We start from the raw sequence: 71,378 nt of genomic DNA on the forward strand, positions 1-71,378 counted from the left end.
AGTTTGAATGTGCATGATAGAATCAGGAGTCTTTTTAAAAAAAATATTTTCAAAATACTTATTTATTAGTTTTGAGAGAGAGAGAGAGGGAGAGAGCAGGGGAGGGGCAGAGACACAGAATCCCAAGCAGGCTCCAGGCTCTGAGCTGTCAGCACAGAGCCTGCCGTGGGGCTTGAACTCATGAACCGTGAGATCACGACCTGAGCCAAAGTCAGTCGCTTAACTGAGCCACCCAGGCCCCCCTGGAATGCAGGAGTCTTAGTAGTTTCCTGAGAAGTAAAGGCTAGGAGAAAGACTGCTGGAAGGATCAGACAGGAAGTGGCATAAAACAGCGGGACAAGACGTGAAGAAAGGACACTTCCTCAAAAGCATGGACCTTCCTTGAGTCAGCACAGTGGAGGACGGCATATGTATTGCAGAGAAAGAAGCTGTGGGCGAAATGGATGAAGAGAAAAGACTCAAAATGTATTGGAGGGGAGGCAAACATGTAGGGTAAGGTTATCAGCCAGGTATCTGTGTCCATGCTTTTGGAGGTGCTTGGACCTCCGGCAACTGCATGGAAACTTCCATGGGGATCTTTATGTGCATTTTTTTTTTTTTTTTGAGCAAACGTCATAGCTTTTTTAGGATTCAGAAAGTCTGGAGATTGAAGACGGACTGAAGATCTTGTCAGGCTTAGACGAACCGTGAAGTAAAGAGAAGAGGAAGGAAGACACGAGGCTGTACGAGCCGGACGGTGACATCCTGGAGAAGCAGGAAGTGAATGTTGGACGTGCTTCACAGAAATAGCAGCGGCAAAGGGAGGTGGGCGGGGAGTGGAGTCGGGGAAGGTCGTGGAAGGTCACTGAAACCCGCGAAGGAGCCCCGTCACCGTCTGGGTTGTCAGCACATCATCTGCTTCATTAAGCCTCATTTTCACTGTGAAGAGAAGGGAGGGTTGGGGAGCATGACAAAAATACCTTCTGGTCTACCTCATAAGGGTGTCATGAGAGGGTGAGAAAGACTCTTAATGTGTAGAAAGTTGTGGGGTTTCCCCCCTCTCTTTAATTTGTTCTTTATGCCGTTCCCATGAAATCTCACGTGAAAAGTAACTACAGTCCTACTGGGTGGCGGGGACCGGGAGGCCCTTCGCACAACTCGGTCATCAGCTCCTCATTGACCTTCTGGGACTGTGAACAGAGATTTACAGCATCTCCCAAACCACCGAATCTTTTCCCATTTAGCTTTTATATTGTCCGCTCAGAAGGGCCTACGCCTCTTTCCTAGAAGTTCCAAGCAGGGAATTCTACTCCACGAGGCGACACTCCGGAAGCAGTTTTGTGGCGTGGCCAGCATCTGGGCCCTCGGGCCAGCCTGGGTGACCAGGCTGCTGGCTGACCCTGAGCCACGCACCTCTGTGCCTCGGGCGTCTGATCTGTAACGTGGGAATGACGGTAGCCCCGAGCTAAGGGGCGGTGGTGAGGATTATCCGGGATGCTGCCGTGAAGCCCTCGGAGGAGGAGAACGTGCCCACGATAGCTGCTCACGGCTTGGCTCGTCTGACGGCTCCACACTCCCCCGATTGCCAGGAGATGCGTCACCCTCACGGCAGCCCCGCACTCCCCTCCCCCCTGCACGATACAGCTGCTCCCCGGTGCCAGGTTGAAAGGGATGCCTGCTCATCTTGGAGAAGGGACGTTTTCGTCCAGTGCTTCTCCTGCCTTGCAGGGGGGGGGGGGGTGGTTGGGAAGCCCCCGTTGTCTTTTCAAGGCCCCTGAGTCAAAGCCAGAAGATGCACGTTTCGTCCTGCTCTGCCACGTGCTCGTGCCGGAATTCTGAACAAATTACTTCCCATCACTGAGCTTTTGCACCCTGGCTTCTCGACTGACTGTTGGAAGGTGCATCCGTCGGCTGGGGCTCCCACGCAGAATACTACGGGCCGGGGGCTGACACGGCAGAAGTCTGTTTGCTCCCAGTTCTGGAGGTTAGGATTCTGAGATTAAGGAGTTGGTAGGCTTGGTTTCTGCGAAGGTTTCTCTCCTTGGCTTGGAGAGGGCCATCTTCTCCCTGTGTCCTCACGTGGTCTTCCTTCTGTCCACGTCTGTGTCCTAATCTCCTCTTTTTGTGAGAACGGCAGTCAGATTTGATTAAAGGCCACCCTCAAGGCCTCATCTGACCTCTGTTACCTCTCCAAATACGATCACAGTCTGAGGTACCCGGCGTTAGGATTTTAGCGGATGAATTTGGGGTGGGAACACAATTGGGCCGGTAACGGAAGGCTAACTGAGAAACTTGTATCTGAAACCGTAGCATAAAGCAGGCATTTCATAAGTGCTGGTTAAATATGTTGACGCGGGTCACCGCCCCGCACTTTACTGAGACAACTGTGCTTCGTGGAGAGGGTGGGCCTACTGCTCTTACTTGGCTGAATCAGGCTTTATTTTCTTCTTAAAAAATTTTTTTTATTGGTTCATTTTTTGAGAGAGAGAGAGAGAGCAGGAGAGGGGCAGAGGAAAGAGGGAGAGAGAGAATCTCGAGCAGGCTCCACACTGTCGCCAGCCCGCAGCCCCACGTGGGGCTCGAACTCAAGAACCGTGAGATCATGACCTGAGTCGAAATCAAGAGTTGGACGCTTAACCGACTGAGCCACCCAGGCGCCCCTTGTTTTCTTCTATTTCAAAGCACAAGTCCCTTACGTGCCATGCCTAGCTCCCTGAGGTGCCCCCACTGGTAAGGGGCAGATGAGTAGAGAGCGAAGAATTTGTTTTGGCTCCAATACTGCTGAACGGACAATCGACTTAGTGACTCTCCTCAGGCCGCATATCCTTAGGGGTTTTAGGGCATCATCTCCCCTGTCTGGACTTTGCTCTCATGGTCACATGCCCCGTGTCACTGGAACACAAGCTCACAATTGTCTTCTTATAAATGAAGGAAAATCTGTCCTGAGCCGTTCGGGTTGTTTGCAATGTCTTTACAAAATAGCTTTTCAGTATTTCTTCCATTAAAACAAAAGCAAGCAAGCAGCAGCAGTAACAGCCATCACAAAAACGAGCAAAGAGGGAGAAAGAGCTCCTTGGTTCCAAAGATAAGAAAAGTGAAAAGCTCTCTTTTACTGGATCAATCTCTTGGAAATTCTATGACCAGGCCCACAGTAGCAGCTACTGTTGTTGGGTTCCTGGGTTCTACAAATGCCGTCCCCAGTTATGTGTTCCTTTGAGCAGTGCTCCGGGGGCACTCTGTCACTCAGGGTGTCCCTCTGGCCCGGGTTAATGACTGTGAGCAGGGACTTGCTAGCTTGCACTCACCTTCTTCTGGAGAGAGGCAGACTGACACTTGGGAGCCCACACGTGATTGCCAGCAACCTTTGACCCTCCAAGGCCTCTGCACTCTGACCTTCTCTGCTCTTTCGGTTAATGACAATTATAAGTGCTCAAGAGGCACACCACTGAGGCAAGAGGCCTCGGCTAATTGGGCAAACAGATTAAATGGCGGTAGATATTTTCCCCTCTTGGATATTCCAAGACCATAAATAATGAATTTGAGAAAAAAAAATTAAGCATGACACCTAATGGAGGTTTCAGAGGAAAAAAAAAAAAAAAACATTATTTCTAGATTGCGGTGTGGGGGGGGAATTTCTGGTTGCAATTTTTGGATTTTCGTGATGGATGGATTTGCTTCAGGTGGGGCATGTCAAAGGCTCAGGTGTGAGTGGCAGGGGAGGGCCGACCAGCTGCAGTACAGAGAGGCCAGATGGCTCGCAAGGAAGGAGCGAAAACTCAGGGAATTCTAATGATGAGAAACCCTCAAAGAGCTTTCAGAGTGCGGGCAGGCATGCTGGGAATTCTGGAAGCCATCACAATTAGCATCTAGAAACACCTTGCCTAAAATCCAGGCCTACAGGCAGTACTGTCTCAGGGTCTGGAGCGTGTGCTCAGAACAAACATATGTGTAGCAAATATATGTGTGCAACTGTGTGCAAATTTTATATATTTATATGTATGATTTATATATATACACACACACACACACACACACACACACGTCTGCCCACACTACACATTTGTTACATCGGTGCTGATTAGAATAAAATCAGACGGGGAGGAAGTTTTCCCAGTCTCCATCCATTGTCAACTCTCCTGTGTTGCTCCTGGGAACAAGTCCCTGGTCCCCTACCTGGGAGGGCAACGGCTTCCCAGAATGTCGGGCAATGTCCAGCCCAGCCCAGCCCAGGCAGAGGCATGCTGGCTACATTCCACAGAAGCTGGGCCACCAAGGAAAGGAGACACTACTCTCTCTTCTTGAGCTGAGAAGAGCCTAAGACATTTTCGTTTAACTAGTACAGGACAGTCAGGTGGTCACTGGCAACAGAAGATGTTCTAATATTTATGCAGAGTTCATAGCAAGGAACTTACAGCACTCTTGGGATTCTTACTAGCCCTCAAAGATGCTTGTGTGTGTGTGTGTGTGTGTGTGTGTAATGGCAAGAAGCTTGGGAGTAGTAGAAAGGAAGGCATCATCTTCTTTTTTTTAAAAGTTTTTAAATTTATTTTGAGAGAGAGGGAGAGAGAGAGAGAGAGAGAGAGAGAGAGAGAGAGAGAGAGAGAGAATGTGGGGAGGGGCAGAGAAAGAAGGAGAAAAGCTCGATGCAGGGCTCAGTCCCATGAACCATGAGATCATGACCTGAGCTGAAACCAAGTGTCGGACGCTCAACCAACTGAGCCAGCCAGGCGCCCACATCTCCTTCTTTTTTAAAAAAGTGAGGCATTTTTTTTGGTTTGCCCATCATCCCCCATAAAGATAAACCCAAGTAGTGGACTCTGAGTTGAGGGCTGTTTTAGGGAGGACCCAAGACATGGGGGGAGAGAGGGCTGGTCATACTCCTTTGCTGCCGGTGCTGAGTTAGTTGGTAGAAATTTGAGAGGACAGGCAGAGGGGAAAAGAGAGGTGCTGTGTCATTCTGGGGGTGCTGGCTAGCTGGGGCCCACCCACCACCTACCTGCCTCCTGCCTGTCCTGACATCATCTTCAAGCTTGAACCACTCAGTCTTGTTCTGTGAACTTATCTGACCTTAATTCCAATGCTGTGTGCGATACCACGATACCTGACTGAAGTCTCACCTGAAGATGTGACAGCTTGCCCCTGGTGGTGACGATGGGGGTGTCACTTCTCCATGGCTCTGTGTGCCTGCCTGGTTTAGCTCCTGTCACCCTGGGTGGCACAGGAGGTGGATTAGGGGACAAAGAGAATTCCTGCCAGACTTGGGTGCTGCAGGAATTCTCTCTACTGCCCCTGGCTTCTGTTTGATTTGTGTGTTTTAGAGTAATACTGCGTTTTCTGCTCTCTGGGTCTGTTCCTGGTCTGGGGTGGGGGTGGGGGGGTCGGTAAATGTGACCCCCAAAGTCTCAGTTTAAAAAAAAAGCCCACAACAGAGCCGTCTGTTTGTTTGTTTGTTTGTTTGTTGTCGGCAGCATTTTCCTTCCTGTGTAGTACCAGTTTGTTGACTGTCTCACTCAGTGTCGGTTGAGTTGGCACAGGTAGTCCCCCTTGTGCTGCTAGAGACTCTTCCTGCTGGGCGTTTCTTCTCTTTCTCCTCTCTAATATCTATGTGCTCCCGGGGAGTGCTACAAAACACACTGAGGATGAGAAGACAAAACACAAATGAGCCCCCGAGGTTTTACAGTCCGTGGTGGTTTGGGAATGCAGGGGACAAACCCACCATCAAACGACCGGTGGCTTGGGGTATGATGGGCTTGTGCGAGAGGGAGGTGTCAGCATGGCAGAGGGGGCGGAGAGCAGGGTGGGGGACCACCAGTGACAGCATTTCAGATCACAGCCCCACTCTAAAGAGCTCACAGCCAAACCAAGGAGTTTGCTCTGAGACGGAAGGAGACTTCTAGCTGACTCGTTGCACTCAGCTTAGCGTTCATGGCCACTGGCTGGCGGTTCTGGGCAAAAGAGCCCACATGGGGGCTGGGGAGCGGGGTGGTGAAGAGGAGAGGAGGCAATGTGGGTAAAGCCAAGCCAGGCAGAGGACTTATGGAGGAGATGAGAGGCTAGAAATCCATGAGGAAATGAAACGGCAGGTATGGCAAAAAGGCACAGTGGGCTGGAGGCAGAAGACTGGGGTCTCACCTCTGCCCTTCAGGACCCGGGCAGCCTTAGGAAAGGGGTATACTCCCTTTGAGTCTCCATCTTATCATCTTTAGAATAGAGCCAAAGATCATCTCCACCCTTCCTACCTCACAAGGATACTGTGAGAGTTTAACGGAAACCCATCAAAACCCATAAGCCAAGGCTCAGGCCAGCACAGTACTTGGCCAACTGTGGCTATCAAGGAACTTGGGCCGAAGAAAGAAAGAAGTCGGTGAGCGTGAAACAGAATATGGAGTAAAGACGATTAATCAAAGTAGGCACGAGGGAGCCAGGGAAGAACCAAGGAAGAACCACATGGTGATGGTGCTGGTGGAGCCACCAGAGTCATTCAAAAATGCAGACAGGGTGACAGCGTCCGGTGAATGAGTAGCAGTGACCCGTGCTTGAGAACCTAACGTGTCGGCTCCTGTGCCGATGAGCGGGAGGCCGAGATGGGGAGAGGGGTCAGCAGGGAAGAAGCCACAGGTGGGAGAGAGAAAGTCAGGCCAACAGCTTGTTTTCAGGAGACTGAGGCATAGGTGGGCATTCACATACTGACGGATGGAGTGGGCTTGCATGGGCCAGAGTTGAAAGCGAGGCAGAATGAGGCATGTCACCCTATTCGAAATTGAAGATAGATAAGACCTTGGCTCAAAACGGTAACCGACGAAAGGGACTTACAATTTTTTTCCGGAGAGAACGCTTTCGTGCATTTGCTCCGAATCCAGGGAATTTCGTTTAAACTGGGAGTTTCCTCGCCCGCCACGGGGACCAGAGAGAGTTCCGTCTCTAAGGGGAGTGAGGGCAGGTCAAGCTTCTGTAATTCGGTGTCATGAGAAGTAGGGGAAAGAGTTTTCCGCAAGGAGGTGACAACACTGTTTAGCCTTTCAGGAAGAGAGCCTTTCAGAAGTGAAAATGGAATGATTGTAGTTGATTTAAGAGGTAAAAGTTGAGAGGCAAAGGACAACTAAGGTTGAAAGGGTTTCTCTGAGTAGTCCTTTTGTTCATGGGCAAGACGTTGTCGCTGATGGGTTCAAGGGGAGTGGGAAGGCACGGGAGAGGTGGGAGGGATGATGGATTGCCTACGAACCTATGAAGAATGAGGCAAAGCAGCATGAAACCATTTGTTTGGGCTTTATAGATTTTCTAATAAAAACGTCAAGGTTTTTTCACACCATTTTGAAAATGTCATCAAATGCAAAACAGTTCTCCTTGTGCCACAAAGGCTGCATTTCCAATGGTAACTTCCAGCCCCAAATGCCATAACAAACTTTGTCAGGTTTTCCTCCAAGTCGAACCAGGGGTCAGGTTTGGTCCAGGTCCCTTCAGGGTGACCTTTGATCCTTCACGGCTACTGCCCCTCCCGATAGAGCCCATAACTTTCCTGACTGTGAAGTGTTTGGGGAGTTGATTAAAGGTTAGTGTGAGCCCAGTGGAAATGTCCCTAAAAACAGAGAGCACACGTCTGAGCCATGTCTGGGGATTGAAGAGCCTATTTCTGACTCTCTGACTTAGGTTCTTTCTGGGGTAACCATTAAAAAAATTCTTTCAATGAAGCTTCCTTGCCTCTTCTCCCTGGACTCACTCCTTTGTAATCTGCTTAATCCGCTTCCTCAAAGTTATTATTATTATCATTATTATTGTTTTAATCATGTGACAGCCTGGCTCCAAGACCTTCGATGGCTCCCCCTTGCCTTCTTTTCGTTTTCGTTTTTTTATGACCATTTTATTTAACGCAAGAAATCGAAAATATTATCATCTTAGATATCATGTAACTTACATCAGAATGATGAATGGGATATTTTATATCCTTTCTTTATACTGAGCTTCAAAATCTAGTGCGTACTTCACAGTTACAGCACATCTCAATTTGGAAGTTAAATTTAATCAGATTCACTTAATTTGTATTTAGCTTTCATAAGATTTACAGTTAGAAGAGAAGATTCACAGGCTAGTTGTTCAAATATACCTCAGAATTTTCCAATAACTGACTCAAATGTCAGTTTTTAAAGTTGAATTTACACTGGTTAAATCGGAATCCAAATTTAAAGATCTCATTCTTCTTATTGCAGAGTGGTATCCCACTTTAGAAATGGAACACTCCCCCCCACTTTGTTAAGTGCAAACACCTTTAATTGGCTTTCTGCACCCCAATTCCTTTGCAGTTCCCCTTTGCAGTTCTGCACCCCAATTCCTTATCTTTTTCAGTTCCTGGGCATGTGCCCCACACTTCGGCCAAATTCGCCCAGGCTGTGCCCCACACTCACTTCTCATCTTCAGTGAAATATCACTCCCTCCATCCCGGGCATTTTTCCCTTTATGCCATCTATCTGTTAAAATCTTGCCATTCCTGGGGCACCTGGGTGGCTCAGTCGGTTAAGCATCCAACTTCAGCTCAGGTCATGATCTCGGGGTCCATGAGTTTGAGCCCTGCGTCGGGCTCTGTGCCGATGGCTCAAAGTCTGGAGCCTGCTTCGGGTTCTGTGTCTCCCTCTCTTTCTACCCCTCCCCCATTCACGCTTCGCCTGTCTCTGAAAAAGGAATAAGCCTTAAAAACAAAAATTTAAAATCTTGTCGTTCCTTCACGATTTATCTGACAAGCCACTTCTTCCCTACAATCTTTCCTGATTTCCTCAACTGCGATTTTCCCTTTCTTTTCATCCCTTAAATCACGTTGATGCCTCCAATCGATCCTCTTTAACACGTATTCTAGTCTATTCTCCAGGGCTTGTCTCCTTGAAGCTGAAGTAGGAAACTGTGCCTCACGCGTTTTATTGCCCCCTACACCCACCACCTGCAATTAAGTGTCCTCCAGTGGCCTCCTGTCGGCCACCGCGATTGGGAAAGGGTGGAAGCATTCGGTTCAGGGTGAGGTCTTTTTGGGTTCCCTTCTATTACTGTATATGTTGAAAGGACCATATATGGAAAAAAGAAAAGAAAAAATCAGGGAGAACAGTTGAGTTTCGTACGTTGGTTTTGTCTAGCACATCAAGTCTGCTGCCTTTTGACTTTGGCGGATGTCTTCTTCCTGGCCCGAGAAACAGAGGCCAGGAACGGACTTGCACATATGCCCCTCTCCTTCTCTCGCTGGCTTTCTGCAGCTCTGATGTAAAACGTTAAAGGACCAAGAAGGAGGAGCGGTTTCTGAAGGGACTCTGTTGCCCTTGTGGAGTTTCTTGTGGGGCTTGCTCTCTAGAGTCACGAGGTCTCTCGTAGGGTTCTGTTCCAAACATTTCCTCTTGGATCTTCTAAGCATGAGGGGTATTAAACACTGGAAGGGGTCACGTCTGAGGATCGAGACAAACACAGGAATTAAATTCTTTGACCTTTAAAAAAATATCCCTGTTCTGTCTGGAAAACACAGGGGTCAGCTCAACAGGCTTCCCAGGGGCCACCAAAGTGATGGTTGTGGGGGCAAGAGTTTGCAGGAAGACAGAAAGGAAGGAATGCAGGGAGAAAACTTTAGAAGCTTAATAAGGCAGCTCTCAGCTATAGGGTGGAGGAAGCCAGTACAGGGGTAACTGGCAATGACCTAGTTGTTAGTCAGAATTGGATGGTTTGGACCTAGATCTACCAGTGGTTTACTGTAGAATCCTGAGCAAATCCACCTTGAGTGTGAGTTTTCCCTATGTAGATGGGACTGGTGACTGTCATTTCTGGCAAACTGGCCAAACCTTATGACCACTTTAGGTTCAAGCTGGAAAGAAATGCAGCTGCCTGCCTTCCTTCCTTCCTCCCTTCCTCCCTCCCTCCCTCCCTCCTTCTCTCCCTCCCTCCCTCTGTTCCTTCCTTTCTCCCTTCCTTCCTTCCTTCCTCCCTCCCTCCTTCTCTCCCTCCCTCCCTCCCTCTGTTCCTTCCTTTCTCCCTTCCTTCCTTCCTTCCTTCCTTCCTTCCTTCCTTCCTTCCTCCCTCCTTCCCTTCCTCCCTTTGTTTGTTCTTTCCTTCTTCCTTCCTTCCTTCCTTCTTTCCTTCCTTCCTTCCTTCTTTCCTTTCTCCCTCCCTCCTTCTCTCCCTCCCTCCCTCTGTTCCTTCCTTCCTTCCTCCTTCCCTCCCTTTCACCCTTCCTTCCTTCCTTCCTTCCTTCCTTCCTTCCTTCCTTCCTTCCTCCTTCCCTTCCTCCCTTCGTTTGTCCTTCCTTCTTTCCTTCCTTCCTTCCTTCTTTCCTTTCTCCCTCCCTCCTTCTCTCCCTCCCTCCCTCTGTTCCTTCCTTCCTTCCTCCTTCCCTCCCTTTCACCCTTCCTTCCTTCCTTCCTTCCTTCCTTCCTTCCTTCCTTCCTTCCTCCTTCCCTTCCTCCCTTCGTTTGTCCTTCCTTCCTTCCTTCCTTCCTTCCTTCCTTCCTTCCTTCCCTCCCTGTCCTTCTTTCTTCCTTTCTCCCTTCTTCCTTCCAACAGATATTTATCACATACTTGCTCTGCTCCAGGAGGATCTAGAAGTGAGTAAAAACAGTCGAAGTCCCTCCGTTCATACATATGCTAGCAACAGCCAGAGAAGTAAATATACATAATATGGGGTAGTGATAAATGCTCCAAAGAAAGATAAAGGTGGGTGAGGGGACAGACAGCAGCACAGAGCTGTGTGAGACAGAGCAATCTATCTGAGGCAGCTTCATCTGAGAGGGTGGCATCGGAGCAGAGACCCAGATGAAATAAGGGTGTCACCGGGGGGAGCTGTGTTGTATGTGCAGAGAGAAGAGCTGAATCAGACAAATGTGCCAGCTGCATGACCCTGGGCAAGATAATAGCTTCTGTGAACCTCCCTTTCCATGGTTTAAAATAAAACTAACACCTACTTGACGAAGTGCTTGTGCAGATTAAATCCAGCATCGCGTGTGAGGCTTGGCACGCGGTGGAAAATGGATGTGGGGTGGGTGCCAGCAGTGAGTGCACGCCCCTGGGTGCAGTCTGGGTGAACAGATTGGGCGCCCCTCCTACCCTTCCCCAGGCGCCACCGGTCCTTCAGGGTCTCTGGGCCCCTTTCTCATTCAGTAGAAAACGGGCAGCGCGTCCCCTCCTCGAAGGAATGCAAAGGGTCAGGCGAGGGGTAGCAAATGCAATAGTGCTCTGGACCGGCTCTTCCGATTAAAGGTGGGCAGAGAATCAGAGCACGTGTGAGAGGCCGAGCCTCGCCCCTGGGGAGAGGGCGCCTGGGGGCAAAGGCCCTCTAACCGGGCCGGGTCCTTTAAAAACGTGGGCTCAGATGGAGCCAGAGACACATTTGCTAGCACCAGAGAGGGCTGGGAAGAGAGCCAGTCCCGGGGTGGAGGCTCGCCAGAAGGGCGGGCTCGGGCTGACCACCAGGAAGCAACAAAGCGGCAACACAAACAGGAAGCAGGACCGCTGGTGACAGGATGGGGCCCTGCGAGAGCCGGGAAGAGCCCGGAGCGCGGGGGGGCCGGGGAGTGGTGGGGGGCGCGAGTGAAACTGACATTGCCACTTCAGTACCTAGTGATGCTCCCCCTGTCATGCTCTTCAAAAACACAGCAGAAAGAACCCATTTCTGCCTCTTTGGTAAGCCCTCCCCCCCACCTCTGTGGGGAGAGGGTTTTTCTACTTCCCTCTCACCCACTTACACAGCCACCTCGTAATTAGTGGAAAAGCACCTCATCCCGGGGCCCTGCCACTACCCTGCGCTGATTCCACAGTCCCGGGAAGCAGGGCCTGCCTCGTTATTTAGAAAACTGCCGGTAAGGGCATCCAGCGGATGATGGACTCCAACGAGAACAGGATCTACATCTAAAATAATATGAGTAAACTGCAGATTGATTCATGGGACAGAGCACCCAGCAGCCCAAACTCCATTCTTCCTTCCGAGTTCCATCTCCTATCTCCTGTCAGTCTCAAAATTGATAGAACAGTCTGGAGCCATTGAACAGAGTTATGTCTGCAATCACCTTTCTAATTCTTGCATACAGGTGCCAATATGTCAAGAGGACCCAGGCAAGGGGACAACGGGGTGGCTTTATTTAGCATTATGACAAGCAAACCCTTGAATACCAAAAGGAGCTCGTGAGCTTTCCAGCAGCAAGGAAAAAAAAAAAAAAAATTTATTTATTTATTTTTTTTTTTTTAAAGCTCCTGTATGGTTGCCTGCCCCTGGCTCTCGTGGCCCTGCACCGGTGCGAAAAGGAGATCACTAACAAAAGGTTATTCAGCGCTTTCCCCGAATACACCCAAAGGTACCAAGTACGGACACAGCAGATGTCAGGAGACTGAGCCCTATTTTGGACAACTGCCGAGATATTTAGAAATAGCGCTTTCTTATTAACCCAGGCATAATGCTGAAAGTCCTTTAAAATAAAACTTCCCAGATGCCACCTGCATCTGACATGGCAGGAGGGTGCATGCCAGCCGGCCCGCTGACACACGAAAGACTCTTAAGAAACAGCCTCGACTGATTGTTCCGGCACAAACAAATCACAACCTAATTTATGTATTCCTGCAGCTGTACCCCAGCCGAGGCAGGAGTCGGACCGATTCACAGTTGACTAGTGCTGTCTCATTCTTTGCAGATTTTGGCATTTAACTGTAATTAAGATTTATTGTTCACTAGCTTGCAGGTCAGGGCAGGCATGACAATATGGGCAACTTTTCTGTTTACTAGTAAAATGTCTGGTAGGAGGAAGCCTCAACCCTTCCAAGCAGAACCTGACAGAAATAAATAGCACCTCTTCACTCCAGGACCAGCGCATTACCGATTTTAATCAGACCCGAGAGTTCTCGTTAAGGGAGGGCAGGGAGGAATCGGAAAGAGCTAGTGAACTGTGCCGTTGCTTTTGCACCAGAAGGGTACGGGCCGGAAGCCAAATCAATTATTGCTGATCTTCTGGATTTGGGGAAGGGATTGTCAGCTCGGTGTGGGAGGGACTGAGACCTTGCTGCCGACAAAGGTTCTGCAGAGACTGGGACCTGTGGGTCTCCACGGCCCCTCCTTGCAACCGAGAGGAGAATCATCGCTCGTCTGTCCCCACTCTCAGGGATGCCCTTGGACCAAATCAGATGGCCCGAGGAGGAGGGAGGCAGGGTTCAGCAGGCAGCGGCCACTCACCTTTTACAGTCTGTCTGCTGAGGTCCTGTGCAGGTGACCCACGACGCAGTGGGTGTGAATGAACAAACGCTCTGCAAGCAGACAGATGAAGAAGGGCATCTCATCCCACTGGTTTATTAGAAGGCAGAAATGCTGAAGCATAATGTCCTTCAGTTCTGCAGCGTCTATAATTTATTATGTATTATTGTTTGTCCTCCTTGGAGTATTTTTGTCAGAGCCTCTATAAAATAAGAAAACATTACTCACATGGCCCAGAGATCTGGACCCTGAGTTTTTCCTGTTTCTCTTATTCCCTTTCAGAGGAGGGGCGGGGGAAGAAAAAAACCAAACCAAACCAAAACAAAAAAAACCCTTGCTCTTCAGAGCACCAATGACTACAGAATGCAATTTTATACGATATTGTAAAAATGTCTTTGTATCTCACTCGAAACTGCAAATCGTTCACATTGTGGCTTGCAAAAATCCGTACACAGCTTTAGGAAAAGATTAAAAATAAGTGAGGGAGAAAATTGGGTGATCGTCTACATTCTCCCGTTGTACGTTTTTTATTAATGTTAGAGCTACTAGTTCACAGAAGTTGAAGAGGGTTGGTTCTATTCTGCAGCGATCTGCTCCTTCCCCACTTGCCTTAATTCTAGCACATTTGTTCTCCTCTTTGTTGGAAAAGGATCTCGAGATTCTAAGAGGTATAAGGGAGCTTTTGTTTTGACATTAAGAGAAAGCTGTAAGAGAACGCGCCTTTCCCAAAGGTACAAGGGGGAAAATGGGTGTGAAATTAATTTTAATGGTGGATAGAGACAAAATCTAAAAAAGGATTTAAAAGAAAACTTCCCACCTATTTTACCAACTGAAGGTGCTTTATAGTCCTAGATACCAGATTTTTAGTCTTGGGGGATCCAGTTCAATTAAAATGATGCTGAATCACAAAAGAGGAAAATATAATTGAGGGAAGAAGGATTCTAATATTTAGATTCAGTTGTTAGTGATATTTTTAACCATTTAAAAAAAAAAAAGCCATTCTTCCCTTCCACTGAACTCACAATTATTAGTTTAATTTTCAGAGCCGGCCAGTTTAAGCCAGCATTACTCTTTCCCGAGGACCCTTGAGCCGGGCCCAGAAAAGGTCGAAGGAAGTCTCACAGGGGGCACATTTGACCCTAAACGTGAGCCTGGTTTACCGAGCCACAGAACTTTGATCCTTGGTGACGCCTTCCGAGGTGGTTGGGTGGGGGGCGGGGGACGGGGGGGGGGGGGGGGGAGGAGAAGACGACAGTCACTCCACAGCTTCTCGGGTGGCTGATCCGAGCAAAGCACATTTACACACTCGGGTCTCGGCCCTCACGGATGCAGACGGGCGGGTAGAAAAGGGCGAGCAGGATGCTGCAGTCATTTAGCGGGCAGGACATCGCGGTGCCCACTGCTGCTCAGTGCAAACAATGGAAGCCGGAGACAGGGAGCTTGCGGTGGCTCCGAACAGGTGGGAAGCTGGAGGAGAATCACTTGGCTCTCAGCTGGGAAGGGCTTTGTGGCGGAAGCAGGATCTCAGGAGCTGGGAGAATGATTGTAGGAGACAGCTTGCGGAGACGGGATGGGGCAGGATTCCAGGCGCACGGCCTCCTGCCCAGGAACGAAGCAAACCTTGAAGGAGAGAATATGGTGCTTAGTGGAAGGGGCAGTGGGAAAAATTCCAAGGAAGGAGGAGGAGGAACGGGCCGTGTAGTAGCAGGACCACTCGGATGACCAGCATTTCAGACGTCCTCCTCCACTCGAACGCGATCGCTATCGGCCCATCTTTGCCGAAAGTGTTTTTACTCTGTTACAGCCTTTGGCATTTAAAGCTTTGTTTTTTGGGCTAATATTATGCCCACGTTGGTCGCCATGTTCTTAATGGAGTGTTAAAAAATGAGAGATGATTCATCGGAGACTGCCCGGAATATAGATAAAATGGATCAAAACACGGGAAATGGAAATTAACGCCGTTGTTTGCACAATTTTAAAATGTGGTTTTGAAATTAGAGAAGGCGGTTGGTGGTGCCTGGGTGGCTCAGTTGTTTAAGTGTCTGACTTTGGCTCAGATCATGATCCTATGGTTCCTGAGTTCGAACCCCGCGTCGGGCTCTGTGCTGACAGCTCAGAGCCTGGAGCCTGCTTCAGGTCCTGTGTCTCCCTCTCTCTTTGCCCCTCCCCCACTTGCTCTCTCTTGTTCTCAAAAAAAAAAAAAAAAAAAAAAAAGAATAAACATTAAAAAAATTTAAATTAGAGAAGAGGGGACCACGGGGTAATGATTATTTCCTGAGATAGCAGGAAGCGGGAGTTTTCTTCTACCATGAGGAGGATAAACAACAGTTTTCTATCTTCAAGGAGGAAACAGAGATGTCAGAGATCTCAGGTGCTTTGAATAGATATTGCTGAATTGTCCTTTAAAAACGGTGTAGGAATATTTATGCCTACCAATAGCCTGTGCGAGACAGGCTATTCCCCAAAGCCCTTCCCAGAAATAGAACTTATCAGTACTTATGATATCAGAGAACTGGTATCTTGTTTCAGCTTGACCTTCCTTGTGAGGATGAGTGCTTATCTAAATCCACATCCCCATCTAAGTGGAAATCTATGTCTATATCAAACCTACCTTCACCACTTGCACCTCTTCTGTGACTTGCCTGTTCAAACCCTTTGCCCATTTTTTAATTGAGGTCTTTATTATTTATTATTTTCCAGAAGTTCTTTGTATATCAGGGATATACCATTAATATACTGCACATTAGGGATATACCATTAGTGCAAAAGAGTGCTCACTCCATTTTACCCTGGCTAGCTTTCCATAGAGTTGATTTTCTTCATTTACCAATTTAATAGTCTAAAAAGGGATTTTTTTAAAGTTTATTTATTTATTTTTGAGAGAGAGAGAGGGCAGAAGGGGCACAGAGGGAGGGAGGCAGAGGATTTGAAGCGGGCTCTACTCTGGCAGCAGGGAGCCCGATCCGATGCAAGGGTCGAACTCATGAACCAATCATGACCCAAGCCAAAGTTGGATGCTTAACCAACTGAGCCATCCAGATGCCCCTAAAAAGGGAATTTTGATGTTTTAATTTATATCTAATCTATATTTACTTGGTTATTAATGAGGCTGAATTTTTTCCATATTTTTATCAAAAAATTCATATTTCTTTTGCAAATATCCCCTCGTCTATTTTTGGAAGAAGGTCCCCATTATGGTTTTCTTACTGGTTTATAGGATATAAACCCGGGATCTATTATTTACGGCAAATAATTTGTCATACAACTTTTAGGCTCTTTAGGTATCCACGTGAGTTTTTCTGCTCGGTTTTTGAGAGAAGTTCTGGCTCTGCAGACAGGGTGGGGCAAAGGTGTGTGTTTCCACTCTGGCTTGGATTCTCCTTAAATTTGGAAATGAAATATAATTCACCATCCTGAGGATTAATTTCCTTTTGAAAAATACCCAGTCTGATGTATATAAGAAACGGCATTTCTTCCTGTAAGATGGCTTTGACCATGTACCACATAACATAACAATCCTGGCCTTATTGTACTAAATGTGCGTTCGCTTGACTTTGTTACCTTTGAGCTGATGACTGAAAATGCCTCTGCTGGGGTGCCTGGGCGGCTCAGTCGGTTAAGCATCGGACTTCGGCTCAGGTCATGATCTCATAGTTTGTGGGATAGAGCCCCTGAGTTGGGCTCTGTGCTGACAGCGTGGGGCCTGCTTGGGATTCTCTCTCCCTTTCTCTCAATCAAAATAAATTAAAAAAAATTTTTTTTTAAATGCCTCTGCTTTCTTTCCTGTCCGTAGGAGCTGGAAGCAATGGTGTAGTGGGTAGGGAAGTGGGGCCCAGCAAGCAGAGAGCAGAATACCAAGCCGTAGGAAGGGCAGGGAGGAGCCTGGAGCCTGGCATTAGATGCCATCAGTACACTTGCTCCTTTTGTCTCTGCTTCTCACGGACTCCTGACTTCATTTTATTCTCTCCTTTGGTAGGTTGGCTTTCTTCACAGGGCAGAAACCATCTTGCGCCTTTAGCTCTTGGAGAGAGGCTGACTCAGTTCTCTCTTTTTTTTTTTTTTTAATGTTTATTTTTGAGACAGAGAGAGACAGAGCATGAACAGGGGAGGAGCAGAGAGAGAGGGAGACACAGAATCTGAAACAGGCTCCAGGCTCTGAGCTGTCAGCACAGAGCCCGACGCGGGGCTCGAACTCACGGACCAAGAGATCATGACCTGAGCCGAAGTCGGAGGCTTAACCGACCAAGCCACCCAGGCGCCCCAATGACTCAGTTCTCTTTTAACTGCATTCTAGAGAAGGCACTCTGTTGAAGGTCCATTTTGGTTTAGGCATAAGGTTGCCAAATAAAATATGGGATGCCCATATATATTAGAATTTCAGGGAAATGATTCATTCCTTTTTAGTTATAAGTATCTCCCCAAAGTTGTACGGGATATACTTACTCTAAAAAATTATAAATCGGTTATCTGAAATTCAGATTTAACTGGACAGCCTGTATTTTTATTTGCGAAGTTGGGCCACCCTAGTCAGGAGTCTGCTTCTAGACCAATCGGCCCAAAGTCGGGGAATTGGGGTTCCGTCCACCCTCGCCTCAGTTAGTGGTCGCCAGTGGGCTAGGTTGTGTCCTCACTGCTGCTCACTTGCTGAGGGGTGGGGGTGGGGGTGGTTACTATGCTGAGCAGACAAGCCTGTGGGAACCCGCAGTCCCTGCCTCCTTATACTAGCCCTTCCTCTGCCCTGCATGGGCTTCCCGCTGGCTCTCTCCCCAGTGCCTGATCACACCCCCTACTCTCCAGCACGGTGCTCTGATTCATCGTCTCTGTTCCTTGTGCTGCGATATAGGCTCCATTAGGAGCAGGACCACGTCAGCGGCTTCTTCAATGCACACCAACATTTTATTAAGGGTCTGGCATGTGTCAGGTGCCAGTACCTGGTTGGAGTGAGTTCAGCCCCAAATCCCCATATCTGTTCCGCGGTTTTCTTTCCCACCTGTCCCCCAGGCACCAGTCTTGCGGGAGACCCGGCCCTCGTCTCTGGAGGCTGTCTCCCAGCCCTTGAACGTGCCGAGGACACGAGCGCTCGTCCCTTCTACCGCGCAGCTTCGGCCTGCGTGACCATGCATTTCCCTCTGCCCCTTCCATCCCTGCCTGCCAGCTTACCACCCAGCCTCACGTGTATGTGGGGGCTCAGCTCTGGGTGTGGGTAGCGCGTCAAGGTGATCCTACCCGCGAGGGAGACCGTGGTGGGGCAGATGCAGCGGACAGGACTCTGGGTCAAGACCGCAGGAGATCAGAATGAGCTCATCCAGGGAAGCTGCACCCGGGACGCCCTGGGACAGCTTGCTAACAGATGGCTCGAGAAGGGCAAAGGTATCCAGGCCTTCCCCTCCCATGCTCTCCCTCTTCCTCCTGTGCTCTCCTCCTCTCCCCTCTGCTTGTCCAGGATTTGCTGTCCCTTCCCTTCCTCCTATTTCAAGAACGCTTACCGTATCCTGGACATCCTACACACTTTTTTTCCCCCTTCATTTCATCATTTTAACATATGCTTTAACATCACATCATTTTAACATAACATCGTTTTAAATACAGCCATTTGTATTTCAAAGTGGAAACATTAGGAAATGAAAAACCTTAAAGAAGCCCAGCCAGAGTGTGATGGAGATGGGCTCTTAACCCAGATCTTCGCACCGCAGAGCCTGCATTTGTAAGCAACACGTTATACTGCCATTTCGCCCTCTGCAGATGAAATTTCAGATCGCACGGTATGGATACGGGTGGGTGGGCAGGCAGGTGCTCGGGCTAGCTGTGACCGCACTCTTCCAACCTGATCCATGACCAGACCTGGTACTGCCGGCCCCCTTCCTCTTTCCATCCACGCCAGGCCTCGCCCCGCCCACAGCACCCCTTCGTCACCTGCCTCCACTCTGCCCCTTTGTTTTCCATTCCTTCTACTGCTAGGTTAGCTGTCTCCTCCCCACATCTAGGGAGGCATTATTACTTTGCAAACAAAACATGTCCTGCTTGCCCTGGAAGATGGGCTGTCTGGAGAGATTTCCTGCAGACTGCTGTGCTCATCCTGGCTCGGGGTTCTTGTAAACTGCAGTCACAGAGGGTGGCACTTCCTGCCAGAGAGAAACCTTGTCCTCTCCCTGACCTCTGTCTTATTATCCCTTGTCGTCCATCTTGGAATCCCTCTCTGGTTCGCTCTGAGGCCTTGTCCTGCCAACCTCTGGATGCCTCGGGCAGACAGCAAATGTAGCCATTTGGAAGTGGCCGGGGACAGGCAGACATTGGGGAGTGGGACGCATCCCTGCCTCCGTCCTCACAGGCCTTCGGCTGACACACCCGCTTACCCTCCCCCAGAACCACTGGAGGCCACGGCTCGGCTCGCAGCGTTCCTGAGCTCCAGCGTGGTCAATTATGTCAGGGAATAAATAAAGGTGGAAAGAGCAGGGGTTCCTTCCTGGCCCCTTTCTAGAACCTTCCGTGAATGACATAATTCTAATCCCCAGCTGCAGCTGAGAAAGTGTTTCAAGGGCTCCACTTCAGACAATGCCAGCCACAGTCGCTCCTTCCTCAGCTCCAAACTGTATTTTGCCTCTGGCCTGGGAATCTCCTCTCTCTCTCTCTCTCTCTCTCACTCTCTCTCTCCATTCTCTGTCTCTGTTTCTCTAGGCCCCTCGGTCACTCTCTTTCCAGGTTTTAAAAGGGGAAGGGATTGGGAAGCAAATCCAAACCCTGATTTTTGAGTGGGGAGAAGCCTTTCACATGAAGAAAGAACATACATTAATAGCTTGGAAAACAATGGTAATATTTAATTAACCTTTTGAAATGGCTGATCTGCAAATCTGCACGTGTCAGCTCATCTTCAGAACAGAGGGACTGTGTGTGCCGATGCCAAAATCAACATGCTGGGTCCGTGCATTTCTTCCGTGGGGATTTCACAGGGGGGAAGAAGCACGACCCGCTACTCCTCCCCCCCACCCCCCCCCCCACAAAATCAGTTGTGTTACTTTAAAAATTCATGTGATCCAGCTGCCCTCATCAGAGTTGGATGTAGCCTGTTGTGCTACACATCTGAGAACCCCAAGCTGAAGCTTGGCTCCTCTCCCTGTCACTGTAGCAGACAGGCTGTGGGCCTCCCGGGGGCCTGGGGGTCAGTTCCGATGACAGCAAAAATCAGCTCGATGCACTTGTAGCTCTCCCAACACAGCGCATGTCCACAGGACAAAGGGAATTAGACTCATTTGCAGGTGTCAACTCTCTGGCTTTTTTCGTGATTTTCTTTCTCTTTTTCTGTTTCTTTTTCCCTCCTTTTAAAGGGGGTGCGCTCTCTTAGTTTGAGAAGCCCCTTCATCCGGAGCGCTAGGGTTGGCTCATTAAAATATCACCTGGTTAAAGTAAATCAATGTTGATGGAGTTGTTTGAGGTATTCCCCCTCGCGGAGCTGGTGTCAACTTGTTAGTCCCATCCCTGGGCTGAATGGAAACCCCTCCTTCTCCTCTGCATCCCATACCTGCATTAATGAGCAAGGCTCACACTGCACCGGGGAGCCTGGGTTGAGGGGAGGTGACTAATACATTTCATTTCCTTTTATCAACAGCAGTGGCAGAAAGAATTAGAGGGTGATATTTTACTTTTTTGGGGACTTCCAAAAATGAAAGAGGGTGGGCATGATAGAGTGAATAGGAAATAGTTGATTTGTACTTGTAAACTGTACAGGCACATCGATGAAGCAATAAGATGCATTTTGAAACGCTAAGAAAAACTGCTGTAACTTGTGAAAAGCCTTTTGTTGTCGCTTACGTGCGTTTCGAATCATCAGGGAAAAAAAGGTTTGGGGCTTTTAAGAAATGTGGCAAAATCTGCCAAGCTTTGGGTGGGAAAGATTCAAGGCCCATGAAGACTTGGTCAGGCGGGAAGATGTGCAGTTGATCAAATAAAGCAACTATTTGGTTGCTAAGCTCTCTTTTTTTTCCCAATTGGAAGAATATGTCTTCTTAGCACAATTGGGTGCGACAATGGCGAAAAGATCTTATCTGTGTCATTCTAGCAAGATCAGGAGATGTGGGGATCAAGAAATGAGGCTAGAATGCGTGAGATCTTTCCTGAGATGGCCAGGACAGTGCCTTTCCACGAGAAGTAGCCCACCTTTGAGGACCATATCTCCCAGGAACAAGCCTAACCATGAGTAACTCAACTCACACAGCCAAGGACAAGGGCATCAACAACAATGACCCAGAAGTGTGATAAATATCAAACCTACCAGTGGCAATGGCCAGGTTGACAGCCAAGGTCTTTTCAAGCGTGGAAGGTAAGGTTTTCTGGAGGTAGAAAGCACTCACTATACTCCAGCCTTGCTCTCAGCACTTTATATGCCTTATCTCATTTAACCCTCACAACAAGTCTTTGAGGTATTTACTAGTGTTAGCCCCATTTTACAGGTGAGGAATCCGAGGCACGGAGAGGTGAAGTAACTTGCTCAAGGTCACACGGGATATGCTGACTCTCTAATAATTGAAGAGTTGAGGAGGAAGGCATCAGTTATATCCAATGGCTTATATATTTTTTCAAATGCATTTTCTGTTTCATCTTGTCTTTGTTGTGTTTAGTAATTGGCCTCGGCTGTTCAACCTGACTTTCACAGGATGTAGTAGCATCGAGAGCCTCCGATGTCAGGATCTTCTGAGAAGCTAACCTTAACCCCCTCATCCACTCCGGGATGCATGGGTCTTTACTCTGTGGGAACAGAAACAGGGCAGATCTTAGATTGTGCGGGGAGGGCATTTCCATCCTGAACGCACTCAGGGACCAAAGTCAGCCAAATTGAGAAAAGAGAGCAAGGGGTGAGGGAAGGTCTCCACGAATGTAGAACATTCCGTCCCCTCTCCGCTTCCCTGCTTGAAAAAGAAAGCTCAGTTTCAGGAGGGAATTAGAAAGGGAAGCAGAAAGGCAAACCAAAGGAGATAGGTGTAGGAAAACGGGGCCATTTTCCCTACTGGACCGCCCCCTTCCTCGGGGTGTAATGATCCATTTGACCACTAGATTGAAGACGTGAGTGAGGGAAGGTAGTGTCCCTTCTAGTGTCCTGAGAGCTTCAGATCTCAGAGCCGGGAAGGACCTCGATCCACGACCTGTTTGAAGAACTTCAGGCCTGGGCATGTTCAAACCACCCAGAACAAATACAATATGGCAAGGGGATAATTTTTCAGTAAGGAAATAGCGTATGGGTATGATATTATGGGGTCCCTCAATCCAAACAAAGTGTCTCATGTATGGGCCATAACACAAAGCAGCTTAATCCAGCCCTCAACAGATTTATTTTGGGAAAGCCTCTAGGCTCCTCTGTAGGGGAGTAGCCTGTTCGCCGAGACCCCCCTCCGACATTCAAACGTAGAGGCCACCAAAAGGAGATGTGAATGATATTGTCAACGCCGCCCAGGATGGTGGAAACATCTACCAGAGCCCAGGGACTTTTGGGTATCCCATGTATTCTGCCTAAATCCCTGGGCTGCTAAGCTATCACATTTAGTGATTAGCTCCCTTGAAAGTCTAAGTTGACTCCCAGGAGGTGGGGGAAGAAAACTGCATGTGCATACATAAAAGCGGAGGCTGCACGAATGTGTGTATGTGCGCGCATTTGTGCCTGCGAGCGCTGAGAAGCTGGGGGTCTGAGCAGTTTTCCGAGATTCCCCAGAATACGGAAGGCTCGTGGTGCATATGGGAGAACTGACAACTACACCAGAAGGTGAGGAAATGGCTGGAAGCAACACTAATGCCACTCCATCTGGAAAGAGGGGTACTGTTTAGTACGTCTGGAAAGCATTATTTCTGCAAATAGCTCAACCTCTATCAACTTTCAGGCAGGGATCCCGATCTGCAGCCAAAATGAGATCTCCCTGATGGCTGTGTGGCGGGAGAGGCTGAGCAAATGAACGAACAGCAGAAAGCAGGAAATCTGCAGAGATGGCAGCCGTTAAGGTACCACACAGCAAGCACCTGTCTCTCTCCAAAAAGACAGCCGGGGCTTCACATCACATTAGGCCGGGCCTGTGCTCGGGGTGGGCTGGACCCCGGTGGGATTTTGGGCTCACCAGCCATCTCCAACAAGTCCTCGCGATTTTTTGGGCTCAGAAAAGCCCCACATACAGTTGGCCAAATGGCTTTCCTGCATTGATTTTTATACCCGTGGGTATTTTGAAGGAAATTAAATCCATGTGTTTCTGATTGAGCTGCCATTAGCACATGAAAACGCTGTTTTGTGAGAGTTATGGTATGCCGTGGGTGCCTTCGCACAGTGCCGCTAAATGCCATAAAATCGTCTAGCCAGACACGGAGGTGCAAGAAGCCGGGTGCGTTCTGCCATACGCCATTTCCCTGCCTATCCAGAAGGCAACATGTTTTTGTCATTTGCATCCTTTCTGAATGTAGCACAACACGGTTTCTCATGCCCGTGAACCATCTATCATTTCCAATTTGAATGAAGCCATCTTAGTGTGGATGATGAGACGTTGCCTTTAACCACTAATAGCTGGAGGGGACTCGTATTAAAACAGCCACCGAGGGGCGCCTGGGTGGCTCAGTCGGTTGAGCGTCTGACTTAGGCTCAGGTCATGATCTCGCGGTTCGTGAGTTCAAGCCCCGCGTTGGGCTCTGTGCTGACAGCTTGGAACCTGGAGCCTGTTTCAGATTCTGTGTCTCCCTCTGTCTCTGCCCCTCCCCTGTTCATGCTCTGTCTGTCTCTGTCTCAAAAATAAATAAACGTTTAAAAAAAAAAATTAAAAAAAAAAAAAACAAACAGCCACCGAGGCTGGCACTGGTCTCTGGGTCTCCGGGCAAAGAGGCCAGCTGGCACTGGTCTCTGAAATGTATTCCCAGGAAGGCCCACACAGCTTCTGGTCTACACCACCTAGAAGCAGCTAAGCCTGTGCGGACAGGGAGAACTGGTGGGAGAGTCCTGACTCGGGTGCAGGAGAGGAGGGGGTCTCATCCGGCCCTGCTACTTGCCCTCTCCGAGCTTCCTCTCTAGTGATCATTGGGTCAAATGCTATTGGTTTAGGGCCCTTCCTGGACTTGACATTGTATGATTAAAACTGGCCCCTATTTGTCCTTAGTTATCACATTCATTGATGGTTGCATGTATTACGTCCCTAGAATGTTCTAGTATGTTTTGTGCTCAGCGTTGAAGACACATGAAGAAAGGCATGTTTTTGCCTTTGGAGGGAGGGAGAAGGTGAGGGGGACTAATTTGTAGAGTATTGGCTATGAGTCTGACCCAGTGTTAGGGGCTTTATTCGCCATTTGCAGTTCAGCTTCACAAAACTATTCCAAAGGAGGCATTATTGTCCCCATTTTATGGATAGAATTGCCCTAAGGATCAGGAAGATTGGACAGTTTGCTCAAGGGCACAGAGCTTGTAAACGGAAGAGTTGGGGCATAGAATTTCTTATCTCTGACCCCAAAGCTCAGTTATTGTTCCTCCTTCCTGTTTCTTACAGCTTAATGTGGTCAGTGTTAAATATATATGTACAATACGTAAGATTTTATATCTGGAACCACAGAGGGCAGCGTGCCTAATTCTGTCTTGGAGACACTGGGAGATTTTACTGCCACGATATTTGCACTGACTTTTAAAGGACGAGCAAGAGTTGACCAAGTGGGAATGGAAAATGGATTCGGAATGGCAGGGTGCAAAGGAGAGCTAGGTGTTGGGGAAGCGGAAAGTCTGTCACCTACCTCATTTCTGCCACATTAATGTCTAAACTACTGACAATGTCCGGGTCACATTTCTCCTGTGGACCCACTTATATCTTGGTTGTGTACTTGTAGGAAAGGCAAGATCACCAGTCTCTTCTGCCCTCCAGTCCAGTCTCACCGTTCCCTCTATGGGACTACATCGGACGCCATCTTTGAGAGCAGATGACAACTCCCACTTCGACTTTCCTCAACCTTGACTAACTCTCGGTGGAGGAGGGGCTCCCTAAATTTTCCTCCACCCACATCATCATCAAAGATGTTTTGCTTTTCACTTGCAGTGGAGAAAGCTGAAAGCACAGCTGGTGGCAATTTTGCTTTGAATTCGAAGGTTGCGGAGCAAACGGGAAATTTCATGCTGCAGCCGTGGTGGAGGCCGACCGAGCTTTCATAGCTTACTTGGTGTGTCCACAACCTGCTTCCCGTGAAATTGCCTGTAAGTGTGGACAACCTGGGAAGCCGCAGCTGAAATGCCTGTCTGGAAGGCTCCCTGGATTTCACAACAAGGCTCGGCCCAGCAATGAATAAAACCGCATTCATTCTCCTAGGCCCTCGACTGGTCGAACCTGCCCTGCATCCTATTGCTACAGTCAGATTGCTTTCAAAGGCAGTCTGATGGGCAGTCCACTAAGAGCTGTTGGTCCCATCAGAAGGCTATCAGGAGGTCTCTCGACTCCTGGCCCCGGGGCGTGCCGTGCTCCTGACTGAACGAACTTGCTTGCTTTTGTCTAGATTTAACGTGTGGCTCGAATACCTTTGTTGACGTGTCGGTGCTTTTAATAATGTCTAAATTCATCTTTCGGGTGTTGGTGTCAGTCAGTTGTGAGAATCTAGCACTCTACTTAGATTCAGGGCACTAATCCATTTAGTCCAGAATCTTTTCCTAAAAAATAGGCTGCATCATCTGCTTAGTGAAGAGGTCAGACCACATAATTGCTAAGGGCCTATCTGGCTTTCAAAATGCTCTGATTTCACTTGTTCTAACTGTGTGAGAAGTTGAAGATCACTGTTTGCTCTCATTCAAAGACAGTCTCACTCTCCCATTATCACTCTAAAGACTTTTCTAGGTCCTACATCCCTAGCTGTCTCTTTTTGCTCCCCAGACCAATGCCAATTTATTTGGTCTTTTCTCAGAAGGATGATTTCCCAAACATATCCTCATCCATGTGTACATGAAACTCTTTGGGACTCTCTCCAAGGCCTTTATATCAAACTTCCAAACAGAACATCAATATTGGGGTTGTGTGGCTGGGTATGGAGAGAGTCAGGTTCTGCCTTTCCAGACCTTGCTTCTCTGAGAGCTAAACCATGTCTCGGAGTTGTAGCCGACTATCGTCTCCAGTTGGGGTCTTTTACAGTATAGACAGCATTAAAAGTGTTATAGATATGGTGGCCAACAGTGAACGTCCTGGACCCATTCCCCTCTTGGCTTGCGTGGAGAGAGGGCAGTCAGGTGGCGTGGAGACATTGTTGGCAGGAATCATCGCTCCCTCTATTTGGGAATGGAGGACCATAAATGGTGGCTGCCTTCCAAACTGCCAATAAATAAGTAAATATAGAGTGTTGACATTGGTCTTCCTGCCAAACGCCAGGCTGCTTCTCTCCTCATCTTGGGGGAGACGAAAGAGAGAAGGGCTATTGAATAGGCTGTTGAGAAGTAGCCTCCGTTCTACTTGGAATCTTTCCTCCTTTTGGAAACCTTTCAATCGGTTTTCTGGCCCTTCTTGGGGAGTGAGACAATTCTGTCAAACATGAGATTGTGTTCGCTTCTTCATAATAATTATCAGCCATAGGCTGAAATGGAGCTGTTTCTAAGGACGAACTGTTGTCAACACATACTTGGGCTACAGTAACGGCATAACTACTGAGCCCCTGAGAGAGTCTGTGTTGGCGTGCAGTGATCAGGGGGAGAAGGGAAGACAGTTGAAGGCCCTTCCAGGCACACACCGCCTGAGGGACACTCAGCTCTGGGGCTCAGTTTCCTCTCTATCCACAGACTCACAAGGTTTTCAACGCCTACCTCCTGAGTTAGAGGATTTTGTGTGCTAAGTTAAAAGCCCGACAAAATGGTGGCCGTGCTTCTATGGAAGAAAGGCATCCAGCAGAAATATCTTGTTTGCTTTTGTATACCTATTGCTTAACATGGTGCCTGTCACATCACAGGCACTTAATAAGTATTTGTGGAGTGAATGGATTACTTTGGAGATGCTTTGCTTCCTGTCTGCCGGGATCTCCAATCTCAGACTGTTCCTGTATTTTGAATTACTCCAGAGCTTAAGCTTAAGATTTGTCTCTTTCGACTGCTTCTCTTGCCACCTACTCACGTACAGCTTTTTCTTCCTCGTGACCGTCGCCGGCACTGTGGCAGGGCTCCTCATAAAGGTGGTTCCAGCCACGTTTCACACACCCTTTTCCTGTTCTGAAGCGTGTGCCTACAGATCTTATGCACTTGCTGCCTTTTATTATTATTATTAGTAGTAGTAGTATCAGTTCCCTGCTTTCCTGTTTCTTCTTCCCTTTTCCAGGAAAAAAAAATCAGGATCCTTCAGTACCAAGAATTCACAAAATCTGAGAAACTGAGGACACAGAAGTCAAGGGGCTAAATGGAGGAATGAATAGCACCATAACTTCTCTTTTCTGAAGACCCCAGGGGGGTTTCCCCCTTGGTATCTGGTCTCCCGGCAGAGTCACGAGCCTTAAAGGGCCATGCACACTTAAATTTCCCACTATTGTTTTGACAGCTGAACTGCAAAGGAATGAACTTTTTGAATCAAAGCCTGCTATAGTTTGATTACCGCTTTTCTTTAAAGCGGGATTTATTATCTACCTATGAAGGCATGGTATGAGGGCATATTCTCACATACACACACACATTGGATATCATGGAGGTTTTGACTCCTTTGGAGATTACTGCCTTCCCTACACATTCTCATGGCATCTGAATGACCCAAGAGTTCCTATTAATGATTTCGAGATAAGACTTTCAGGTAATCAGGGAGATTCTGTTTTCTAAGAAAGAAAGGTTCATCTCTTCAGAACTCTGGTTCCAAAGAATTGTGGCTTATTGGTGTGGACGTTTCAGTGGCCAGCCTTCAATCTGGGGGCTGGTATCGTCTCACGGGCAGCTTTTGCTGTCCCATATCAATAAAATTAGCTAAATGTGCCACTTACCTGCTTTTGCATATTTTTAAAACTATAATAAGCATGTTTGTGTCTATAAGGAGACATAAGCCTGCATTACTGTTTTTCTCCCTCCCCCCCCCCCCGCCCAGGGTTCTTAATATACTTTCACTATTTATATTTTTAGTTGCGCGTAAGTACCCGGAGGCTTAGTGGTAGAGGAAGAACGTTGTGAAAATTGAATAAATAAATAAATTAAAATTTAAAAAAATCTGCGTTAGTGATGTCTGACTTCCTCTATTCATGTTATTGCTACTCTTGTTGCTTTTTGCTTTTTGTTTTGCTTCTTGACTGTTGTTGTTTTCCACCAAAGCTGTCATTTATCGTGAGAACAAGAGCAGCCATGTGTTGATTTTTCTGGATTCTTTTTGGATACTATCCCAGTGCTAATGAAGGCCCTTCCAAAGTGCTAAAGAGCGGGTGCCAAAATCAGTTATGTTGAAAACAATAGAGGCGAGTGGTGCACAGACAGCATGTATATACCCATATATGTGCACACACTCACAGATATTTGAATTAATACAGTGTGTGTGCAAGTCCCTACGTTTATGCAGATATAAATACATGCCCATTTTGCAAATATCGAATGCATGCCTTGGAGCTCCGCCGAAGACGATGTAAGGCTGCATTTTGAATAAAGGACTTTTTGTATCTGCTTGCAGAAAATTTTCATGGATCAAAGGATGAACAGAATTCCCAGACTTTGCAGGGTCCTGATTTGTCAGTTTAGAAGCTGTTAGAAGTACACATTCACATTTGGACGTGGACATAACGATTGTTATAGACCTTACTTGTTTGTATTATGAAATGAGGATTTCACTTCAAGAAGCACCTGGGAAATGCTTAGCTTAGGCTTAGCTGCTGTGCTAATATCGATAAAAATTTTAACACTGGTCTTTGAGTACCTTTGAGGTAGTTTATTACCTGAAATGGGGGGACATTGGGGGCTCTCTCTCTACCCTCAATAGATTCTCCTTTCCTTTTTCCCAATGTGTAATTATTCTCCCCTCAATTTGTTTACACAGCTTGGAGATGGGGACACAGTTCTCTGGCGGCCATGCAACTGAGTGCAATCACCCTAAAGAGAAGCATTTAGAAGCTATAAAACCTAAATGCCCTGCCATGCATCATTACATCGCACAGTTATTCAAATTTAGTAAATTAAATTAAATAATCTCAAATAACTTGATTTCGGGGCTTTAAAATTTCATCTCTATGGTGCCCAGTACTCCATTTCCTTTATTATTATTGTTCATCAAGTAGAATTTATGTTTTTTATGAATCAAAATCCTTGCGTGCCTCGCCAGCCAAAGCTGCTCGAGGCTGGCTCGGCGGAGTCGGTAGCTCGGCGCGCCACCTACCGGTTGATTCGGGCACGGCGGCCGGCTCCGGGGTTCGAGAGCGGCGGCCACATCGCACATGTCACGGTGAAAATCAGACAGGACCACGCTCCCGGTTAGTGCGCTAACTGCTCCCGTGGGCTTTGTCATCGTGGGTCGACTTGAAGGCGCGGGGACACCCCAGCGAGATTTGCTGTTGAGGCCGGGGGAGAGTTTTCTGATCCGGCTGCAAAGCCAACACATTGGGTCCGGTGTGTGTGCTGCTCCCGTTCTTCGTTATTAAAGGCCAGATGATCCAATCAAGCTGCTGTTTACCCGACAGATCGGGGAAGCCGTTCGTTCATTACCAAAAGCCATTCTCTGCTCGTGCATGTTACCGTTTGAAGAGGACGCTGATGTTTAGGGACAGTGACGGCTGGTGCCAAAGGCGTCATGTCCCAGATAAAGACCACGCGGAATTTTGCCATGTGTGACGTTTTAAAAAGTACCCTATTTGTAGGAAAATCTTTTCCCCGTAACGCTTCTGCAGCGGAGTTGAATTCTGCCGTGGCAGGGGGAGCTGCAAGCCATACGGTGTTTTAGAGGCTGGTTTAAATGTACTTTCAGTTTAATCGCTTCATAAATAAACAACCGTCAAACGATGAAATCCTTTCAAGGCAGCGTTAAAATATTCCTTATTCCAAACTTCTCTGACACCTTTGTTTAATCTATCTTGCTTCGGTGACGTTGTAGAAGTGTATCACTTACATGCTTTCACACATTTTTAAGATCCAGGCATCCCAACCAAGCATCCAGGAGGTTTCTTTTCTCCTTAGGCTCCCAAACCGAGGACTCAGAGTTGATATTTATGTGCCTGAGAGTGTGCCTTCCAATTTGTCAGCCCGCTCCTCTCCCTCTCCCCCAGTCAAATGGTTCAACATAGCAACAGATGGTGTTTTAGGCTTTTTGCTGAGTTTGGGATGGTCTAGTTTGTGCTTTCTCAGGGAGGTTTTGACAATAAATCCACTCTGGTATTAATAAGTTCAAATGAAACATTAGAACCTTTTTTTTTTTTTTAAAGCTTATTTATTTATTTTGAAAGAGACAGAGAGACGGCACGCAGGGGGAGGGGGCAGAGAGAGGGAGAGTCCCAAGCAGGCTCCCTGTGGTCAGGGCAGAGCTCAACTCGGGTCTCGAACTCATGAAACTGTGAGATCGTGACCTGAGCCGAAATCAAGAGTCGGTCACTTAACTGACTGAGCTACCCAGATGCCCCGATATTAGAGTGTTCTTTTAAAAGTGAAGCTTACTTCACCGAGACCCTTGGTTCATTTAAAAAAAAATTTTTTTTTTAACGTTTATTTATTTTTGAGACAGAGAGAGACAGAGCATGAACAGGGGAGGGGCAGAGACAGAGGGAGACACAGAATCTGAAACAGGCTCCAGGCTCTGAGCTGTCAGCACAGAGCCCGACGCGACGCTCAAACTCACAGACTGTGAGATCATGACCTGAACCGAAGTCGGACACTCAACCGACCAAGCCACCCAGGCACCCCAAGACCCTTGGTTCAAACAGCGTTAATGTGTGTTCCCCATCCTCAAAAGGAATTCTCTCCCCTCTCCTTAACAGGAAATCTCTCCTCCTCCCTTGTAGCATTATTCCCCATCGTTTCTAAGCATTTTTTTCAGATATTGGTACAGAAAAGAAGTGTAAGGAAAAAGTCAGATTGGGAACAAAAGCACACACTTTGTAGTCCTTTTGCACGTGCTAGGTTAGAAATCTATGAAGATTATATGACCATTTTATCTTTGTAAAATTTTTTTTAGTATTTACTTTTTTTTGAGAGAGAGAGAGAGAGGGCAGGGGAGGGGCAGAGAGAGAGGGAGACAAAATCGGAAGCAGGTTCCAGGCTCTGAGCTGTCAGCACAGAGCCCGACGAGGGGCTCGAACCCACGAACCATGAGATCATGACCTGAGCCGAAGTCAGATGCTTCACCAGCTGAGCCACCCAGGCGCCCTGACCATCTTATCTTCTGAACCAGAGTCAAAACTTCATAGAGTCTTCATTTGATTCAAGAAAAGCAGACTGAATGGTGCTAGATGGTCCTGTTACTGAGTCTACAGAGAATCCCATTCTTGAAGGACTAAGAGCCTTCCTCCTTGCCGGTCAGTGGTGTGAGGAAAAACCAAAGACTTTTGCCAGGTTGTTCACTTTCAAGGCGGAACCATCTTTCCTGCATCTGGTAGCTGAAGGCAAACCCTTCTGGATAGGCTGGCCCTGAAGTTCATATCTTGATGGTATCATTATCATTAAGATGGCTCTGATGGATGGGTCGCTGAGGGAGTGGTCCTGTGCTCGTTCCAGGTTCTGCCAGTCTCTACCGAGCCGCCAGCGCGCAAATCCAGGAGCCCTGTCCTGCGGGTACGCACCTGCACCTTGGTCTATCCCTACTTAGTACTGTGGTTTTCTAGCTCTGGTGGGTTTTTGGGGGTTGCTTTGTTTTGTTTTTTAACTCTACTGAGTATAAAGGAGTTGACAAAAAAAAAAAAACAACACAGGGGTGGAGTAGTTCCCCCAAACTCGATCCTTAATTTGTCTTATTCTTTTCTAGAGGACACCAGAAACAAAGTGTCTGCAGGGTTGTGTTACCTGACATCAAAATACCTACAGGAAGGTGTTATGGGCTGACTTATGTCCCAACACCAGAGTTACCTGTTGAAGTCCTAACCCCAGAATGCGGTCTTTACAGAGCTAATTAAGTTAAATGGAGTCATTAGGGTGAACCCTAATCCAACTGAAGTGGCATCCTTATAAGAAGAGGAGGTTATGCACGGACATGTGCAGAAGGGAGACCATGTGAGAGGACAGAGAGAAGATAGCCATTTACACACCACGGGGAGAGAGGCTCTTCCTTCAGAGCCCTCAAAAGGAATCAATTCTACCGACATCTTGATCTTGTACTTTCAGCTGCCAGAACCCTGAGACAATAAATTTCTGTTAATGTTTAAGCCACCCAGTCTGTGATTCTGTGGTTTTTTTTTCACCTTTATTTTTTTTAATGTTTGCTTATTTATTTTTGAGGGGGAGGGGACTGGGGGAGGAGCAGAGAGAGGGAGGGAGGCACAGAATCTGCAACAGGCTCCAGACTCTGAGCTGCCAGCACAGAGCCCGACGCAGTGCTCGAACTCACAGACTGTGAGATCACGATCTGAGCCGAAGTTGGACACTTAACTGGTGGAGCCACCCAGGAACCCCTGTGACCCTTCGTCACAGCAGCTCGTGCAAACTCATACGGAAGGTGAGAACGTTAATTCAGCCATTGGTATATTTTGGTATTCTGGAATGACTTCCATGATTTTGAAGAGCCTGAGTCTGATCTTCCCTGGCAGGAAAATTGGTGCTTGGTGATGGAAGGCCTCTACCATACACTAAACGAGGCCCCCGGGGGTCTCCAGCCTGGTGCCAGCTTAACTGCCGAATCCTGAGTACATCGTAAAGTAGCACTAAAGTCTGCATATCATTATTGCCATGTGCAAGTCCTGGTTAACAATGGATATAACTGTCTTGTAGTTAGCTTCAAAAATCTGGACACAATAAACACTTGCACGCTGAAACTAAAACACTTTAAGAACACTGTCTTTCTGCAGCTTTTGCAGGCCCTCGTGATTTCGAACAGAGTTAAATTTGCAGTGGGCCGGCAAGTTCAATCCCCGAGGACTGATGCACCTATGTCAGCCAGACAGAAGGCTCGGGCGGGAGCTTTCGGTTTGTCCGCTGAAAAGTGAGGCCTTCATCCGTAAATGCTCTTTGAGGACCCATCCGATCCACCTTTTCATCCACACAGTTGGTTTTTTTTTTCCGAGAAGCGTTCGGACAAATGCTTCTTTGCTGGATGCCATGGGCATTGAGTTTATCCCATAAACTCAGGTGTTCGTAATAACGCCTTGCTTGCTATCTGGAAGACTTACAAGTACAGCCACTCTTCTGGGGCACCCGGTGGGTTTGGGTGAGAAAACAGACGTGAGAAAACAGCTACAACTCTCAGCTGAATTTGTGGGGCTTTTTTCCAGTGTTGGTAAATAAACATTTCAGAACCAAGTCAAATCGTGAGAACTCAATCTCACTGAAAAAGAAGGGTGTTTTTATTTTTATTTTCTTCAGTGCACCTCACTATGTAACACTGGCTTACTGAGGTTGTAAAATCTGTGGAAAAGTGGATAAAACTCACAATGAATCTCAGGGCACCTGGGCGGCTCAGTCGGTTAAGCGTCCGACTCTTGATTTTGACTCAGTTCATGGTCTCACGGTTTGTGGGATTGAGCCCTGTGTCAGGCTCTGCACTGACAACTCAGAGCCTGCTTGGAATTCTCTCTTTCCCTCTTTCTGTCCTTCCCCTGCTTGCGCAGGCACTCTTTTTCTCTCTCTCTACATGAATAAATAATCATTAAGAAAGCCCTCCAAATGAGTCTCAAAAAGGATGGAAAGGCAGCAGAGTAGTGGAGCAAAGAAACGCTTTTTGCATGGGCTTTTACTAAAGCTTAGTAGAATTTTTAAAAATCAGGTATTTTTACTAGTGTCACTTTAAGAACCTGCGAGGTTACTAATGGATATAGGTCATGGTGACATCCTTAAATAAACCTCAAGCAATAAACGAATCATGTTGCCTTTTCATCAGATTGCCATCATCTCATGCCTGTTCCAATAGGGCAAAGAACAAATGAAGGAAATGAGCGTGATAGATATATATATCATACTGTCACACCCATGAGTGAGAGTAACAATATCTCAAGGAGACTCACACTGTCTTCCCGATAAAAGCCAACAAGAATGCACATTAATTTGGATCCTCTACTTTACAATAAACTATTCACTACCCTGGGTTAGGTTGTGTTCTACACACATACGTAAACACACACACACACACACACACACACACACACGCACACACTGGAATAAAAAAGAATTCAGTAGATATTAGGCATTTGCTCTTGGGATTTGGGAGTTAAATACAAAGAAGGCTAATCAAATGTCAAAAATTGAAGTGGTATTAATAAAATGAACAGAATGAGTTGTCTAGCTCATAATTATATATGTATGTCACCTTTGCTTCGGGTCTGTATCTCAAGACCCCACATAAATTAAGTTTATAGTTTGACCTGTTTAAAAATAACTCTCTTTTGCTGTTAAGATCTTTTAAGGTCAAGTTCAAGAAGTGTCAACACTCCAGTGATTTACCAGTTTGGGTTTCGTTCCTGAATATCTTTCTTCAGCATTGGTGTGTTTCATCTTTCCCCTTTCCCAATTACACCAGAGAACTGATGGGCTATGTATATTTACAATATCCATTGCCTGGTAAGAATATGACAAATATCCGCATTGTTTTCCATTTTTCACTCGTCATCAAGATATTTGAGGTGATATACTAAATAGGCTCATACAAAGTCCTAGGACTTAAAATATCATTCTCTTCAAAGTAATCTGACTCTAACGTTCGCATTTTAAAATACGATTTTGCTTATGGGTGAATCGACCACTCGGTGATAAGGTGTGTTAAGCAATCAAGAGAGTATTTTCATGGTTTAATAGAAAAGATCCTGATGTCTTTCCTATCTGGACGGTCCTTGAGATGAATGTGGTGTAAATGAATGTTTGATACATTTCACTGCTACAGAAGCAGCTCAGAAATCTTTTCGCGTATCGATGGGCTAACAGCTGCAAACACAAGGTGACATCTTTAAAGATAAGGACACTGAGGTATTGATTAGACAAATCTATTTGGCAAGGCGGCAGTGATGTATAGATAGGGGACAGGGAGAAATCTGTGAATACATGTATGTGAAAATACCTTGCAGGGTTTGTAAATAATCATAATAAAGGCTCTGCCAGTGGCTTAAGGATCTTAAGTGATATGAATTGATTGTTAACATTTCACTTTAAAGATAGATTAATTATACGGGATTAATGAAGATGAGTAATTATGATATATTAATTAATTAATTAGTATGGTAATTCTTATGAAAGTACTGTATATGTGACATACAAATTCATACCGAATGAATTCACTACAAGTGGGCTAATTATAGTGAATACTTGATAAATTGATAACAACAAGACATTTAACATTTCAGGCATTCGGGTAGTGCGGGTAGCAAATCCTTGGTCACTGCTGAGGCTTCAGGTCATGTGAAGCCCAATTCTAGAAGTTCCACAGTCTTTCAGTGTGAGTTTCCCTGATGGCTGGGGTTGAGATTTCTCCACTGGCCATTTTGCCTCTGCTGGGTGGGTCATGTTGAGAGTGGTGTCCGGGTGATTGCTCACTCTTCCTTCCTTCTTTCCTTCCTTCCTTTTTCAACGTTTATTCATTTTTGAGTGACACAGAGAGACAGAGCCTGAATGGGTCAAGGGCAGAGAGAGAGAGAGAGAGAGAGAGAGAGACAAAGAATCTGAAGCAGGCTCCAGGCTCTGAGAGCTTGATGTGGGGCTCGAACCCACGAACTGTGAGATCATGACCCAAGCTGAAGTCAGATGCTTAACTGACTGAGCCACCCAGGTGTCCCCGGGTCATTGTTCTTCTATGGGTGCTGGCTGCTCCGTGAGTCTCCTGAGCAAACTGTTATCAGAGCAATGCTGATGAACTAGAACAAATCACCAGGTGCTGGTTAACAAAGAACTTTAGAAGATCCCCCAAAGGAGGTTCTATTCTTTGGTTAATCTTCCTGATCCTGCTTGTGGTCTAAGTGTATTGCATTCTGGAGCTTGTTCTGGCTTTCAGGGGGATCTAGTAGAATCCCCCCAGTTTTCGTGGGTCTACTCTAAGAGAGAAGGGGAGGAACTTGCCCAACTGGACACACCTGTAAATCCCCAGGCCAGGATTCCTCCTTCCGGCCTCCACCAGGGCAACTTCACCAAGCAGGGAGCTGGGAGGAAAATGCAAGGGTGTTTACCATTCAGTAAGACACTGCATGACTGGAAATACGTCATGGATGGGTTCATTTCCTGCCCTAGGAGAAGGGCTCTTGCACGGAGTTCTGGGCTTTCTAGGCCCTCTTAAATAATTCAGACTCTTTCCCGCTTTGCAAAAAGCGGAGACCTGAGATCTTGGAGCTGGCTGTTTGCTCATGCGTTCGATAATTCACAAATCCATGAGAACAAGAAGAAATGAAGTCGAAATATCAAATAGCTTCTCTCTTCTCCCAGTATCTAAGCAGAACCCTTTTTGAGAAGCCAAGAGAAGTCAAATTTCTTCGCATGACCAAAGACCAGGAGGTGGGGAGAGTGGAAGGAATTTGGAGTTGCTGCTCTGAAGAAGGAAATCCTAAGGAGGACATTGGAAATCTTGCTGTGTGCTTTATGGTGCAAGTCCCCCCCGCCACTCTTCCCACTTCAGGGTTCTTGCCTGAAGCTTCCATCATTTTGTTTAAGGCTTTTGGAGGCGGTGTGGCTTTGAATATGACACTGCAGAGAGATTGAGCTTCATATGGTCTACCTTTAATTAAGTTTTAATATTTCAAGCACTATGCTAGGGTCTAAGGCTAAAAGGTGACTAAGACCCCATTTCTGCCCTCACAATGGAGGCAAAGGGAGAGGAGGCACCTTGGACTTTCATAATGAACTATTTGGTTAATGTCCACTTTCCCTACCAGACTGTAAACTTTATGAGGGCAAGAACTCACATTTTTTCATTTCCTAATACATGAAGGATAATAGATTCTTTTTTTAATTTTTTTATTCTTTGAATGTTTATTTTTGAGAGAGAGAGAGTCCAAAGCAGGCTCCAGGCTCCAAGCTGTCAGCACAGAGCCCGACGCAGGGCTCAAACCCACCAACTCTGAGATCATGATCTGAGCTGAAGTCGGCACCCAACTGACTGAGCCACCCAAGCGCCCCCGGAAGGATAATAGATTCTTAACAGTAGTTGTTAAATGTGTGACTGTTGTATCAGATTTTTAGGGCTGCTGTAACAAAATACCACAAACTGGGTGGTTCACAACAATAGAAATGCATTCTTTCACAATTCGGGAGGCTAGAAGTCCAAAGTCAAGTCGTCAGTAGGGTTGGTTCCTTCTTGGGGACTCAGAGAAAGATTCTGCTCATGTCTCTACTCCTGGCTGACTTTATCTTAACCTATGTCTGCAAAGACCCTATTTTTTTGTTTGTTTGTTTAAATTAGAGCAAGAATTACTAACACACTCCACTCATTGGGCCAGAGACCCTTATGGTATTAACAAAAGACTTGCCCACCACCTACACTTCTGTGGAAAGACCTTATTTTTAAATAAGATCACTTTCATGGGCACCAGGGGTTAGGACATTAACATTTTTTTTTTTTTTTGGTGGGGGTGGGGAGGGGGACAGAGTTCAACTTCCAACAACAAGTGGTGAATAACATGAGTGCGTTTTTGAGATAAATACTTTGGTGAACCATATCCCAACCCAGTTTGGACAGGATGATCTCCAGCACGCATATGTATATCCGTTGAGAAGTGGACAGGTTCTGGACCGGGAGAGGCCTAGGGTGTGCCCCACATGGCTCTTGTGTCTTCTCTTTTGATCCTGCTTCTCACTCAGACTCCTGGCCAGCCCCCACCCACTCTCTCTCTTTGCCCATCTTCTGTCTGCTTGCCTCCCCCCTCTGTTATCCCTAGATGCTCCCCCGCCATGGCCTTTCTTGTATCTGTTTCTACTTCAACTCCTCCTTTGGTAACGTCACCTCAGAGGAGGGTAAAGAGGGCAAGGAGATTCACTCTCCTCCCCCAACTAATGGGTTCCGTACACATGGTTCCAGTGGCCAGAAGCAAATGCCGCAGGGTCTGGGGACCTTGCTGTGGCCCATGCAGTCTGACTAGGAGACTACACTGAACATAATAGCTAATGTTTATCAAGCACGTACCGTATGCCAAATGTTGTGCTGACTGCTTTGTGTCTGTCTTGATACGGCCCTTTGAGTCACAAGTCAAGTAATTTCCTCAAGGTTACCTAGCATATTAGACGTGGGTTGAGACTTTAACCTGGATTTGTTTGTCACTGACGTTTGACTGTTAACCTCAGGCTCCCAGGCAGCCCTGGGGTCCCACCTGGCCCCGGTGAGGGTGTGGCCTCCCTGGGAGTGTCTGGTTTCCTGCGAGGCCCCTGCAGCCACACAGAGAAACTGGGTCAACTGTGAAGGACAGCTAGAGGGAGGCGGGGCAGAGAGGGCGGCCACTGGGCCGCAGGTGGAAGTGAAACGTGTCACTTCTGGGCTGAGGTGAGACTCTGAGAACCAGAGATGCCTTGAGCACTCTTGCCCCCATCTGCCAGGGGAGGGAAGAACTTTGAGATGAAAGGGGTGTGGCAGGAGGGAGCTCTTGGTCGGGACAGTTATCCATCCGGGTGAGAGATAAATCTTGATGGTCTTAGGTCACGAAAATGTTGGTCCCTATTTTTTCCCTTACCTATAGGGTGCACAGATGAAGGTCAGGGGTGTGTTAGCTCATACTTCAGTCAGTGTGATTATACCATCCCCTCTGTTGGAAGGTATTTGCATCTAAAGTCATTTGCAGGAATCCCAGAAAGCACTGGAATCTTCAGTGAAGGCCCCGGCACAGCCCAGCCTCCGAATCCACTTCTGGGCTGCCCATTCGGTGGCAGACCACTGTGCACGCCCAACAAGAAAGCCCTGTGCCAACCACCGGAGATCCACGCGTATGTCTCCATCCAGACCAGAGCGCTTACTCCTAACAGGACCACGGTTTTCAAACATTTTCCTCAGAAATAATTTCAGTCTTATATAAGAAATGTTCCTGTCCGCGGAACTTAGATCACCCTTGGGGGCAAAGGAAATGAAAGGCATGGCAAGCAGTGTCTGAATTGACTGAGTGCCCAAGAGGGACTTAAAAAAATAATCTCGAATTGACTAAATTATCATGAAATTAGCAAGACAAAACTTAACATCAGTGGAGCTGAGGAGCTCCAGAGAAGCTACATTTGATAATTGAGCAATAAAGGTGACTATGTCTTTGCATGCGTGGTGTAGCTAACACATTTCACATTTTTCCTCCTACGCACGGAGTGCTGGGCACAATTCTGCTCTCCCTCTGGGGCTTTTAGAATATCTTGACAAAGCCACTTTGGGACAGGATCCTGCCCAGCATCAGAGAAGGTGGCTGCTGACAAGGTGTCCGTTTGTTCATCCAACAGATATATTTATTGAGCACATGCTATGTGCCAGGCACCAGGCTTTCCAAGGTGCTGAGAAGGTCCCTCCCTAAAAAGATAGCTCCCTCCCTACCCGAAAGTCCTCATATTGCTGAGCTACACTGTCTAAATACTTTGCTGAGTTCGCCACCAGGAAGGAAGGGTGCAGAGCAACCCAAAGGCAAAGGTTTGAGAGTCAGGCTACCTGGCCCCAAATGTCAGCTAGGTTCGTGAGTTTGGGCAAATCAGGAACTCTCAGGGTTTTCGTTTCCTAGTTTGTAAGATCAAGATGATAATAACCCCTATTTCCTTGCAAGGCTGTTTCAAGGATTAAATGCGATCATCTATTTAAGTTCCAGGGTATGTGAGCTCCAAGTCTATGATGTTCTGAGCGACTCAGTAAATTGTAGCTCTTGTAGCTGGTAGAAATGGAGGTCAATGAGATGAAGGAAGGAAAGATTCCGCAAGAACAGAATTGCATGGAGAAACCGGGCAGTGTGCTTGGGCAGCCAGCCCTCAGGCTGAAGACAAATAGCTCGGGAGGTGACGGGTGGGAGTAGGGGCAGAAGGGTCACGGGAAGGGAGACAGATGATGCACACTGGCCTTGCCCCCCTTGACATACTGTCCTGGTGGGAAGCCTGGTCACCGGGAGCCCACACCACACTTAGTACGCATTTGCTGGGCTGTTAGCATGGACTTCTGGTACCATCTTTCCAGGGATGGACCCTTCCCCACCCAGAGGCCACCCTCCTCCTGGGTTCCCTACCCTCCCAACCCCCAACACCCCCTCCAGCTCCATCCAGCTCCACACTAGGACTCGTCCAGAACAAAGTGCTAAAGGGGCAGCTTCTGTGGCACTTTCGAGGGTGAAAGCCACCAAAACAATCGACAATGTCCCAATTCTTCTCTGTACCTTTTAAGAAAATCACCATTTTATTCCTTGGGGTTTTACAAGGTTGCGCTCTCATTATTTTCTGTTTGGAGTAGTAAATGGACGTAGAACCGCACAGCAGAGGAAACAAACCGAAGCGATTGCACAGTGCCTGGCCACTGAGGAACGTGAAATCTAACAGCACGAGTGACACAAATAATCCAGTACAAAATGGGGACAAGGTGACTCGTGGCTTTTCCCGCTGAAATCCTTTGTAGAAACAGGTGGGCTTTCAGGAGGAGCGAAATGCAGGTGAAGCAAGAAAACACTAATTGGCACGTGTTCTAAACGAAGGCGGACAGTGGGGGGAAGATGCAAAGTTAAGATTTCGTGATAGAGAAGATCGCAGGCGGAGCGTCTTCTGGGTTTGGGTGGAAGGAGCCAAGGAGACAAAATAAGATAAAATATGGAGGCAAGGAGCAGTGGGAGGTTTTGGTTTTCAGACAAAGACACCTGATCTTGACACAGGTTCAGAGATACTGTGTGTCGGGGAGAGAGCGAGGTATGAGAGCCGGTTGTGCAACTCAGCCAGAAATAGCTGGCCCAGAAAGCAGAGCCCAAGCCCAGGACATGCGTGTGGCGTCGAGGATGACAACGCGATGATGCTATCGGGAAGGCCTGCTTCCTTCCCAAGAGGACAGCTTGTACCCTGGGGGCCGGGAGGACGTCCAGGGTGGCAAAACAGGTGGGGGTGCTGAGTCCTGTGTTACAGCATTTCTGCCTCGTGGTCTTCATCATTAAGCGCCTAACGGGCGATTTTCTCAGGCGAAGAGTAAACCCGAAGAGGATGGAACCAGCTTGGTGACGGGCTGTGGCTCCTCTAGGGTCTCGAGACCTTGTCTTCCATAACCCCTCCGTGGGGTCAGTATCTCCTTCTGAAGCGACTTCCTGTCACCCCGTGTGGGTAATTTGTGTGATACAGTCCAGCAGTAAAATGGTGCTGGCCGAAGGGCTGATGGCTATCGACAGGAGACGTCAATCACCAATTAGGTCTTGAGGGATTGAGGGACAGATGGCAGGCCTCCCGCCTCTAAAGAAAAGCGGGACATGAGTGAAGGCAGCCAGAGGGTTGCTCCTTTTTGTGCGTAAGCCCCTCCGCCGTTTACGAGTCCGTCATGTGACATGGGAAGGCGAGACCACAGAGGAAGGGCTGAGAATGAGTGAAAAGCTATTTATTTCTCGTTTAAATGTCTCTAAAGCCTCTTCTATTCTTAAGGAAAATTGCGGTGCAAGAAGTTTGCAGGCCCAGACGGGAAAACCCAAAAGGATGTATCCGTTAGTTATTGTCTAAAAATGCTAGCCCACAAAGTTCCCCCAAACTCAAGAACTTAAAACAACAGTCCTTTACTAGTTCTTACGAGTGTGAGGGCCTGAGATCCCGCTGGAAATGGTTCTGGCTCTGGTGTCCTTGAGCCTCCTTCTGGGCCAGCCCTGGCTTGTCCTTCTCATGACAATGGCGGGAGTGCAAGAGAGCAAGGCAGTCACAGAATCTTTGCTTGCTCTGTGTGGGCTAACACTCCATGGCCCAGAGCAAGTCACAGGGCCGAGCCCGGTGTGGAGAGTGGGGAAGTATCCACGCCCCCAGTGGGGCGTGTATCAGAAGAATCATCCAGAACCACGCGTGGGTCGTGCCGTTGCTGTGTGTCTCTGAGCAACAGAATGAGCTCCTGTCTTCTCTCCTTTATATGGGAACTTGGGTTTGACCAAGTGAGAGCTTCCTGAGGCACACCTCAGAGAGGGGAGGACGAGTGGATGGCTGGGGGAGGAGCCTGGGAGAGAACCAAGAGCAGAGAGGGCTTCCCAGAACGGGGAGCCTGTCTTACAGATCTCTTTACTGGGTGAGGAGGGAAACCCGAGAGAGATTTCTTCTGGAAACCCGAGAGGGGTGAGTGTGGGTCCATCCTTCCTCACTCCCCCTGCCTCCGGGCACTTGTGGAACTCCTGGGGGAGCTGTCCTCAGTCCAGCCAACATCTGGAACATTCTAAGAGTTTCTGGTTGAAAACCTCAGGTGGGAGTGAAGATAAAAAGAGAGAGAGAGAGAGCAGCTCAGGTGAGACCACTCAGCTGTGGTGTCACTTCTGCCTCCAGTGGGTTCTGTGCCCCTGCTTAATGCTCAAGCGAGGAGCTCCCTCAGGCTGCTGAAAGGGAGCTGTATTTTCTGCTGTACATCAGGGCTGGGCCGACCTTGACACATGAACCAGGTCATGGAACAAATGACCTGAGTTGAAGCTCAGGAGTGAACAACACCCCCCTGCAAATAACCTCTGTCTGAGAGACGTGGGGTCCCTGAGATGGAGAAGCAGTCCCTTCACTGCTCCTCGGGCTGGGTCAGCTCTGCAAGGTCTTCTCTATCATTCCCAAGTTCAAGGGGAAAGTTTGGAGCCCCGGTCCACAGCTCCAGGCCTCAAAAACCAGCAATGCTTTACTTGGAGCCTGAGAAACCGGGAATGACCTTTCAACATTTGCGACACCAAGAATCATTGGTTAAGAAGTTTTGTCAGTTGTCTAACAGTTGCTCTCTCTTAGGACGTTTAGGGAGCTTGCACATCACGCGGCGGCCAGCGTCAGGTATAACTTTGAGTGCGACTTTATTTTCCTGGCGGTTGTTCCAGTTGTATTCCTGAGTTGGTTCCTGAGGGAAAACCCATCTGCTGGTTGGATAAAAGAACCAGAGAACTTGAGAAAAAGAGAGAAAAATCCAGGAGGTCCCCAAACTCAAGATACACTGCATAAAGATACGATACATACACAACTTTCCCTGAGCTTCCAGATGTTCTGGCCGGTAGATATAGTCCACTTTTGCAGACAAATCATTGGACCCTAGTGCTTTAGGTTCAGAGATACTTCATCGGAAAGGGAGTCTAGAAGTTGAAGGAAAGCATTGAGCATATCATTTGAACATGTATCTTAAGTTCGTTTATCGTTGTCTGACTTTGCGAATAATATCTTGGCATTTTTTAAAGGTTGAAAGTACAGATGCGAATTGCATCAAGCAAAAATAAAGCCCCTGGACTTCTTGGTCTTCGGTGTTTTCTTTTGAAGGGAAGGCTGCAGCTTTCAGTTTTCTACCTTGACCTTGATAAGATTGTGGCGTGGAGGAGGGGGAGGGTCTGAAATTCCTCTGTGGCTAAAGCTGTCCCGTTCCCTAGAGCTCAAAAGTCACAGTGTCTTCATCATTTCCTTCTATTGTTTGCTGTTGCCAGTCTGAAGTTCTAGGTTTTTTTGTTTTACTCTTTTTAAAAGGTGTAAGAGTAATTCGAAGATACCTCCGCCTCGCAGAGAGCTTGCCCGTGTTTTGAAGCTGATCCTGAAGACATATTGGTACAGTGGCTCCAGCCTCTTGTGTCAGGTCCCCCGATGCCCGACCTGTCTCCCCGTCACCAAGAACCGGTCTGTGTTGTCAGGGGACGGCCAGAGTTCAGAAAAGGGAAAAAAGGAAGGTCTTGTTAGGGTACTCTATGAGCACAGGGCCACAGGTATGTGCCCGGGGTGACACGGTACCATTTCTCTTAGGCACAGGAAACCTTCCTTGGACTTGGTGAAATCATCAAGACAAAGCAGACGCCCCAGCCATGGTGATAAATTACACCTCAAAGAGAGTAAAGTGCCCCCCTCAGATTCTTTTTCTTCTTTTAAAATTATTGGTTTTTTTAAATTTTTTATTTATTTTTTATTTTTGAGACAGAGAGAGACAGAGCATGAACAGGGGAGGGGCAGAGAGAGAGGGAGACACAGAATCAGAAGCAGGCTCCAGGCTCTGAGCCGTCAGCCCAGAGCCCGATGCGGGGCTCGAACTCACGGACCGTGAGATCATGACCCGAGCTGAAGTCGGACGCTTAACTGACTGAGCCACCCAGGCGCCCTGTTTTTTTGTTTTTTTTTAAATGTTACCCTTACGTATAAACTGGTTTCACTGGATACCAATAAGGCAACTTATTTCTTGGAACAGATTTCAATTCAATGGCACTCGCGGGTGCACCTGATGAATGCTTTTTTTTTTTTTTTTTAATGTTTATTTATGTTTGAGAGAGAGAGAGCACGCTCACAAGTGTGCACAAGCAGGGGAGGGGCGGAGAGAGAGAGGGAGACAGAGGAGCCCAAGCGGGCTCTGTGCTGACGGCAGAAAACCTGATGCAGGGCTCAAAGCCACAAACCGTGAGGTCATGGCCTGAACTGAAGTCGGATGCTTGATTGACTGAGCCACCCAGGCGCCTGCCCCCCCATGAATTCTTTTAAGGGGAAGGTGACATTGTCTAGACACAGTCACCAGGGACTTTTTTTTTTTTTTTTTTGTACCGCTCCTCCCTCTCCATGATTTCCCTCCTCGTGGCCACCTCCACCCCTGCCCCGTCCCGCACAGCACACAACACACCCACACACAGCTGGAGCTCCCGTAGTGGTAAAGCTTGTATTGAGGACATTGGTGTCTCAGGACCTTAAGTACCATTTCTAAGGCTCTTTAGGAGACGGTGAACAGAGCAGAGGAGAACGGAAGAGTTTGGTTCCCACCTACCGGGGAAGGCCAAAGAACAACCAGAGGAAATGAGGTCTTTTGGAACTCCAAAATGGGACTCGGGAACAATGCAGCCTTCTGGAAACCGTGGAGTGTTAAGGGAAGTGATCCCCTGTTACGGGAAGAGTGAGTGAGGCAGCGTGTGTCGTGGCACCTCTGGCTGGGCTCTCAGCTGCAGAGGAGTAGCGGCTGGGGAAACCAGAGGAGACTTCATTTGGCAAGACTCGGGCTTGGCCTGGAAGAAGACGCAGAAGCCTGTCTCCGAGTTGTTGTCTGTATTCAAACATGAGCATTCAAATAGACCAAATAGTTGAATATGACTTGGCTTTTCAATTCTAAGAAGATGAATTAGAAAGTTCTTCCCTTCCCTTCTCTCCCCTCCCCTCCCCTGTACTTCCCATCCCTTCCAGAGAGCTGTAGAACTCACTGGTTAACAACGTGGAATCCCGCTTCTGCCTCTGCTCCCTTACTTCCTCGCCACGTGCTCTTAAGCACGGTACTGGGTTCTCCCTGCCCCAGTTAGTTTTTCTGTCAAATGTGACAATGATAATCATGTGTGATTCCTCTTTCAGAAATAAATACAAGAGAAAATTCGACCTTTCTTATTTAAGATTTCCCCCAAACTTGATTATTTGAAAATAGTCGTTGTTAAATCCTCTCACTAGAAAACGGGATCGAAGCGGTTTCAGGAAATAATCCTACCAGAATCTAGGACATGAATGTTAGCTTCCTTAGCACACTTTCGAACAATGTCTTTTATCACGGACTCCCTTCTCTTTACCCACCTGTCCGTACTTGCGTGCGTCCTGCCGTTCCGCCAGCCATCCAGTCAGCGTGTATTTCTAAATACTGCCATGTGTCGTATGTGGTCTGTGGTCAGTATGTAGTGCGTCACACGCGGGGCTATACGGAGAGCCTCCCCGATCGGACAAGGGAAGAGAGGAAACCTCCACCCAAATCAGCCAGAATACAAAACTTTCATTCAGTATGTGACCAAGATTCTCAGTACTTATACATTAACGTTTACATAGAATACACTCTGTTTTCCCACAATACCCAAAGCATCCACGAGTGTAGTAATAAACACTTAACACTTTTTGATGTATTTTTTAATTTTAGTTTTTAAAACTATGGTAAAATACACATAACGCAGAATTTAACCATCTCAACCATTTTTAAGTGTGATGTTCAGTGGCATTAAACACATTCACATTACGGTGCAACCATCACCATCATCCGTCTCCAGAACTTTCTCGTCTTCCCAAACTGAAACTCAAACACCGAATCCCCATTCTTCTCTCCCCCTTGTTGTCTCTATGAATATAAGCGCCTCACATTAAGTGGAATAAGACGATATTTGTCCTATTTGGCCCATCCAAATGTGCTCAAGGACATGTCACATGGTCTTTCCCTTTCAGGTTGATGATATTCCATTGTTTGTATAACCGTAATTTTATCCATTCATCTGTCAGTGGTGTTCACTGGTGGGTCGACACTGGTGGACCACTTCCACCTTTTGGCTATTGTAAATAATGCTGCCATAAACAGGAGTATATAGATATAGATGTAGATGTAGATATACATTTAATACTTTGGTAATAGTAATTCAAAAGCAAACCAATTGCTTAATGGCCAGTAACAGGGAACAAAATTACAATTTCATAAACGGAACTCATTGACTCCTTCAATAAACATCCACTATCTTCTGAGTGCCAGGTGTCCAGGGTGAACCCACAGGCTGTCACAGAGTTTCCAGTCACCTGGGGAGGGAGATATTAAACAACCGAACATACCGATCAGCATATAATTATTCACTGCGATCAGTGCTGTGAAGGGGAAGAGGAGGATAGACTGAGAAAGCATCGATTGGGCGACCTGACTCGGGCAGGGGGGTCAGAGAAGGGCTTTCTGACAAGGTGACGTTTCCCCGAGGCCTGAGAATGAGAGGCCAGGCTGGTGTGGAGTGGGGGGCGGGGAGAGAAACTTCTGGGTGAGGACACAGCACAAACAAGTTCTGGGCCAAACTCCGGAGCTGTTTTTCCAATGCCCCTTCTTCAGATCGGTTCTGACCGTGTTTCTAGCTGCTCAGTGTGACCTGAGTTCCTAACATTCCAGCAGTTCAGAGTTTTAGTTTATGAGCCGAGCATAAATCCACCTGCTGTGGACATGCTTTGTGACTGGAATTGCAGCTTCTTGGGGTGGTGAGAAGCATGAATGTCCTTCTTCTCCAGGCTGTACTTAACCCAGCCTCATCTTAGGACTTGGGGCCTTGAGGAATCCGTTAACAAGGATCCTTGCTGGTGCTTCCCAAACAGGAGGCGATGGTAAGTAGGGTGAGGGTCTCGGAACTGTTTGGGAAGGGGAATGCTGTCTCAATATGAAGGACGACTCATATAGAGCACTTTCTGGATAAAAAATGCCTTGAAAGCCTAGACACTTCTTCTTTTTCATTTTATACCTTTTTGACGCCTACGGGAATAATTCTCAAGCCAGGAGACTTTATGCTGCAGAATGGATTGCTAAGGAAGAAGTTCTGGACTTTTGTATAGTCAATCAGAGTGGTGGCCAGTGGGAATAAAAAATGGCAGTTGTAGGGGCGCTTGGGTGGCTCGGTCGATTAAGCGACTGACTTTTGATTTCAGCTCAGGTCATGACCTCACAGTTGGTGGGTTCAAGCCCCGTATCAGGCTCTGCGCTGACAGCGTGGAGCCTGCTTGGGATTCTCTCCCTCTGCCCCTCCCCTGCTCATGCTCTGACTCTCTCTGTCTCTCAATAATAAATAAACGTTAAAAAATATTACAAAGTAATAAAACTCCACCAAAACAATATGTATTCTTCCTTTAAGAGATGCAACCTAGTATTTTCTCCTTAATGCTATTCTCTTTAATTATGTTCTATTTAATTTTTAAAATGCCAGTCAAAACCTACTGAAGTGTTGTCATGATTCCCAACGGGGTTAAGACAGTGTGCAACAAGATCTTTGAGCCTTCTGTGGTTCATTACTTGTTCAGTATGTACAAGTTTATCTTAACAGGCTTTGAGCTCCCTTAGTACAGTATGGTGGTTTTTTTTTTTTTTTCTTTTTCTTCAGGGCTCAGTACATGGTATGTGTTTCCCTGGGAAAAATGTTTGAATTAGGTGACACTCTCTTGAGTTTTGAACCTCTTGCCATTCCCAGGTTGGCCTGAATCATAGGAGGAAAAAAACTTGTTTGGATAGGTGAATTAAGAGTTTTGGGGAATTTGCCTTCCTCTGATCCAAATTACAACTAGCTGGAATCTCTTTTTTTGCTTTGATCTCTCTTGTGTTCATTTGATCATAAACAGCTTTAGGGAGACAGGTTGAGCCTTGAACACTTCTGTAAGTATGAGTTTCCCCACCCACAAAATAAGGAAACCTCTCTTATAAGATTTTGAGGATTAAGTCAAATAATATAGGGAAAGTACTTTAGTAATTACTCAATATTAACCTTTCTAAGTATTGTCATTTTGACTTTCAAATATGTTAGCTGTTAAGAAACCACAACATTCTCTATCTACATATTTGGTTCTTTTAGCCTATGTGGTTAAGAGAAAGTAATCAAAAGAAGTTGGAAGGGAAAAGTTCCAGAAGGCTGTGGGCTGTATCTTTTTCACCCCTACATCTCCAACATCTAACACCCATCATAAGTTATCCAGTAGCTGATAAATAATGACATCATAAGAGAATGAGGACAAAGAAGAGAACAGAAACCTGAGGTCCTAGTTGAAACTCATGATCAGTTGCCCAAGTTCCAAACTGGAGCCAGTTCTGAGACGCCCAGTGATTGAAGATCAAGTCTCTTAAGAATGGATTCTGCAGCACAGAGGCAAATATATAAAGTAGTGATTTCTCAGTACTTCCTTAAAGGAACCTAAAGCAATTTACTGTCAGGAATAGGTTATACCCAGCTTGATCACAGGCTGTTGGTTACAGGTCTGAGTTAGTGTTGATTCCTGCCTTTATGGGACTGATAGCTCTGGTCCATCTCATGGTGCATTCTTTTCTATAAGGAAAGAGGAAGGGTAGCAGTTAGCCTTCAAATGGGAGGGACAACAGTATACAATCATGATCTAGTCTGAAGGATATATTGATTCTCTTGCACTCTGTCATAATATAGTCTGAAAGATCCGGATCGGCCGAACATCCTGAAGAATATTGATCCACTATGACAAGTACTTTGAATATCTTGGAAAGATAAATTCTCCAGAGGGTAAGAGCTAAACCCTACAGAGATTCAGGGACCCATCGCACCCACCTATTGAAGATGATAGGTGTCCAGTGGGTTGGGGTGTGCCAGGATAGGCTCTCCAAAGTAAGAAACAGGTAACTTGTTCTTAATAAGGACAAAGTAAGGGAAAAGTGGGTGCCTTGAACCCACTGCTACTAAGAAAGAAGCAAGACCACTGTTAAACCTTTTTTTTTGTTTTTTAATTTTTTAAAGCTTATTTATTTACTTATTTATTTTGAGAGAGGGAGAGAGAGAGTGGAAGTGGAGCAGAGGGAGAGGGAGAGAGAGAGAGAATCCCAAGCAGGCTTTGCACTGTCGGCACAGAGCCCGATGCAGGGCTTGATCCCATGAACTGTGAGATCATGACCTGAGCTGAAACCAAGAGTCAGACACTCAACCTACTGAGCCACCCAGGCACCCCGACCATTTGGGTTTTGAGAGAAGTATATTATATACTTGAGAATATTTCTCTAACTAATTAAGTGACATGGAAGGTTGCTAGTTTTGCATTGGACCCAGACAAGAAAAGTCCTTATAGTAAAAGCAGTCCCGCTGTTTGGAATATATGATCCAGCAGACTTCATGGTCATACAGGTATCTGGTTAGAAAGGGCTGCTGATCGGAGGCTTTTCCAAGCCCCCAAAGGAAAATTCCAGCACAGACTTCTAGGGATCTGGAGCAACGCCTACTGCCTGTAGCAGAGTATCATACATCATTTGAAAGATATCTCTTGATTTGTTATTGGGTACTGGTAGAGAAGGAACATCTCAATATGGAGTAGATATCAACTGAGCACATGCCAAACTACCTAACATGACCTGGGTTCTATCAGCCCAACCAAGATATAAGGTCAAACAGGCCCAGCAGCAAACCATTATAGAATGGAAGTGGTACATCCTTGGCTCGGCTTGAGCAGGTCATAGGACACAAATAAGTTGGTGGCCCGGATCTCCATGTATTGTACATGACCACACACCAAGACCTACTGTAGGAGAAGTGCTACACAAACAAACAAATAGGATGAGTTGGAAGCTGATGTCAGCCTCTGCCCTTGCAATGGGTTCATGAATGGAACAATTCTGAAGGCAGAGATGGAGACTATACATGAGCCCAACAGCATGGATTTGCTCTCACTGACACGGATCTAGCTACTGCTGCTATTGAAAGTCAAATCTGAGTTCCTTGGGCAGACCAGAAAGGCATTGTGGTAAGGCTATTATATAAGTCCCCTCTCATCCTAGATAAAGCAGAGATTCATGCTCACTAAGACTGACACATACTCTGGATATGTATTTGTCTTTTCTGCCCACAAGATCTTGGCAATACACTCTGCAAGGGCTCAAGCAGAGTCTGATTCACTGACATGGGATTGCCCACAGCATCTCTAGATCAAAGACTCACTTTATGGCAAAGGAGGTGAGGCAGGGGCACATGACCATGGGATCACTGATTCTACCCCATACCACACCATTCAGAAGTCACCAACCTGATAGAACAGTGGGAGAGGCTTTCAATAAAGCTGCTGAGTCACCAGCTTGGAGGTGACATCCTGTGTGAGTTAAGGCACTATTTCAAGATCCAGGAGACTTTTTAGACTAATGCTATTTTACATGCTATATCCGTAAGAGGTAAAAGCATGGCACCAGGAAATAGATAGGCTTTGTTCATCATCATTTCCATCATCATCACTGACTTGAGAAATCTGAGCTAGAATCCTATCTACACAATTTTAGATACCCTGACTTTTTAGAGGTGGCTGCTAACTCCAAGAAACACAGTAAGGGTCCTGGTAAAGCTATAGTTGCCTCTCTGGTCACATGGTCTCCTTATGACAATAGACAACTGGGCAAGGAAAAATGCACCGCACAAGGAGGAACAACTGATTCTGACCGTCATGAGGGACTGCTGGTACATGCAGAGAAGTGGGCACCACGTGTTTGGCATTTTGATAATCCCCTTGTGGTGACTCTTGGTGCTTTCAGGCTCAGTTTAAATCACAATTGGGCAAGTAGAGGAAACATGGCCTGATTAAGACATGTTCAGAAGAACTTAGATCCTGCATGAAAATCAGCTAGAACCACAGAGTGCTACCCAAATGTGAGGGGAATCTACAATGGGTGCTAGAGAAGGGCAACTGTGGTGATTAAGTATTGCCCTGGGACCAGCTGCAGCCATGGGGGCTATAACTCATTCCAGTAACAATCCTCTTGTAAGTTTCCTTAGGAATTGTGACACAAATCCTGAAAAATCCATGCCTGGATGGAGTGCACTGCTGTGAGAAGCAAGTGGAAGTGAATACTGAAAGGGGTGGACTGTAGTAGGTTCTGTGCTGCCGTGCTCAGATCCACTGTCCTGGGCCGAATGCCGGACTGTTGTAGGTCAGTGGCTCATGGGTATCAGTTGTCCCTTTCTCTAAAACATTTCCCTCCACTGATGGGGACAGCCTTGTCAAGAAAATTTTCACTGACTCCCAGGATGGGGGAGTCCACAGGCAATGGTTAACTGAAAAAGGGGGTATGAAAGGCAAGATCTTTTGCATCATGTGGGAGCGATAATTCTGCAGTTCTGTTTATGCTCTGGAGCTCCCTTCATCCCCTACCACAGATTAGGTCAAGGACAGACTGTCCTGAGATAACAGCCTTGCTCAACTCTACCCCAACCCCAGCCATCCTTCACCCCCTCCCTCACCAGTTTTTTCTGTAAGGCACTTTCTCAATAAACCCCTGAAACTCTGATGAGGCTCTGATCTTCTCCCTCCATTGGCCCTTGGGCCTGGGGAGAAGACATTCTGCTCATTATCCCATCAACAAAAATAAGAATGTTGGTGAATGGAGCCACCAGAAAGCAGAATTTTTAGAAGTGAAGGGTACCATGGAGGGCAAAATTTACTCAGGATCACCTCTCATTTTTATGTTTTTTTAAATCAATGCATAATGCATGCACAGAAAAGCACTCTGAAATATATGGCTAGCTGAATTTTTACAAGAATATTGCAGAAGAGGAAGAGAAAGGGTATGGGTGTCATATACTCTCCTATAACCCAGGCCCGGAAACAACCATCAATTTCTATTGTTGTTTCACGTGCTAGGGCTTATCACATCGCCCACCTACAAGAGGAAGGGAAAACTGGATGTGGGTAAGATTAGGAATTTCTATAGTAATAAACACAAATTTGGCAGTCATTTTTTTCCTCCCACTGAGCTTTCTTGTATGTGTCAATTTCTCTCCTTTCCCCAGTTTTGGTGGCCACCCCAAACCATGTCAGCCCAATATACAGAAAGGAAAGATTTTGTCTTCCATATAAATTCTGAAGCACCTGATTGATTTGATTTGGGCTAAATACCACTAAATGATAGTAGAGTCACCTTGACTCAATTTGAGGGTCAATTTGAAACAAAATGGTAGCTAACCAACATTCAATTAGGCATGTCTTCTGCAATTTTTAACAACTTGCAGTGAAATTTTGCATACGGATAGAGGCTACGAGAACACCTGATCACGCCAAGAGAGATGCACAATTTAGAGAACCACTGATGATACCAGGGGGAAAAAATGTAAAAAGAATCACAGATCCTTTGATATTAATGCACATTGTCATAATGACTGCCATTACTGGCTGTGGGGCCATATTCCATAATGAGCCTTTTTTGGGACTTCGCGTCGCATAGACGTGCCAGAGATACTGTGTCTATTAATGAATGTGTATTTCTAACCTGGAACAATGGTAAAACTGTATTATTCTGTGAACAAAATCCTGCTGAATTCACAGCCAGGTGACACTGTGTGGGCACTAATGTATATGGAACTCTCTGTTGTAATAAGACTGCTATTCTCTTTAACACAATAATGCTGAATGTGCCCTGGACTTATCAGTAGGTGCTGCTTGCTAAGACTTAACTCCTTGTGGTCTGAGTGAAGCAGCTCCTTGCAGCCCTATCAGTGGTTTCCGACATCAGAAAGTCACATTCTTGTTTTTATTTTATTTTTTTCTGCTTCCACCCGCCCTTTCTTTCTTTCCTTGTGTGTTTTCATAACGACCCTCTTTGCATCCAAATTCTTCTTTATATGGAAACGTGATTTTGCCCTTTTGTCTGAGGACACAGCTGACTGACGTCTTTATTCAAGGAGTCTCGGGGAGATGCACCCTTGAACTTTGCCTGCGTCCCCCACCTACAAGAGCTCCATATGGCAGGATCATTTCTCCCCAAAGAACACATTCTCTCAGCAGTAGTGACTGCTCTGTGCTGTAAAGGGACATTAAACGTCACCGAATAGACTTGGACACAGTATGCTGGTCCAACAGAGGGCCATGGGAAGCCAGAGAGAACCCTGCTTCTTGTTGGCCTGATCACACATGGCACCCCAGGTCACATGTGCACAGGAATCGGAGGCTTTCCCTGCACGAGGGGAGAAGGCCAACCTGGGCTTATTTGACTCTTCTCCATTATCTGCCTGCAGACGATCCATTTTAGTGATTACGTGGGGGAAGCAGCGGCCTTGGGCCGTCTGGCCTTTGCACTGTCCTTGGTTCCCTCCCTGGCCCTTGGTGCCTGTGCTCGGCCTGCCGCCCGCCAGTTGCAGGGAGAGAATCGGGAAGGAGCGTCCACCGCATCCCTGGGCAGCTATTTCTGTCAACTGAAAAGGCCATTTAAGCAAAACACTTAATTACCTTTCCTCCTCCTTGCAACCCCTGGGAAAGTATGAGCCAGTCAGATAATGAGCTTAGAGAGCACAGCAGCTTGGCGAGGGCCGAGATTTTCATCAGGCAGAGGAGTGACCTCACCCGATCCCATCACGAAATGAGGAATGGAGGGAAGAGTACGAGGGTGGTATAAACACCCTCCTCTGCGGTCAGCCGCACTCCTGCACTCACCACGCGGCAAATTCCTGGAGCATTAGCGAGCTTCTAGTTCCCAGGTAAAGCAACCAGGCCTGGCCTGGGCTCAGCCCATCCTCGGGGATGGAGACTGCTGGCAAGGGAGACCTCGGCCGGCCATCCTCCCTGGGCACTGCCCTTGCCAGCTGACTCGATCCCCTGGGCCTCCTGGGCCTCAGGTTTCCCACTGGTAAAATGAGGATACTGGACTTGGAAGGTCTCTAAGGTGCCTTTAAATTCTATCATGCTAAAAAAAAAATTGCTTTGGGTGCTGGGGAGTCGGGAAGCTGGTGGCCTGCCTACAGCTGGGGGAGGCAGCGTGGTGCATTGTCGCCGGTGTGGGCCAGGCCAGTGGCGGCGACCCTTATGGGGTCTCCAGACCAGGGGTTCTGCCTGAAGAGGTGCAGCCTGTCACAGGAAAGAAATGAGGAGCGGAGCCTTTAAGGTGAGAGAAGGCGCGGCCCTGCAGGGAGAGCCTGGCATCTTCCAAGAGCTCCCATCAGCCCTGACTGGAAAGGATGACAGATTGCCTGCCTCCATGGCCGGGTTTGCTGGACATTGTGTTCTGGCTCTTATCCACTTTGACCTCAGTGTGTCTCATGGTTTCTCCCCCCTCATCTGCCCTGCCCGGACCTGGCATCCTCTGTGTATCGGCCGAACAAAGGACTGAGGCCTCGCGGCTCCTACTGGCTACCGCAGCCTCTGCCGCCCGGCCCTGTCTAGCCGTCCACTGGGCCCCGTCCCACGAGTGGAATGTCACAGCCCACCCACATCTTCCCTGCTCTCCAACCCTCCCACCTGCCCCCTGGGCTCTGGCCTCACCCTTCTTGGCCACATGCTGCCTTCTTGCCTCCACCCGGGCAGTGAGTCTGTGCTGCCTCCTGGTCTCCACGTACAGACTGTTGGCAAAGGAGACCCAGAGGGTGAGACCAGAGGGTGGCCCCGGTGGGGGCCAGACTGAAGGACTGAGAAAGTCACTCTGTTTCACTCACTCATCAAATTGTTGACGGCTTATCATACCAGCACTAGGTGGTGGGGACACAGCCCCGGGCACACAGACAAAATCACCTCCCCCAGCAGAGTCTAGTGCTGGGGAGACAGACAAGGACTAAAATAAATAAGCGAAAAAATCGAACCAACTAAATAAGTTAAAATATATTAAAAAAAAAATAAGTGTGTTAGAATATAATCACTACAATGGAGACAAAACAAGGCAGTGAGGAAAGACAAGAAGTGCCAGTCAGGAAGGGGTTTGCGGTTCTAGATCGGGGTGGTCAGTGAAGGGTTCATGGAGAAGAGATATTTAATTAAAAATCTGATGGACATGAAGAAAGGAGCCGTATAGGTATCTGGGGAAAGAGGACTCCAGACAGAGGGAACGACAAGTGCAAAGGCCCTGAGGTATAATTGTGTTTGGTGAAAGAGAAGAATGGCAAGGAAGTTGATGAGGCTGGAACCGATGGAGTGGGGGGAAGGCCGTCAACTGTCAGGAAGGCAACGGGGAGGGGTCTGTGGGGAGGTAGGGCTTTGCAGGCTACTCTTAAGAGTTTTACTTTGGGTGAGCTGAGAGTCACTTCAGGGTCTTACCTGGAGGAAGGTATTGTCTGGTTACGTTCACAGCCTCACTCTGACCGCTGAGCTGCGTGAACACTGCAGGAGCAACGGGGCAAGGACAAGCACCCAACTGGGGGCAACTGTGATCACGTACGAATGGAGCGATTCATCGTTAAGGGCAAGGAGAAGGGGTCACAGAGCAGTTTGGGGGTGCCGACCAAGAGCTCAGTGCTGGAAGTGTTTCTTGGAGATGCCTGTTGGTCACCCTCGTGGGGGAGGACTCCAAATGGAGTCTGGGGCTCGGGAGAGGACAGCAGTCGGATACAAATTTGGTGCCCACAGCGAATAGATGCCATATAAGGCCGCAGGCTTGAATGAGGTTACCACTGGAGTGCACACGGAAGGCAGCAGAGACAAAGAGGTCAGTCCTGAGTTTCAGGGCTGCAGCACGAGGAGACCAGGGAGATGAGGAAAGCCAGGAAAAGGCTGCGGAGAAAAGGCCCAGTGAAAAGGAAAACGAGGAGCATGGGGTGTGCTGGACATCAGACACAGCGTGTCAAGGGGGAAGGAGCGGTTATCCATGGCAACCAAGGCAAGGTGTGAAAATGACTAGTCATGGCAAAGTGGAGGCTAGTGTTGAGCCCCGTTTTCTGCAGAGAAAACCCTTCAATGTGCTTTGATGGCAGCTCCTGGCCCCTACCTTAGCCGCGGGGGTGGGCTTGTGGGCCCGGGCCTGGCTAATCAGTGATTGGTTCAGAGATGAGCATGTGACCTGGAGGGGGCCAGTGGGGCTTCTTTCCAGACATTTTCTCCCCGAGCTGTCAGGATACGTTGGCTCCCTTCCCTGTGTTGCTAAGTGTCGACCCCTCACAGATATCCTGCTTGTGGAGTGGATTCGCTCTTTGTTTTTATTTTTTATTTAAAAAATTATTTTTTAATGTTTACTTATTATTTTGAGAGAGAGAGAGAGAGAGTGGGGGAGGGGCAGAGAGAGAGGGAGACACAGAACCCAAAGCAGGCTCCACGCTCGGAGCCATCAGCACAGAGCCCCACGCAGGGCTCGAACTCACAGACCTGGAGCTCATGACCTGAGCCGAGGTCGGACACTTACCCGACTGAGCCACCCAGGCGCCCTGGTGGATTCACTCTTTGTAAGGTGGAGAGAGAGAGAGGTCCCCAACAATAACGTTTGAACCAGTTCCGGATGTAGCTCTGCCCAAGTCCGGCTACTCCTTTGGATTCCATTTCACTTCTTAGCCAATAAACTATTTTAAGCTGGTTTGAATCCTTCCTCTGTCTCTTGCCTCCAAAAGTGCTCTAACTAATCCGGGAAGACGTCCCCGAAGTGCGCTACTCACTGGTGGGGGAGAGTGTGAAGAGGGACACGTTGCTGACTCATCAGTCCAGCAAAGACTGACGAGACAGGGCTCGGAGCCACTGCTCGGAGACGCTGGCGGTCCATGCTGGACAGTCCTCTAAATGCAACCTTACTAAGCAACACCTGGACAGCTGTCTGAAATTGCCTGGAGGAGTTCAGCCTGGGCAGGACCAAACAGGGTCACCTCCCTACCTCCTCCGGTGGCAGCCTCTGACGCAGGCCTGAAATCTGGGGCAGGTAGGATTGCAGCGAGAGAAGCTGGGTAAGGGCGTCAGGTTCCACCCGTGACCTGAGAGGTGGCATCCTGTGGGGCTGCCAGGGCTCCGTCCTGGGAGTGTCCCCTAGGAGATTATGAAAGCCTCCGAGGGGCGGGGGTGGGGGGAATGCTGTGGGCTTAGAGGGGACAGGGTCAGCATCTGGGGAATGCAGATGAAGTAATGGGAGACCAGGGCTCGGGAAGCAGTTGCTAAAACAAACTGAATAATTCTGCTGGATGAGGTTTCTCTGGCCTCGAGCTCTTTTTAAAGGGCCAGCTGCACACAAATGGCAGCGTCTTAAAGACACCTGGAGCAGAGCACAGGTCCTCTTATGCTGGCTTTTGGCTCTGAAGGTCCAGTGTGCCACCTTCGGGTGTCTTCCCAGCGTACTGAGAGGGAAGCTATTTGTTTTCACACGTCTTCTGGGTCTGTGTGCAGGCAGGGTACTCAGATCGTCTCGTTGCTTTCCGGTCCTTCGGCAGGTGCATGAGTTTACCTGGGGAGAGCCCTGACCTTCACTTTCTGCATCCTGACAAAGAGAAATTATGCTTCAGTGACAATCCCCGGTTGCCTACGCGATGCAAACCGGTCAAGCGTTGAGAGCCCTGCAGTGGCTCTGCACCGAAGGGTATAAATCCTTTCGTCCCGAGTTGGCACCTCATCGCTTGCTTCTCTTTCAGGGATTTCCTCCATTCTTGGAGAAGACACACCTTTCACACCAACCCTTTCATCACCTAACTATGGTAGAGACCTCCTTCCAATCACATACCTCACCCCCGTCATGGATTCTGAAGGGTACCAATCAATAAACCTCCTAAGTGTAATGCCACACGTTGGAAAATGTGTAGTATTTGACAGAAGCCGAAATGAAACCGGCTTGTTGCTCAGATAATTACAGGTAGTTTACCGGACTAAACCCATTTGTGGGAAGGGTGAATTTAAATGTGTTTAAAGGAAAAAGTGTTTTAAACACTGTCAAGCACTTTAAACCGTCGCATTGTTGGGGCGCCTGGATGGCTCAGTCGTGGAGCATCTGAGTCTTGACTTGGGCTCAGGTCATGATCCCAGAGTCGTGGTGTGGGATTGGCCCTGTGCTGGGCTCCAACCTGAGCATGGGGCCTGCTTGAGATTCTCTCTCTCCCTCTCTGCTCGTCCTCCTCCCCCCACCTCAAAAAAAAAAGTCATATTGCACCCAAACAATTGATTCCGGGCACACATACCTCTTCTCTAGTCACAAAATCAAGCTTTTGAGGATTTCTGGCAGGCAATGGTTGTTTTGCCTACTTCTTATTTACAGCAACAAAACTACATAAAAATCCTATCGTTCACTCTTTTTGGCTAATTACTTTGGTCTCTTCCCACAATCAGTCTGAAAACAAATGTTTCACTTTATGAGTTTACCCTTCAGTGAGGTATGTTCTTGGTGCCACAACTGAATTCTGCTCTCTAAGTCATATAAAGAAAAGAGTTTCCAAGGTCCCTCCACACTTCCTGGAGGTGGAACACAAACTGCAGGAAAGAAAAGTCCTGAAGGCTCAGAAGTAGGTAGGCCTGCCTCTCTGGAAGCCTCCTTTTCATTCTCCTGGGTCTGGTGCTTTGGGGTTCACATCACGCTCTCTGGGAAGGTGAGCAGAACCAAGGCTCTGGAAAATTGGCTAAGAGAGTGCTGGCTGCTCTCACAGGAAGATCCCCACATCGTAGCAGCTTTACATACTCAAAGGTTCTATCTTGATCTGTAACGGTCCAAGGCTGATACTTCTGGCTGGACAGCTCTCCTCCTCGGTGTGATTCAAATGCCTGGGCTCCTTCCATCTTGTGGCTCCCAAGGTGGTCCCCGGAGTTGACATATGCCAGCCAGCTGGGAAGAGAAAAGCACATGGAAAATTGCACATGGTTTTATGACCTGGGGTTAGTGCATATCAAATCTGCTCATTTTCCACTGACCAGAGCAGGACTGATGCTGGACCTCCTTGCAAGGGAGGCTGGGAAGTGTAGTTTAGCTGTGTGCCAGTGTTGCATATACATATAATAGTTTCTGCCTGCTGCAGCCGTAATCGAGAGGCTTTTTACTCTGGCAGTGGCCATGCTCTCACTCCAAAAGTATTTGGGAATACTCGTTGGGGCAGGCCCCAAGAGACTGAACAAAATCTGTTATTAAATTAATTTCCTTTATTTGCCAGTCAGTTTTGCTTTGCTATTTTTATTTCATTGGCTTCTAGGCTGGAATTAAACATGTTAAACTCTCGGTCTACAATAACATCTCAAAAAACTACGAAAAGAAAAGAGTCTATAGCAAAAGAAGTAGACTTGACCTTGTTTTCTTGTGAATCACCTGAAAATGGAAGGCTCCACACCAGAATGTGCTAGTGAGCTGAGGCAGACAGAATCAAGGTCTCTCCTTCCCTCTCCTTCGTCCTGCGAGACCTGGATGTCGTTTATCACCGAGTACCTGACTGTCATAATTCAGGACATTGGACCTTGTACAATAGGGTTCCAAAACCACTGAGGAGTCAGCTCCCACAGTGGGGCCGATGTGGAAACAAATCTCCAGTGCACCGCAGAGTAGCTATGAAGTTACTGCAACGTCCTCAACCTTCCTGAGGCTTAATATCGTGTAGATTATTCTCCTCGGCTCCTTATTCTGTGAAAGTGGGGTTGATGATTCCCATCTCATGGGGGCATTTTAAGAGTTAAGTTAGCTGTTGAAGGAGAAATCACCTAGCACAGTGCCTGACATCAATCACTCCCAGCTCCCTTCCCGCCTCTTTCCATGCAGGGAAAGGTAAGACACCAGGGCCTTTGTCAGAACAGAGGTGCCACTACGAGTGAGGCTCCCTCTCCCCGACCCCACTGACTTCACCGAGCTCCAGCAACAGTTCTTCTCTCCGTTCAGGCAGAAGTCAGAGGGGCTGAATGCGAGGAGGGAGTGGGAGCAGACAAGGGAGCCATTACCCCCACATGACTGCCTACTAAGAATTCTGGCTAAAGAAAAGGCTTTTCTGCAGTTTGTTTTTGCAAATCCTGCTCCAATGAACCCAAGAGGTAAGGCTTTCGGTCAACAGGAGAGCCCTGATCTCATTGTCCCCAAATTCAATTTAGCTAACCTCTGGCGTTTTCTATGCTTTGTCTTTTCTCTCACACATTTCCTTGATTCATCAGTATCTACTCCAGTTGGCACTGTTTCCACTGATCAACTCAACTAACCCTCTCTCTCTCTCTCTCTCTCTCTCTCTCTCTCTCTCTCTCTCAGGCTATGCCTTAGTACATGTTGGAAGATGAAGATCACTTCCCCCAGGTCTCCTGAATTGAGCTTATGAGAACCAATTATAATCCTTAAATCTGCTCATTCTTATACAGGCTTATTTCTAACTTAGTTCCGGTATCCCACTTTGAGCCATTCAGATCAAAAAACAAAACAAACAAGCAAACAAACAAAAACCCCTTTGCAGTGGCAATACCACTGCACAACTGTGCCCCAACAAGGATGATATTCTGGGATAAATCGGCAAAAGCCTTGGTTGTTTCCGTAGTAATCCTAAAGCTCAACAGAAGAAATTTCTTGAAGTGGACGGATAAAATTCTTAGAATCATCCCGCCCAAGCCCTCTAGAATTCCTATATGATGGTTTATCTATTTCGGTCTTTCACGTAGGAAGATTCCAGAGTATCGCCCCAATGAATGCGCAGTGCTGTCGGCAAGGAGCACGCCGCTGCAAAAGGGATTAGACTTGAAAATGCCTTCTGAAGGGGTTTGGGAGAGAAAGTCCCACTGATGCTACCTGAAGCTCGGGGGAAACGTCTTCAGCCAGTTTTCAGTGTGATGCAGATACGACAGCTTTTCTCCCTCTGTTGGAAAGGTCGGGGAAAGTGAAATGACCCAGCGGGCCAGGTCAGCATCGACCTAGCTAAAAACTTGGCCGGTGGACGTGAACTGAAGTGCCAGGAGGGCTTACGTGCAAGGTGTGGTCTGGCAGGCAGGGCTGAGGCTGGAGGGCAAAGTCCCTGGCCGTTGGTGCTGTGGATTGGTAGTGGGTGGGGATTTTAATGGGACGGTTCGGAATGGGGTGTGTTCGCTGTAAGGGATTGGGACCAGAGTTGGGAGCTTGGCTGGTGCTGGAGAAGCACGTGAGCCAGAAGCTGGGGCCACAGCTGCAGACGGTTCTCTTAAGCCTTACTTCTCAAGAGGAGTCTTCCTTTCATAGTCTCTCTTCCTCTCATCCAAATCTCCCAGAACTTAATGTCAAAGTAACACAAAGAAACTGTATGTGGAGGAGACTTCTGACTGACCACCAAATTCCATTTTTATAACTATCCTTAAAAATAAAGAATTGGGGCGCCTGGGTGGCTCAGTCGGTTAAGCGTCCGACTTCAGCTCAGGTCATGATCTCGCGGTCCGTGAGTTTGAGCCCCGCGTCGGGCTCTGGGCTGACCGCTCAGAGCCTGGAGCCTGTTTCAGATTCTGTGTCTCCCTCTCTCTCTGCCCCTCCCCTGTTCATGCTCTATCTCTCTCTGTCTCAAAAATAAATAAACGTTAAAAAAATAAATAAATAAAAGGCACACACTTTTTAAATTGTGGGAGAACTGACATACAATAAGTTGCATACGTATGTGTATATTGCACATACAATAAGTTGCATAAGTGTACAAGTTATTACTTTTGACATATCTCTCCCCCATGAGAACATCATCACAGTCAGGATACAGACACCAAAAAGTTTCTCTGTACCACTTTGTAATTCCCCCATCTCTGCCCCTTCCTCTTCCCCAGATGACCATTGATCTTCTTTTTATTACAATAAGTTAGTTTGCATTTTCTAGAATTTTATATACATGGAATCATGCATGCTTTTTTTTTTTTTTTTTGGTTTGCCTTTCTTCACCCAGTATAATTATTTTGAGATTCATCCATGCCACCTGTGTGTCTTTCAAGAGTCCATTCCTTTTTATTGCTGAGTTGTATGTCATCAGATGAATGTTATAAAATTTGTTTATCTGTCCAACTTTTGATGGGCATTTGGTGGTTCCCAGGTTTGGGATATTACAAATAAAGCTGCAATGAACATTTGTGTGTAAGTCTGAGTAGAGACATATGCTTTTGTTGTTGTTTGTTATTATTATTAGGTACATATCTGGGGACAGAAAGACTGGGGCCCTAGGTAGGTATACACTTAATGTTGGAAGAACCTCACAAACTGTACCATTTTGGATTCCTATGCTAGCAATGTATGAGGGTTCTAGTTTCTCTGTGTCTTCACCAACAATTCATAAAGTCTATCTTTGTGACTTCAGCCCATCTAACAGATGTGCTGTATCCTGTATGTTCCTAATGACTCTTGATGTTCAACATGTTTTTGTGTGCTCGTTTACCATCTGTTTATATTATTTAGTGGCTGTTTAAGTCTTGCATTCGTTGTTTTTGAGCTGTGAGTTTTCTAATTATTGAGTGTTGAGAGTTTATTTTTTATTATTTTTTTGAGTGTTTATTTCTTTTTGAGAGAGAAAGAGACAGAGCATGAGCAGGGGAAGGGCAGAGAGAGAGGGAGACGCGGAATCTGAAACAGGCTCCAGACTCTGAGCTGTCAGCACGGAGCCCGATGCGGCGCTCAAACTCGGGAACTGTGAGACCGTGACATGAGCCCAAGTAGGACGCTCAAGGGACTGAGCCACCCAGGCGCCCCTGAGAGTTCTTTACTTATTCTTATGCAAGACCTTTATCTGATATATTCTTGGAAAATATCATTGACTCATCTTTAATCCTCTTAACAATGAATGTGCAATCGTTCTATAACCTCTCTTCTTGCTGGATACGGCCATGTGACTTGAGTTCTTGCTCATGGAACATGAGTAGAAGTGAAGCGTGCTGCTTCTGCGTGTGCTTCTCCAGGCTCTTTTATGTTCTCAATCCATTGATCCAGCTCTGATCATGCTGGTGAGGACGGTGCCCTGGGGATTTCAGAAAGACCTGTGCAGCAGGCTCACTCCCCTTTGAAGCGTTGCATGGTAGAGAAAGAAACTTCTCTCTACATTTAAGTCATTGAATTTGGGGGTTTCTTTGTTACCCCTTAGCAGCTTAACCTTACCCTAACTAATATCCCAAGAAAGGTACACCTTCTCCCTTCCTTCCTACTTCGAGCACATTCCAACAGCAGTTCAGTTTGGCTGTCCGGAGGATGAATTCATTTTTCTAGACAAGAGAATAAAAATTCCTTGAGCAATAACTAAGGCACCATGTGATGCCTCTTGCCTAAAAAGAGGAATGAGATTCAGATCTTGCTCTTGAGAAACAGACGGCCCGATGAAAATCTTTTAGGTTCATGCCTACCCAGTCTGAAATTGTAGAGTTGGCTTTTCTGCAGGTTAGGGTCGGAATTTTGCTGAGCTTAGAAGAATCTACAGAAACGCAGAAATTTGGCTTCAACTTGGTGTTTTTCTATCGATATTCTGCAAAAAAATCACATTAAAATGAGACTTTGGCCCCTCTGCCTGCCAAATGCGAACAAGGTCTCCACGTCTAGGTGCCTGCTGCCCCATGTTCATTGTAAGTCTCCCTGGGTTCAGTGACATTGGACAATTACCATTTATTTGAATTTTTAAGGGACTCCTTCAAAAACATTTTTTTTTTAATGTTTATCTATTTTTGAGAGAGAGAGAGAGAGAACGCGTGAGTGAGTGAACAGGGGAGGGGACAGAGAGAGAAGGAGACAGAGGATCCGAAGCAGGCTCCTCCCTGAGAGTTGAGAGCCCGATGCAGGGCTCGAACTCACGAACCCTGAGATCACAACCTGAACCTGAGCCATAGTCAGATGTTCAACAGACTGAGCCACCCAGGTCCCCCCGCCACTCCCCGCCCCCACTCTGCCATGGACTTTTGATGTAATTCAACTAACTTGCTTCTCTCAAGAATCTAACTGAAGTTTATAGACGAGGAAACCGATTCAGGAAGGAAAACTAACTAGTCTATGGCCCCAGAGCCGGTTAGGGATGGGAAGAAATTATGTAACTAGTCCTGCTACCGAATTCTTACGCCCTTTCCTGCAAAGCTCTGCTGCCTTCCCTGGGAGCGGCTTTGGACTTAGATTACTCAGATAGCTGCTGTGGGTTTTTTTTCTTTTCGTGGAAGAAATAACCTCACAGACTCTGGTTCTGCTCCCACAGCCTCCTCAGCCCCAGGCTTGAGACCAGCCTCTATTACTCAGAAGAATTTGTGCAACTCCGTGCTTCTCTATCTTCAAGCATCAGCATGTTCGACTCTTGGTTTCAATCCAGAACCTGCCCTGTTTTTATAGAACAAAACTCCAGCTTCGTTCTGAAAATGAAATGACAGACGGTCCCTGGAAAACAACCCAGATCCCAGGTCCGCACTTCAGTACAGTCCAAAGGCAAAGTTTCTGGTGGGATACTTCCGTTACCAGCCTTGTCACCTTGGTAAAGGCTTTCAGACACATCAAACCAAAGGAAAGAGGCTCTTTCTTTTTCTTGTTGTTCCAGATCAGATAACGTTGCCTGATTAGTTCCTCCGCCATGAATTCATACCGCAGGTACCCACATGCCAGCCCTTTGCTGAAAGGCCATCAGCTATATTGCTTCCTGCATAATCATTCATATTTTGCCTCATGCTTTCCCTTCTCCACCTCTATTTCCGGCTCCTCCCCCTGAAATAGCAAAATGCTTGCAAAGAAAATGTGTCAACAGGTGAAATTTATAGGAGTTTCCTGGCCCACACAGAAACACGAACCACAGGCGTCCCCAAAGGGGAGATTTTCTTACCCAGACACTTACTCTCTTGAATATGCCCTGATTCATTCATATGTGAGTTCTCTAGAGAAACCGGTTATCTTTTTTAGGGAATCACAGTATGGAGCTTCTGTTTGGAAAGAGTGGCTTTGATGAAGGCCAGTTGGGATTATTTAGTTGCAGTTACAGAAAAGCCCAACCCAAACTCGCTTAGAAAGGGAATTTAGTGATTCAGAAGCTGAAAGTGCTGACTTCAGGTTTAACTCTATTCGGGACTCAAGCAGATGGGTAGCACCTGCTTAGTTTTTTAATCTCCATTTCTTTGGGGCGGCGCCTGGGTGGCTCAGTCGGTTGAGCGTCCGACTTCAGCTCAGGTCACGATCTCGCGGTCCGTGAGTTCGAGCCCCGCGTCGGGCTCTGGGCTGATGGCTCAGAGCCTGGAGCCTGTTTCAGATTCTGTGTCTCCCTCTCTCTCTGCCCCTCCCCCGTTCATGCTCTGTCTCTCTCTGTCTCAAAAATAAATAAAACGTTAAAAAAAAAAACAACTAATCTCCATTTCTTTGTTCTGGCTTCCTTTAGGTTGACTTCAGCTTTCAGTTTTATGGGTACCAGAAAGGTACCTACCTGCTAGCCTGATTCATTCTCCTATGTTTTAGGTCAGAGGTTATGAGTGAGAGTCTCTTTCCCAAAAGATTCAGGGAAAATGTCACTGCATCTCATTTGGCTTTGACTAGGCCACGCACGATCCGTGAAAGTCAGTGGACAGGAAATGAGACATGCTGATGGTTTAGGCCTGGGTCACAAGCTCCGCCCCTGAGGCTGGGTGTGGAGTCAGCTTTAATGGGACCGCATAAAAATCAGGTAGGGACCTGGAGGTCTCTGGCAATGACCACTGCGGTCAGCTTTGCCTTCTAAGAAATGACGCCTACGTGTCACGTGATGTTTTGTTTCCACTGAACAAGCCAGCTGCCTGCCTTGAAAATAGCCCGCATCTTCTCATGTAAAATAGGAATCCACCTCCAAAGCCAGGCTGACTTAGGGAAAAGGTTACTTTCTGATCTAACTTCCAGCAGTGAGACTAGTTTGCCAAAGTTTTGGTGTAAGTGGGTTGGTATAGAAAACTTATTCAAAAGTATCTCAAAGTCTATAGCAGGAGCACTTAACATTCTTTCTTCTTCTTTTTTTTAAGTTTATTTTAAGAGACAGAGCAGACGAGGGGCGGAGAGAGAGAGAGAGGGAGAGAGAGAATCCCAGGCAGGCTCTGTGCTGTCAACGCGGAGCCTGATGCGGTGCTGGAACTCACAAACTGTGAGATAGTGACCCCAGCCGAAACCAGGAGTCAGACTCTTAACCAATTTAGCCACCCAGGGTCCCCGGACCACTTTATGTTCTTTAAAGCATGAAGATCCTCCACTGGTTTGAAGCCTATTACAATAAGCCTTTCTTATTGGTCTCCTTGGGTTTTTGTTTTTGTTGCCTAAGATTAAGATGACCATGATATACTTAGACCTCTGTGGCCTGATCAGGCTGCCCCAGGAGGGAGCGGACGAGGTTATGCGCCTTTCCAAATAAACGTTTGGGATTAGGATTTTAATCATTGTTATCAACTTTTGACCTCAAATGTTCAACCTTTTAACCCCTGAACAACTGTCACTGCTTATTGTACTTCCTTTATTCAAACACTTCGTTGTTGCTTGTGTGTCAGACCGTCTCTGAGCCCTTCACACGCATTATTGCATTTCTTCCTCGTACCCACTCTATGACATAGAGGCTATTATTATTCCCATTGTATGGAAGATGAAATTGACTTAGAAGAGATTAAACATCTTGCACAAGGTCACACAGTTCAAGCCGGAGATCTTAAAATCATGCTACCTAAATAAGCAAAGGTTTTTGCCCCTGCGCCCCATGGTGCAGCACAGGAAGACAGACCTATAAATAAACCACTGCATTAGATGTAATATTTGCCGTGATAATGATCTACACGGGGGTAAGTGAGGATGTGAGAGAGAGAAAGAGAGAGAGAGAGCAGTCATTTCCCTATGGGGGTGGGGAGGGTTTGAAATGGGTATTGGGACAAGTTCTCTAGAGGAGGCTAAGCTCAGGTACATGAGAAGGTGTTTTCTGGAAGGTTAGGGCTGAGAATAGCATCCCAGAGATTGGGAATGTGTGCAAGTAAAGCGCTGAGGCATCTGATAGAAATGCATGATGGGAGAATCCATGACTGCAACATAAGGTTCCAGAAGAATGGACATAAGAGGAGCAGGACCCAGTCCATGAGCCTGATTTTAGTGAGAGGGATTTTTTTAAATATTAATTTTTTTAATGTTTATTTATTTTTGACAGAGAGAGAGAGAGGGCATGAATGGGGGAGGGGCAGAGAGAGAGGGAGAAACAGAATCCGAAGCAGGCTCCAGGCTCTGAGCACAGAGCCCGACGCAGGGCTCGAACTCACAGACCACGAGATCATGACCTGAGCCGAAGTCAAATGCTCAACCGACTGGGCCACCCAGGTGCCCCATATAGTGAGAGGGATTTAGTCAGATCAAAACGAAGGGCTTTAAGAAAAAGGGGACAATTATTCATAATCAGTATCTTTTTCTGTTTTTAAAATTTCCAAGCTTTAATTATTTTTGGATTTTTTCAATTATGTAAAATACACACAACATAAAATTTGCCACTTAAAAAATTTTAATTGGGTATTCAGTGGCAGCAGGTACGTTCACGACGTTGTACAACCATCTCCACTATCCATTTCCAGAACCTTTCATTAGCCCAGACAGAAATTCTGTACCCATTAAACATTTATTCCCCAGTTCCCTTGTAACTTGTGTCAATCAAAGGAAGCTGCCTTGAAAAATAAGGAAAAACAAGTATACAGATCCTCAATGTACGTTAGTGCGAAGAACACTGTGATTTGTGCTCTTTTAAAAGGAAAAGTGTCAATGACACTACATTTTAGGGATGAGACAGTCCAGGCAGTGGCATGTGAGTGTGGTTGTTCCTGCCAAATCCTCAAGATAATGGGGATGTGCCATTTTAAAAAAAAATTTTTTTGGGATATTCCATTATTACTAAGATGTCCCTCTGTAGTTTTCCTGGAAAAGGAAGGCCACTCACATTGTTGAGAAATATCCCAAGCCAATCAGCCGGGTCACCAAACACACATTGATTGAGCACTTGCTGTGTGCCCGGTCATGTGTCAGGTGTGGTGAACAGAGAAGAGTAGGCAACCATCCACACGACCTTCGAAGGAATCATAATGTAGTTAGGGAGAAGAACACGGGCAAGCCAGTCTGCGACGTAAGGCAGGCTAGAGTCCGTTCTTCCTCAACCCCTGACCTGTGTCGATCCTACCTTCTCACTGCCCAGTGTGTGGCTCTTTACGGCGCTAATCACGTGACACTTTTACATCAGTTTGAACGTCTCCTTGTATTAACCATCAGACTGTTCACTCCATAAGGGCAGGTACCTTTTTTGGCTCATTACTGCCTCTCCAGCGTCTAGCATAGTTCTTGGCACATAGGACGTGTTCAGCAAGTACATATTGAACCAATGGTTTCTGTCATTACTTATGTGTGTATGTGTGTGTGTATTTCTAGCGACTATTCATTCTGTGCATGTGTCCGTATGTGTAGATGTACAAGTCATATGTTTTGAAAACACAAACAAAAAATCCTCGGCTACAGAGTCCTAACCACTTTGGAATCCACAGCTTCTTCGAGGTCTTACTACTATTTCACTACGGCTACGACTCCCGTGGTTGCACAGCTCTGTGAGTCAGGCCCGTCTCTCCCGGCTTTGTGGGACCTCACGCCTCCGGCAGTGGACACAGAGTGGGGGTGCCTGGCACCCAGCGAGTGGTTGCAGTCAGGCTTCTAAGGCGTCCGGACAGACTCACACGCTCACTCCTTAGCTAATCAGAAGACTATTTATAGACCTCAGCCCTCCTCTGAACACCCGAGCTTAACTCCTGCCCCCTCACTCTCAGCAGACAGCCTCACCTCATGACTCACCGAGAAGACTGAGGTCATCCTGGTGCTTTCTGTCGCTTCCTGCTTTCTACCTCCAATTTCCCTCTCCCCAGTGGAGCCTGGCCTCTCCCCAGAGCCCGCATCCTCCGCCCCTGTGTGGTTTCCTCACCCCCCTGGATTGCCTGCAACAGCCTTCCTAACCCGTCTCGCATTTCCATTTTCCCTCTTCCACACTGCAGGCAGAAGGATTCTTTTAAAACGAGGGTCACGGGCAATGCCCGCTGCAAGAGCTCCCACTTTTCACTCTTCCCGGAAATCATCTCAGGATGTAGATAAGTAAGAGCGATCGTTCATCCTAAGTTTTCCAACCCTTCCCTCCTGCCTCCCTCTGAAAGTAAGTCATTTGCAGACGTGCGTATTTATTAGTACTGACACATTTCTAGGGGTGCATCTTATAACACGGGGCACATCCGGTGCGGGACATCTTGACGCGGTCCCGGGGAGTGGTCTTCCCTGTGCTCCTCACCACCTGGTCAGGGGCCTCCTTTCCTTTCTCCCGGCTGGCTTCTCACTCCCTCCCGCCAGCTCCCTGGCTCTGCTCCCGGCACCCCTTGGAAATTAGGTTCTTGTCACTCCCTCGTGGCTACTGTCATTCGCTCCCCCCTCCTCGTCCTCTGCTTCTGACAGCGTCCGTCCTGCTTGCCTTGCCTCCAGACTTCTCACCACACCCTTCTTTTCCCTCCAGGCTCTCTCGGTGGTTCCTTTCTCCTCCTGGAGGGTCTTTTGTTCTGCCTGCCCTTGAACGCTGTGTCCTCCGGTTCCAGGCAGAGTGCCTGCTGCTTCCTCTCCCAGCTCTCTAAGCTTTCTGTGGGTGGTTTTATCCCCTCACGTGCTTTTCGTGCATTCTTCATACTGTGAGAGCACGGCACACACATCACATTGTGTACACACGACTCTTGTAATTTCACTGTCATCCTCCAGGCCTTCGAGGGCTTTAGCAGGTCATCGTGGAGCCTTGCTTCCTGGGCTGGAGGCGTTGTTCCAGAAAGAATTATATCGTGAGTTGCCTAAAGTTCTTTTTGTTTTATGGTCAACGCTATTCCTGAGGGCACGAGGCACTTTGATGGCATCTTAAGACGAAGCAGCACATTTTCCCAGGTCTTCAGCATTTCTGGTGCTTTCCCTACCTTCCACTGTAGTACTTGCTGACCTCAGCGTGTGCTCCCGGACTTGGAGCCTGAAGGAACCCTTCTGAGCCCCAAAAAGTGGCCTGTTGCTGGGGCCCCTTCTGCATTGATCTGTGCCTGGCAGCTTCCCCACCCCCTCTTTCCCACCCAGCTTCATCAGGTCTCCCTTACGCCTCCCTCTCCCTGTCCCACAGAACTGTGCTGCTGACCTGGGATGAGCTCTGTGCAGCGGAACTGGCGGGGAAAAGAGAAAGGTTTCCCCTCAAGGAACATCCATTACGGACGCTGCCAAGTTTGCCCGTTTTTTTTTTTTCTCCTAGAGAAAAACGTGTGATAGCATGTTGTGCTACACGTGTGAATATTTTTCCAAAGAAGCGTCTGCATTAGTGTCCTGCTGCTGCTATAACAAAGGGTCACAAACTTGGCGACTTAAAATCACACAAATTTTTATCTTCTTACGGGTATGGAAGCCAGAAGCCTGGAGACAGTTTTATTGGGCTGACATCAAGGTTAGCCAGTCCGCAGAGCTGGCTCCTTCTGGAGACTCTAAGGGCAAATCTGCTTCCCTGACGTCTCCAGCATCTGGAGGCTGTCTGTATTCCTTGGCTTGTGGACTTTTCCTCTCCTCGCTCTCAGCCCTCCTGCTTCCATTGACACATCCCTGACTTCCTCCTGTCCTTCTTTACTCAAATCTTCCTCCCCGCTCTCGAAACGGCCCTTGTGATCACATTTAGGGTCCACTAGATACTACAGGCTAATCTCTCTATTTCAAGATCCTTAATTTAATCACATCTACAGCATTCTTTTGCATATAAGGTAATAATCACAGATTTCAGGGATTAGAACATGGGCCCTTTGGGGGGACAGTATTTAGCATACTATAATATTCACACTGAATTTCACCTGCCCTCGGACTACTCACGTATCTTTGTGTCACCTTCTTGCGTTTTATTTTGGCCAAAGAACGTTACTTAATAAGGCATTTCCACAGATATGTATACGTACGTGAATATATACGAAGTTATTTGTTATTTATATGTTTTACTAGGTATTTGATAACCTTTGAGGTATACTGACATATCTCAAAGAAAGAAAACCCATTTAGAGGGTATGATTTCTACG

At 47.3% G+C, this 71,378-nt stretch overlaps 3 long non-coding RNA genes across 3 annotated transcripts; 1 reads left to right on the forward strand and 2 right to left on the reverse strand.

Moving 5' to 3' along the window:
- Nucleotides 1-7,974: 7,974 nt before the first annotated feature.
- On the reverse strand, nucleotides 7,975-13,449 carry LOC128775306 (uncharacterized). Its single transcript, XR_008419939.1, has 2 exons — nucleotides 13,157-13,449; nucleotides 7,975-9,398 (listed from the first exon to the last, which is right to left on the reverse strand). It is a non-coding gene; the product is annotated as an uncharacterized LOC128775306 (long non-coding RNA).
- Nucleotides 13,450-46,158: 32,709 nt separating this feature from the next.
- Nucleotides 46,159-57,254, reverse strand: LOC109250220 (uncharacterized). The gene is made up of 4 exons (XR_002072926.2): nucleotides 56,839-57,254; nucleotides 48,974-49,072; nucleotides 48,781-48,882; nucleotides 46,159-46,808 (listed from the first exon to the last, which is right to left on the reverse strand). It is a non-coding gene; the product is annotated as an uncharacterized LOC109250220 (long non-coding RNA).
- A 15-nt stretch (nucleotides 57,255-57,269) lies between these two features.
- Nucleotides 57,270-58,695, forward strand: LOC128775323 (uncharacterized). Its single transcript, XR_008419977.1, has 2 exons — nucleotides 57,270-57,342; nucleotides 57,845-58,695. It is a non-coding gene; the product is annotated as an uncharacterized LOC128775323 (long non-coding RNA).
- The last annotated feature ends 12,683 nt before the right edge of the window (nucleotides 58,696-71,378 follow it).

Source organism: Panthera pardus, unplaced genomic scaffold (genome assembly GCF_024362965.1).
Source record: "Panthera pardus isolate Hobbes unplaced genomic scaffold, ASM2436296v1 HiC_scaffold_7, whole genome shotgun sequence".
NCBI lineage: Eukaryota > Metazoa > Chordata > Mammalia > Carnivora > Felidae > Panthera > Panthera pardus.